Below are 72,089 nucleotides of genomic sequence, written 5' to 3'. Positions count from 1 at the left end.
AATAAAAGTAAGATACAAATCATCCACTATAAAATATGATTAAAAAACACTATAATAAATAAACAAATTAAATAAATAAACAAATTAAAGTAGATGTAATAATGTGTTTAACATAATATAATTTTTGTTCTTTAGAACAGAAACTGTTAGATAGCGAATACGTCTCACATCAGTAAGGCTGAGGGGTGTGGGGCGCTAACCTGGGCGCGTGAGCCCCTCCGCTCGCGCCCCCAGGCGCTAACCCCACACCACCGGGGCGCGAACCTGGGCGCGAACGGGGCGCGAGCGCGAGCCCCCAGGCAGGCGTGAGTGTGGTCGCTGGAGAAGAGAGAGGAAAAGCTGGTGGGCCCGCCCAAAAGAGCCGTTGAGCTCCGATTTTTTTAAAAAAAAACCTTTAAAAACTCCTATATAATACCCCAAAATCAACCCATTTCAACCATATCAAAACACAACTTCAATCTCCAAACTCATATATAATACCCCAAACTCCTATATAATACCCAAAAATGTCTGGAAATTGGTACCCAAACCTAGATTCAGATTATATTGACGACGATTTATGGTCGTCACCAGACCAACCGATGTTTTATTCGGGGCCGCAAGAAACATCCGGCTTTCAACCATCCAACATACAACCGTCTCCTAACTTTGTTGTTCCAGAGACACAAGAATCACACGGTGATGCTACCGGAGCAAGAAGACGCGTCCACCGGAAAAAACAACCTGCAACGGACGGGCCGGGACCGGCTTCGACTCCGAGGACGAAACGGAAAACCACTCCGTGGTCATCGGATGAGAAGGAAGCCTTGTGTCGGGCTTGGATAGTCATTTCTGAGGATCGGCGTTGCGGTAATTGTTTTAACGTTTTTAAAAATGATTTTTAATAAAAAAGTTAAATAAAAAAGTTAACTGGAAATCTAATTTAATTACTCATTTTGCAGCCGACTACCAAAAAAGCAAGGTTTTTTGGACAAAGGTTAGGGAGACGTTCTATACGCTCGTTGGGAGTACAGAACGAAACGCCGATATGATTTCGGGTCGGTGGTCCGAAATCAGAAAATTTGTCGGCTTGTTTACTAATCTTTTCAACAGGAACGCCGGTCGTATGAGACCAAGTGGCAATGATGATTTGGCGGTTTACAATTTCACTGTCGAAGAGTGGAAGCAGGAGTGTTTGCGGAGGTATGGGACGATTTAAAGTTGTGGGAGAGGTTGAAAAGGTGTTCCAAGTGGGTTGAGCTTGTGGCGCCGGACCATGATGCGGAAGTAGGGCCGAAACGGACTAAAACTAGTTCGTCTGGAGCGTATAGCACTTCCGCCGGGTCGGATTGCCGCGTTGGATTCGACCTAAACATTGCGGGGGAGGAAACGTCTTCACCGCCGAGGAGGCGGCCATTGGGACGGGATGCCAAGGGGAAAAAACCGGCTGAGGGGGGAGCCGTAAACATCGTCGATCTTGTTGAATCCCTCAATAAATTCAACAAAACCATGGAGGTGGTCTCTAATGACAAAAAGGAAAAAAGTCGAATGAGAGATTTGGACTTCCTTACAAGAGACTTCAGTAACCTAAATCCGGTCGATCAAATGCTGATGGAAAAGCAAAAGGAACGTATCCGAAAGAAGTTGATCGAAGAAGACCAAGCCGAAGAATAAGAATAATGTTTTTTTAGTACTTTAATTTTTATTTTATTTTTAGATATTAATGTGTTTTTTTTAATGTGTGTTTTTTTTAATAATTTATGAGTTTTTTTAATAATACGTTTTTTGAATATATTTATAAAAAAACAAAAAAAAAATCCGCTGGAGCCCCTGCTGGAGCCCCTCCACACCAGGGCCAGGGGCTCCAGCGGGGGCTCCAACACCCACCTTATCCAGTTTCTCTCTCTGTCACACATCACAATATTATTGGCTGGAGCCCCCACTCACGCCCCCGTTAGAGCCCCCCACACCCCTCAGCCTAATGAAGTCTCCAACTAACCCTGTCCATTATGTATTATGAACCAAACCCATCTGGCATCAGAGCTAGCATGTGTTCATTGGGAAAACCCCATAGAGACATATTTCTATGCCGAATAGGGATCAAACACCATCCGTGGGTAACACCAAGGTGTCTCAAACCAGCTAGGCTGACCTTCATTTACACATAATATAATTTTATGCAACTCAACAACAAAATATAATTTATTTATATAGAAGATAAATAAACCTTGGTCATGGATCAATGCAAAAATAATAGTTATAACTAAAGTTGTAGTAATTGTTAGTCGTTAACCGGCCGGTGAGGTGTGAACTAGCGATTAATCGACGTCTAGTCGAGATTTTTACAACAACCATGGTAATAATTTACGAGTTATAACGGATATTATACATATTGTACTGACTTTTGAACTTCCAACCAACAATTCATCGGTCTAACCAAACAAATCAAATCGTTTTCAAAATATGAACATATTTCACCATCAGATTAGATTAGGATATAAGATAACTAAACATAATTTGTCATCAAGTAACTAGAACTAACTATTTTGCACAAAATAGACAAAATTTTCTTAAAAGACACAACCTGAGATGATGCTTCACCTAAAGTTTGTTCTAATTCATTGAACAAAAACACAACGCTTTTCATAAATTTGTCAAACAGTAATTATTATAAATATACACATAACTATCTATACAACGATTATAAATTATAGTCAAAGATTAAAAATGTATTAAAGTTGCAATACAATTTATTTTGAATAAAATCACAAATTTTATGTTTATAGCTACACGCATTTAAATAAAATGAATGCAACTATTTCCATTCACTTGGGGAACTTATCTTGTGTCACTTGTTGATCATCAACACAATTCACATAAGTTGTTTTTTTAAACGACTAACTCACGTCCTCACTGGTATACTTTTAAATCTATGATATTGTCCACTATAGAAGTTAAATCGCTACATAAAACTTTGATATCACCGGCTAAAAAGTCCTTTGGTGCTCACATAAATATGAACTAGAAAGGCTACATTTTTCTCTTATCCGATGACGTATTACTTTATACAATTTTTTAAAAACTTTTATTTTGTTTATAGATTCATTAGTAGATAAAAGAAACTTACACTACATATAAAAAATTTCGGCCGAAAACAGGTAAATTTACACTACTGCGCAAAAAAACAGGGAGGCCGGGGCCACCCGGGCCTCAATAAAGCTTCGTCCTTGAATGTATTCGCTGTTTGAAGAAACACTAAGTGACCCCGGCAGATTAAGGATAATATTAGGGTTAAGTAGATGTTTCCCACGAGGGTTAGGTCCGGCAAAAATGGTTATTCTTCTGATTACCTGCAAAACAAACACCGTGAGCTCGTCACTGAGAAGGGGGGGGGGTACCTCCTTGTGACCACCCTCCGGCGTGAGAATTAGACTAGATTGCTCTGAATATAAGTGTATATTAAGAGAAATAGCTAGATCAGATATCAGATAATATCAGATGATATATGAAGATATAAGATGATGATACCGTTCCAAGGTGTTGGAGTATTTATAGCCAAAGGTAGGTTTCCAAGCAGGTACAGCCAGCTGTATAGTATTCCTTTTCTACCAACTGTGGGCTACGTACGTGCCATGCTGGTGGTTGGTGGGTAGGCAGCGGCTGATAGTGACATGGCCGGCTGTGTACTATTCCTTTCCCACCAACTGCCGGCTATGTACATGCCACGATGAGGGTTGGTGAGTAGGCAGCGGCTGATAGTGACATTTTGTACTAGAGCGTGCTCCTCCTCGTACTATTGTCGGTGAGCTGTCACCCTGTGATTGGTTCATGGGCTGCTTTGGTCAGATCTTGTCTATTTTGTCCATACCTTGGCAGGTATAGTACAAAAGATCTTCCAGAAGCGTACGGACTGGCTCATTTGGGCGGGAGTATTCCCGCCTTGCTCATTCCTTCTTCAGGTGACATTACTGAATTATTGAGAGTTAGTGCCTTGTGCGTGTAGCCTTATTATTAGTGCGGGTAGCCTTCCCTCATGGCTTGTATCCGCAGCTGCGGGAACAGGCGGGGTATTTCACCACTGGGAGGCTTTTCCTGCGGGAACAACTGGCGTACTGCGCGTAAGGTCTTCATCTCTCTGAGCATGGTGGGTCCTGCGGAACCAGTTGGTCTCTGCGCAGACGTCCCTCTTCAAGGTGAGTCTTGCGGGTCCAACTGGACTCTGCTGGGATCTACCTCTTCAATGTTGTTTAGATGTATGAGACTTCATTGTATATTTTAGTGATATGAATTAGTAAATAGTAATGCATATCATGGTTGATGGAATTAAACACGGGCAGGTAATATAGGTTCAAAGCTTAATAAAGATAGTGTCGTATATTCTTATACTCGATTATTTTTATATTCAAAACTAAAACACCATGTGTAGAGGTGCACAAAAAACCCGTACCCGGAACCGGACCCGAAAAAATACCCGGAACCGGTTTTTTTATACCCGGGTATTCTATACCCGAAACCGGAACCGACCCTACCCGTAGGGTATGGATAGGGTATGCTTTTTGAGCTCAATACCAGTACCCGGAACCGTACCCGATTTATACCCGTAAATACCCGAAACCGGTCATACCCCATACCCATACCCGGTTATACCCGATACCCGATGACAGTTTTCTAATACCCAAAATAATACATGTGTTTTTATAGTATATTTTTATGTTTACTTCACAACTTTTTATTTAAGTTTTTTTAAAATGTATATCATTAAGTAAATAATTTCTACTCAAGTAGATTTATAGTTTTTGTAATATAGTTTAATTATTTTTATAAATTACGAAGCACATTTAAATTTTAAACAAACTTAAAAATGAATAAATAATTTACAAATTCAAAACCAGGTATTAATACCCGGTCGTACCCGGTTCCAATACCCAAACCCGATTATACCCTACCCGGGTACATAGGGTTGAGTTTTTCTCGTCAATACCCTACGCGAACCCTACCAGATTTCTCTCAATACCCGATCATACCCGAAACCGGTTTCATACCCGAACCCGGATATTAGAAAAACCCGATTTGTACACCTCTAACCATGTGGTAGTATATTCTTACACTAGCTTATTTTATCCAAACATAACTTACACCACATGAATAATCAAGAAAAAAGCTACATTATTCCCACTTATCCAACCATATGTTACCTATTACAATTTAAAACAAGGCTATATTAATAGATAAGATCAAATACTAAGAACATATTCTATGTTGATACGATGTACGAGACTTCATTGTCTACGTTAAATGAAACTAAGAGTCGGTAGATATATCCATAGCTTCCACCTCTTTCAATGATGCATACCGAGTCGATGGAATCAAACACAAGTAGATTCAAAGGTTTAGGAAATCTGTGATATATATTCTTATAAAATGATTGTTTTTGTATTTCACATATAGTAAGATATAATACGTGTCGCACATTCTTGTACCTGCTCACCTCATACAAAGGAAAAAGTTGCATTCCTCTTATCAAGTTGTGCGTATTTCTTATAATTAATTTTTATTTTATGAATTAGTGATTAAACAAGACCGAGTACTGAGAATGTATTCCATGTTGGCACACAAGACATCCATTTCTGTTTTAAATGACACTGGAAACCATATCCTATGCTTATTTAAAGTTCCACCTCTTTCAGTGATGAATGTCAATTCGATGAGATCAGCCACGACTTATTTCAAAGTTAAAAAAAGGTGTGATATATTACTATACCTGTTTCTTATTATTCTTCACACCGATATAGAAGTTAAAATGTCATTGTTCGTCAACTTGACGAGTCTTTACATGATTTTATTTAAAACTGTTAATTGTATAACGATTATTATTTCTGGTAATATAACATTAATAAAAGTAAGCATATTCAATATATTTCATTACATTTTTTTTTTGTAATATATTTCATTACCTTTTTTTTGTAATACATTTCATTACCTTTTTTTCTTAATATATTTCATTACCTTTTTTTTTTGTTAATATATCTCATTACCTTTTTTTTTCTTAATATATTTCATTACTTTTTTTAATATATTTGATTACCTTTTTTTTGGTAACATGTTTCATTACCTTTTTTTTTGTAATATTTGATTACCTTATAATAGTTAGTTAATTAATTAATATAATGTATTGTAATTGACTTTTTTTTAGTAATATATTTCATTACCTTTTTTTTTTTTTGGTAATATATAATTACCGTATAATAATGAGTTAATTAGTTAAATTAATATATTGTATTGTAATTGACTTTGTTTTTTAAAAAAATTTTATTCCAATGTCTTAAATAAAATCTACAACTATTTAGTTAAATGTCATATACATCTTCCACCAGACGATAGTGGTTGTTAAATGTTAATAAGTAGTATTAAATCAAAGTCAAAATATCTTCAATTAAAAAGAATTAATGATTTAATTAATGATTTTGAATTGTGTACGTGACGGTGAGATAACAAATTAAAGTTATCCTCACCCACACACACCCCAACAATAATAGCAAAACCAGCCATCAATTACTCGTCACTTGTCACGCCACGTTACTTGTACCATGTGCCCTATTACTTGTAAGTTAGCATCCCTTTTTAAACAATTATTAAATTTACCTTTTCAATATGAAGCAATGAAAAATAAAGTACACAATATACTTGTACCTAGATTTTGAATGTAATATAAACAGAAAACTTACATAACAACTATTTTAATTACACTCTATACACTAGGGACACATTCATTTAAGATAGTAAGAAACAAGAACACGTTGAGACTGGTAAACAGGGATGAAATTTTGGTTAGAGGATACCGGTATTGTACGGGCACCAAATGATTCTCATGTTATCATAGCAATGCCATTTGGTTTCGGTACTTTTGGTATTTTTTATAATATCTATACCGATCGGTATCTGTACGATAACAGTATTTTCCGAATTTTACTTTTAATACCGATACCGTTTCGGTACCGAACCGAATATATAGGTACCGGTACCTGCTTACAGTTTTGTAGTGGTGCAAACGAGCTGATCTGCTTGCGAGCTACTAAAGCTCGTATTGATAAAAGCTCGAAACAAGCCTAATGAAAGCCTCAAAGCTCGTTAGTTATCGAGCCTGAACTCGAGCCTTGGGTAAAAAGCTCGTTCCCCGTCTAGCCTTGTGTATTTTTAATGTTTTACATCTTTTGAACTTCTATATATTAATTTCATAGTACACAAGTCACAATGAAGCTCGAGTCAAGCTTTGGCTCGTTTTAATTTTTTTCTCAAAATATATAATAACTAAAAACACATATAAATTAATTAATAAATAATAAATAAGACAAACCCGAGTTTGAAAAAACAACCCATGAGCCGAACACAAACTTATGGAAAAAAACGCAAAACAAGCTCAGCTTAAACTTAATCAAAACGAGCCTAGTCAAGCTTGAGCTCGAATCCGCTCGTTTACACTTTGCAGTTTTATTCTTAAATAAATGAAAGAATCCAAAAAAAAGATAAAAAATATAATTATTTAAAAAGATACTATTAATATTATTTGTAAGTAAACATATTTTTCCATCTATAAATTCATTCATCTCTTCACCCACACTCCTCTCTTTCTCTAGTGAAACCCACCCTCTGCTTTGCTTTTTTATAAAACACGAGATATCAATTTCAAGCAACCTCTCTCTCTCTCTCTTTATCTATAAATTTAGAGGGAGAGAGATTATTACAAAGCAACAGTACTGGCCTGGTTAAAGAGAATCGTACCGAGTCAACTCAGACGACGAGGAAGAAGAAAAAAGAATCTGAATCGGAAGCCCAAACTCATGAATTGGTTGCACAAGATGGTTTTTCCAGTTAGACGCGTCGGGCTCGCATTCGCTGCTCGTGTTAAGTCCCGTAACAACGGTAATTCAACCTTCTCTTCATCCCTTTGTTTTTGTATTTACCGATCCACTCGATCTTTTTTAACGGCCAACAAATAGAGAATTGTTTAGCGGGTGATTCAAAATGACTGAAGGCCACCGCTAGATGGTCTAACATAGCCGTACGGAGCCCTTAAGCGCCCAATCGAGTCGATTTATTAATTTTTTACATCTAATATTTTTACATCAATTTTTGCTTTATTTGATTTTTAATATTTTTACGGATCGGACGAAGATTTATAAAAGACTTGGTTTTGCAATTCAAAAGGGTTGTCGTTGCACTTGTTGCGTATTGTTTCGATGTAAAATAATACACATAGAACGTTTTATACTTCATTGATCTATCGATTTTTTTTATGATTTTTGCAATTTGATTAACGGATTAATAATATTTTTAACACGTTTTTGACCTAAAATATGCAGTCGGTGATTTTAAAATTTTTTTAAATAAATAATTTTATGGTTATGGTTGAAACTAGTATTGATGGAGTATAGAGTCTCGTGATTGTGTTGAAGACATACACCTTTTGTGATACATATGCCTACTTTAATGCCATCTTTTATTTTCTTGTCATTATCATCTTCATTTTTATTTCACTTTATTTTCCTTTTTCTCTTTTCGATATTGATTTTAAAGTACTTTTATTTTCTCTCGTTTCATACGTATAATATAATTTTATATTATTATTATTATTATTATTATACAGTATAAGCTTTTACAAAACAATTGTCGTTACTTTTATTTAATAGGTTATATGTTAAATGATAAGTATTAAATATAAAATGATAACGATTAAAATGGTAAAATAATGATGATAAGTTTTAGGAAGTATCATGATGATTAAAGTTGAAAAGGTGAAAGGTGTCATCTACAACTATATAGTTGATAAGGAGTTAGTTTCCACCGAATTAAATTAGATAACTTTTTTATTTTTTGTTGTTGAAAGAAATGATTAGATATGATATTTCTTTTCTAAATAGTTATGGATTTCAACAAACGAGTTTTATCACGCATATAATATTATGACACCTTTGAAATATTTGATTTTTTTTATGCTTAAGTGATAAATCACATCACTTTTGGATCAATAAAATTTTTTCTCAATTCGTACTATTTGTTTTTATGTGTTTGGCAAAATTTCATGGTGCATATTTAGGTGAGAAAATAAATAATTGATGGTTTATTTGATTGGACAAAGGTCACCTTTTTTTCCAAAGCCAAATTATTCTAATTTACAATCAAGACAAGTAGAGAGTAGGGAGACCCATTCTTGTTTTTTAGTTGGGAGTTTTAGAATTTATTATTATGTCTAATAACGTACATAATTTGAATTTAAAGTTTTTAAACTTAAAAAACAGATTGTGACTGTCTGGTCTGGTTTTTAAAGCATTGTCTTAACATTCTTTTTATATAAAATATGCATTTTAATTTGACCTAATTTCTCTCTTAATCTTCTTTAGTAATCAAGATGTAATTATGAGTCCTATGCATATCGATATCACCGATATAACGGTTATCGGTCTCCTGGTAAGATATCAGTTAAAATATCGGGTCAGAATACCAGTACCGATAATATTCATGTCATTGACTGATATTTGACCAATATATCACCGGTATTTCCGATATTCCCGTTGTAAGGTTTAAATTATCAATTTATAATGTTCAGTGTTAGTGTTTTAAGTCTTAATTAGTTCTAACTTATACCATACTACGATTGTTAGTGATTTGCATGTTGCAAATGTTAATTTGTAAATCATAGAAGAGTAAACTGATATATATGAATGTTACATGATATTAAAATTATCGATATCCCATCGCGTTAATCGATATCTCAAATATCGATATTGGACTGATATCCGATATTTTTTCTGCAATAACTTTTTAGGTTACGACCCTATTTGCATATAAATAATTTTCATAAAAATGAGATTTTGAGAATCAAAATCTTTACATGTGGATAAAAACAAAGTGTTATCTTGATTTGCTTACTAGTGGTTCTTAATAACAATAATTAGTTGAACACTCAGTATCCTTTTAAACATTTATTTATCCATAAAAAAACATTTGCAAAGATTCCCACCATTGATATGGTGACTTGTAACTACACTCTTTAACTAACAACTATATCCAATAATCCTAGTGATCTTAACTAACAACTATATCCAATAATCCTAGTGATCTTAACTAACCTTACTTTCTTCATACTTAAAACTACCAACTTATTACCATTATCTTTTCCCCTTTTTTATAACTATTTTATAATACATCTAAATTCTCTCTTTTAACAAATCTTTACTGTTATGTTGATTTTTCAGACATACAAGTTATGTATATGTATAATTACTATTCAAAAAATCAACCTGAACAAGATCCTCATTTTTTAAATGTTTTGACAGGTGGTGGGCTTTTAAAGCTACACGACGACATCCAAACATGCGGGTACAACGATGTTCAAGTGATGTGGGAGATGCTTCATAGGACGGAATCAGAGTTAACATCAAACAAACGTCGAAAGCGTAAACCTCGGTCGTTTTGGAAGATCTTTGTTTGGCACAACAACACTTGCACATCCCCTTTCTCTGTTGACCATGCTTAACTAAGTCAAAAGTTCGGTGTCTTTTTTACTTCTATGCAACAGAATATGAAAGTATGTTGATATTATCAGTTTGATGATTTTGGCATGTTATTCGACTGGCTGTTGTGAAGCGAGTGGTAAATGAACGCCACCCGTGTCGCGATAGCAAAGTCGTTTTTGTAAATATATTATGCTTTTTTTTTTAAGATCCAAAATGAAGTCATACATGATAAAGAGGAGAACATTAGTAAGCTAAATGTTGCTTTTGCAGCTTTACTTGAATAAAGCATCTGTATGGAATCCAATGTGTGATTGTGCTAACATGTTCATGGTCGATTGGTGCACCATGAATCATCTGCTTTATCTGATAAAAAACACACAGAAGACATTAACCATATTTCACATCTTCATCTTTCTGGGCCCAAGTTTATTGAGCCAGTTTAAGCTAAAAAAATGTTTTTTTAACTTGTTAATTTGCTATGGGTCATCTGGGCAGTGGGCACTACCCGACGCGACAAACAAACAACCTAAGATGGGTCAGGGAAGCCACCACCCGATGCAACATATAAACAAGTTAAGACATGTCGGGTAACTAATCAGGTCATGCAATTTTAAGCTCTTGAAGTTCTATAAATTTAATATTTTGGATAAAGCTTAGATAATTTAGTTAATCGTTTGCTTTAGGGGCTATTTACTGTTTAGTAGTCTCTTAATAAATTTGTTAAAAGGCTACCACTAAATCGGTCAACATTAAGCGTGTTTGGTTCACTCCCGTAGTTGGTTTATGGTTGAAACTTGGCGTTGACCCAAAAGCGACCCGACCCGGAGCACTGAGCTGAAAGCGCCAAGACTCGGAGCGTCGACCTGAATGTGAACACACCTGAAATGTCGACCCGAACGCGACCATGTTAGTCGCCCAATTGAAGATTCCATCAAATTTACTTGAATTCCTTCACATGATGGAAGGATTTAGAATCTCTTTGTTTAAAGGAATTTGAAGGAATTGAATTCCAATTCCAATTCCTTGTCAACCGAACACACCAAAATGGAATTAAGATTCCAATTCCAACGAAACGAACACGCCATGTCATGGGATTTTAGTTCCAATTCCTTTGAATTCCCACGAATTCTGTGAAATGAACGCGCCCTAAGTATTGCACGTATATTATATACCAGAACAATTCTAATCATATCTTAAAACTTGATACAGAATTATGCTTCTGGGAAAAAAACTATTCTTTTGTCTAAAACCGCTAAACTGCAAAAAAGGAACCAACTGTAAAATCGTAAAAAACGGCCTGTTCGACAGTCCCAACCAAGCAATTCGACCCAAACTTTTCGTCTAAACCAGGGCCTGAACATCCATAGTAGGAGTCACACATTTCATGCCAAATTTTGTGCAAGCATTTATCCTTATAATTTTTCATTAAACATTAGTAATACCATGTGGAGTAAGTCAGAACCAAGATTTTAATGCTAGTAGCAAGCCCAACTCACATACTTAGCCCAGCTAATCTACTTGACTAGTGAGTGCCCTTAGCCCCTTACCAAACCAAAGCACTTAGGCTAGCCCAAACCTAGCTCACCTAATGGCCCAAAAAAAAACAAAAAAAGTGGGGCAGAACTAATACACACACATAGCAACACATAGAACCATATATGTAAACTTGATCCAAATTCCAAAATATAAAAGAGAGTATTTTCACTGGCTATGTAGCTACTGCTATAAGCAAGATTCGGGTCGGACCAAGTAACCCGAATACCGAGTCAGGACCAACCTAAGACCGGACTGATTAAGCATATTCGGTTCGGTTTGGTTTGGTTCGGTTCTCGGCCTTAACTTTGGGAGCGAACTTGGATTCAGTCTAGTCTAGCTAAGACTTGAAATGTGAAACCGTTTAGTCTAAAGAATTTATGCTCGGTCCTGACTCGACACCGGCCCACCCTATGTCTGTCTGGTGTTTCTAGTTCGAGTTTGCAGTTTGGCTTCTCAACCTGACACACATCCCTAAGTCGAGGTTAAATTTAGTTTCTTTAAACAATGTTTATAACAATGGTTTTGTTTTGTTTTGTTTTGTCTTTTATGAAAATTTACGAGGTCCCGGATATACCCTGTGACCCGTCCCCCCCCCCCCCCCCCAAACCCACCCCACCCCACCCCACCGAACACACACACACACACACTAAGGCGGAAGCTAAAACATACAAGTATATAACATAAAAAACCTTAAATATGCAGTTACCTGGAACTTATTGAGATTGATTCTTCTCGAGGAGTCGGGTCTGAGTTTGTCCAGCCTCATCAAGAATCTGATTAACACAAAACCCAAAAATACTCGCCGATGTAAATAGAATTTCAGAAAATAGAAGTATTTCCAATTCAAAAAAGTAGTATAAAGATAAATTTTATAAATTTCCAGAAAATATAATGGTAAAACCAAATTATATTAATACTCATTGTTTTGATTTACTTGCTAAACTCACACACTTAATAGTTCATCCAATTGAAAACTACATCTTCTTCATGAATTTAGAGATACAAGTTGTCTGCTATTAACAATAAACACAGAGCTTTCAAGTTTCAATCTCCCATGTTCTTATTTAAAACTTAAAAGGAAGCATATTTACACATTAGTGTGCATATCTCCATAAAGTCTAAAGCCTCAAATGTATCCATGTTTGACATTTACATCTGAGGAGTATCTCCCCTTATAGCACTTAAGTCACACCTTTTTTCCAACTGTAAAAAAAACAACCCATCAAGTTTCAGTATTGTTCCTTTGTTGTGATTTGTGAAAAAAATTATGAAAAAACATTTTTAGAATTAAGCGACCTAAATGGAATATTTAGTGATTGATTTTTTTTCGTTTAACTTGAAATAGAAGATAATGGTGAAAAAAAACCTTGCTAAATACTAAAAATTTTCCTAATTGTTCTATTGAAGTCAGCTTGAAAAAAATAATCACTAAATAATAACTAGGATTCATATATATTTTCTTAATAAATTTATTCTTTTTAGGTGTGGCCATGTAAAAGTAACCATACTACCATAAAATTTTAAATCTAACGCGTGTTCCTAAACATGAGTTGTGTTTATCTTAAACAGGTCAAAGAAGAAAGCTAAGCCAAATGAAAGCAACATTATAATCAACTATAAATATACATGTAAAATGAGTGTAACTAATCAAGTAATCATAATCACTTTTGTTGGAGCTATTTCAAAACTGGTAACTTGACCCCTAAATAAGCATATTTGATATAATAAGAATTACTTTCTTTATAGCCACAAACACTAAGCAACTTGAAAACGCGCTAATGCGATGGCCATTTTCAAAACAGGATGGCAAGCATCCCTTAAGATTATTATTCTACAGTATTAAAATGCATAACACTTTGGTCATTTACAATAACAGTCAGAAGACGGTCAATAAACGATTAACTTACAGTAACCATATAACCATCACATGCATGTTTTTTCCCCAGAAACCTTTAAAACATAATAACCTGGCATACTAAATGAACAATTAACCAAATCAAGTGACAATGGTTTTATGCTGAACTATATGCGCACACGATCTAGATCCATAACAATTTTACACATATAATTTTGATAATTATCTGTTTCTAAAGAAAAATCCTAACCCTAAATTCCTAACGAAAACTGTTTCATCGATACAAATCTTTTTAACCACTTTATATCAAGAAATGGAAAATCATCGATATATGATACACACAATTTTCTTTAAAATGGCTAAAATTCAATATATGTGAATTTAGAAAAGCAATTATGAAGGGTAGTGTGGTTAATAAACTACTATAACTTTTTTGCGTATAAATTATAAAATAACGTACCGGTTAACACAGCCGTTTGCAATGCATGTGCTCCATATTTGGACACAAATCATGTGCCTGCAAATATAAAAAACATCACCCGAACACATATTCACATTTTAAAAAAATTATAATAATGAATGAAGAGAAAAAATTACCTTCAACAGCATAGACAACGAATCTCATAATGTACAATTTCGAGCAATATTTCTAACACTTCGTTCAACTATAGACTTTTACTTCCAACAAAAACAATGCAAATTGTGCACGATAATTTAAAAGAACATGATGTTTGAATTTGATATTTCAATCAATGCTTACTGTTGAAAATACATACACAAGAAACCTCAAATCATGCAGTTTCAACTTTACTGAGAAATACTGAGCGGGACAAATTATTCCTGCAAAACTGTTCTAAATTACCTGACTGATTAAATTACAGTAAAACCAGAAAAAAAAAAGTAAAAACAACATTCTAATCATACAACAAAGCAACCAAATTTCGCTGCTGATAAATGCGGTGTAACGTTCCATCACGAACAATAACTTCACGCTTTAAAGATGGTGTCCCAAATTGCGCTCTTTGAACCGTTAAACACCACAAGCCCGTTTAAAATACACCAATGTTAGATCATAAATTTAGAAACTTTTATATCATTCTTCAAAAGCACATGTGCATATCTTCTCGAGAAGTACGGGCGCATCTTCTCCAAGCTTCTGAGGGTTTAACTCCATTGCAATCCTTAACTCTTGCAAAGATATTGGACGTTTCGTTTCATGACCCACTAAGGTATTATTGATTGGCCTAAACTGATCTGGGCCGGTCTTAATGGGCCGGTTAAGTTCACAACAAGACCTTATTATACCTTTCAAATAAACACCTAATCCAATATTTAGTGCATTTGCACTATCCATCGACACACCTTGTAGCCCTTGTGCTGCCACTACAGGCTCCATTCGGGCCCGCAGTGTTACTGTATCTAACAACCCATTGGTGTCTGATAAACCAACGGATTTAGCAGGTGGGACCCGGCAGGCCCCACCTGTACTCACTGGGTAACGAGGAATCCCAAGCGGAGCATGTAACCCTTGATGATGATGCACGGGTCTTCGAGTATCGGCGGAAGGCGAATTCACGTTACTAATATCTTCTGAATTAGGGCCGAGAGAACTTTTAAGGGCCCCACCTTTTCTTTCACGGGTCCCAGTTCTTGCCTTTCGTGGAGACGTTGGCAAAACATCTCCATTTGGTAAAAGAAGGTTACTTGAAGCATGGGCTGCAATCGGGCCCAACCCGTTTTGATGGTAAACATTATCTAAAGGCTTCTTGTTTGTACACGCGTTTCGTAAAATCGAACGAATCAACTGATTATGAAGCAGAATACCGTCTCTCCCAACCGTTCTCACACAAAGCTTATCAAACTCAACTTTACTTAACTTCAGATTCAAAAACTTATTCAAATAATCAAAATACTGCTTGGATCTCTCGGGCCCAAGTTTTCTAATAATCTGACTTTTCAAATCCGTAAGACTGATCCACGAATGCTGCTCCGGCGGTTTCATCTCTCAATACAAAACTTCCATAAACCACTCAAAAAGCTTATTAATTTCCCACTTTACCACATCATAAAACAAAACCCTAATTAGGTTTCTGCATAGTTACAGTTGCTAACGAACTCTCCCTCCAAAACCCATATTCAAATTCAAACTCAAAACCACTCAAACGCTAACCTCAATCACATATACATAGCACCAAATCCCCCAATTCTCAAACCCAGAATCAAATTCGTAATCTTGACACGCAATTCAAACCAAAGATAAAATTGGGGGTTTTTAAGCTGGTAATTAAGTTCAAGAACAAACAGGAATTGGAAACCCTAACCTTATTGAACTGATACCGCAATTGAGAATCTGAATAGCCAAGTGTTGGGTTTCACAATTGAGAATGTGAATTGATCGTTGGAAGTGAAATTGATTGCAATTGGATTGGTGAATTTGTTGGAATTTGGTCGGAATAAGTCCGGCGTGGGTTTGTTTCGCCGTCCGGTTTTGATTCCGGTGGATTTGAATCAGACTTTGGTTTTCCGATCGATACTCTCTCTCTCTCTCTTTGTTTGTGTCTCAATTCACAATTACTACTTTTTTGTTATTGCATATAAGGGATTTGTTTATTTAGATGTGTACATATTAAACCCTCTCACTTTTCTTATTGTATAATGTAACGTAACGTAACGTAGCGTAATAACACTGTTGGGTGAGATGTTTAAGTAGCTGGTAACTAATCGGCCCGTTTATAAACTTAGTTAGATTGCTTAGCCTGAGTTTTTATAAATTGAGTTATATATAAGGTTGTCGCTTCGTACGAGCTATAATTATATATGTTTTAATTTATATTCTATAATCGAAGTTCGATGTTCAATGCTGATCAGTATACGCTGGCCAATACCAAATATAGAGATGTTCAAATAACTCGTAGCTTTAAATTTGCTTGAAAAAATTGATCAAATCATCTAGTTTACAAACATAGTTGGCTTGCTCTGATTATTTATAAACCAAGTGGAGCTCGTTTAAGCTCATTTACACACTGGGACACCTTGATTTGGTTTATTTACTTTTCAATCTGAGTACGAGCTGAGTCTAGCTCAAATATGTTCGGCTTGTGAACGACCCTACATACAAGATCATCCATAATGTAGGCTATAAAAAACGTCCTCACATTATTTCGGCTCAGCAGGATACCTAGACTTTGTCCCTCTCAAAGATAGAAACAACATTGAAATTAATGCATCCTCTCTTTCGTCCTCTCACAATATCGGTTCTTGAACACTTAAGCAACTAGCGACCATTCTCCCTCTCTTCTACACAACTCATTCTCGCTTTTGCATGTGAGCTAAAAACTGCCTCAAAAGCGTGTGGGGATGCTTTATGGGACTAAAGAGTGCATGCATGAGTTTCAATGAAACTGTTTCAGTATTTTCCAAAGGAATTCAGGTTTATTTTAGTAGTTTCTTATGTTTGTTTTAGATGTTGTAGTAGTATCGCAAATGTTTAATGGTGAAGATGTTGGACTTAGTTGACGCATAATCAAAAGAATGAGTTCTAACAAGAGGGATCATTGTGTCATATTTTAATACTAAAGAGATTTGAGTAAAATACTGCTTTCTCGTATCTTTATCTTTTTCGACAACTCACACACTATAAATCTACTTCTAAATTACATAATATTGACAACCACAAGACTTGAACCTATTAAAAAGACAAAGTCTTATCTAACTTAATGATACCGCTAGGCCAAAGGCATATGATACTACTTTCTCATGTTATATCTTAAGTTTACTTTACTTTGGAAAAGCAAAGCCTTGTCTAACTTATTGATACAAGCCTAGGCTTTGTAGGCCTTCGGCTTTGCTTTGTTGGTGTTGGCTTTATGCGTTGGGACTTTGGTCTTCGGGCTTTAAGGTTTGGTCGGCATTAGGCTTTGTGTGCATTGGGTGTTTGGTTTTGGTCTTTGATTTGAGCTTGGGGCTTATGCATCAGGCATTTGATGCTTGAGCTTTAGGGATTAAGATTTTGTTGCAACATTATGAGTTTATACCAAAATAATTTGCCAAAATCCCAAAATGTATCTATTGAGGAAGTTTCTAAAATCAATCAACAAACACCATTCATTAATCTCTTTATTAAAATTGCATTACACTCTTTTGTTGTTGTGTACGATTACGTAAAAACAAAAGTTGCTACTAGTTATGGGTTTCAAATCCTCCATCGTCAAAGTTCTACAAGAAACAAATGGATGGTTGAAAACGAGGCGTACACCTTCAAATCAGCTTGAACCCATGCCTTAGAGCAGCTTCCCAAACCAAATCAATGTCGTCCACATTGATAGCACCAACTTCGTGGTGTTTCCATCCTTCAAGAAGATGAACGATGCCACCAGCATGACAAGCGTGGACCGCACCTCTTTCCAAGGTGTACTATTCGAATATACGTGTGAAACAAATATAAAAGTCAGTCTTTATATAAAATCATAAGTTAAAAAATGGACTGTAATAATAAACGTAACTATATATATTTTTTAAACTTTCTTGCAGGCACGAATAGTAGCCTTGTCATGTTACATTAACTCATATGAATCTACCCTTTTTAAAATAAGAAAAGAAAGAATAAGATTTTACATTTAATCTACGCATAACAATTTTCTTTAACTTGCACTATATAAAGGCCCTCTAAAAATATAATAGTGATAGTAATATTTCGTAAAGTAAGCATAATAATAATAGTACTTATAATAGTAACAACAAAATTAACTACAACAAGAAGAGAATTATTTTCTTTTTACATTACCTCACACACACCTAGTCCTTGGACATCATCAGGAAGCCTCATTGCTGCAAGCTTACCGTAAGTACAATCTTTTCTGATCTCAAATACGGGCGGGACAACAAACTGATGGAAATGAGTTCCGGGTGGTGCCCATCTTTGCTCTCTTGGCATCGCCCATTTTCCCAAAATCCACGTCTAGTTAGATTTTCAAAAGTAATTTAAATCAATGCAATGCTAATATTATTATCTTTTTGCTCGTTACTTCACTATCAACAAAGATTATTAGACATCAAACATGTACTATCTAACCTTGCAGTGTTCAGCTGATTGAAACTCTGTTACTTGACACAAAAAGTTTTGATTCTCTAGAGAAGCTTCTTGTTGAATGCTCTTAAATCTTTCCGTGGATTGCGTAAGCATCTGCATGGAAATTTAATAACCCGATATCAAAATCCTAGCTGTATTAAAAATGAAATACACATTTAGCTTTAACTTATTTCACTAAGCATTACCAAAATCAACTCGTTTATAATTAGCTGGAGAAATGTCACCTCTTCGTAGAATTAAAATTCGTGTTTTTCAACAAAATTCTAATTAATGGAACAAAACGAGTTCACATCAGGCAATCTAACATCGGTTGAACTGAACACTCGTTTTAAATTTTGTTAGTAAATAATCTTACATAAAATTATCTATATATGAGGCTATATGCAATAAAATTAAATATAACGTTTGAGTGATTTTCAAGATGTTGAGCCATTTCTTTTTTTAACTGCTGTTTTGTTTGACTCGTAATCACAAGTAAATGAGTTGAAATTGACACGCAAAAGTAACTTAACAATAAAACAATAAGCAATATTTTTTCTAGCTTAAACATACCAAGACTCTAACTTTACGACGAGCTAAATAAAGGGCAATAGCTCTTCCAAGTTTAGAGGTAGCTCCTGTTAAGAACACCTCTTTAATATCATTAGGAATCTCATTAAGAATAACTGCTGCAGTTAGTGTGTTTCCATGGACGACACGAACTCTAAGATCGGGATGTTTCATCACAAAAAGTTTCCCACCACCGTTCAAACCTTCATTCTGTAAAACCAAAACAGTTTTTACCAACACGGTTTATATTTATATAATGCTGCTTCTTGTTTCAAACTTCAATTTGTGTGAAATCATGAGCAAAAGTAGAATAGTTTTGATGCTTACTACGAATAAATATTTAGGGGTGAAAACGAGTAAATAAAGCTTCGCCTCTGAGTGGGTCCAAATTTCATTATAGGATCAAAATCCGATGTTCCCTTCGTGTAAGTGTAAATCATGTGAAATCTAAGATTTTTTTGGCAATTACTAGCTAACGTAGATATGTTTTATAGTACTTTTAACATAATTTTGAATTTTATGGCAAAACTTGCAAAAATACAATAGTGTCCATATAAATAACTACGTCGTTCTGCTGCCTAGGGGTATTGATTATTCGAATCAGATTTAAATTACCGGAAACTGAACCGCATTCAAGTTTCACGTTATCAGAATCTATCCTTTATTGGAGCTTAATTTCTAATTCGAATTCGATTCAATAACCACCCCTAGTTCTTCCATCTTCCAAAATACATACCTTGTTCAAGGCGGCGAGACTAAGAACCTTGACCCCAATCCTATCAGCCATACATATAGCTTCTTCTATTTGATAATTTATATCGTCTTTCGCGAATGGTAAAAAATACTGCAATGTAATAAACCCGTTAGTACGTAGTAAAATGCAATATTAGTTGTTATGGATCATCATTAAAAATCAACACTACCATGAAACCATATCTTGGCACAACCCAACTTTGAAGCAAATTTCCTCTAAGATGGCAGAAAGAGTACAAGAAAGTCTTGGATGTAACCCACATGAATAACATTCCCAAGAAAGCAAAAGGCCAAAGTGGTAACAAGACAAGTTTTGTAGTAAATGGCCATGAGCTTAGAGATCTAAATAGAAACGGGACATGCATTGATGACATGATATCAAGAACATGTATAAGAAACACAAATTCTGGTGCTTTAGCTTTCTTGCCTACAAAAACAAAATAACTTGTATTAGCCTTTAGACATTATAGGCTTACCCAAACACACACACGCACATGCATGTATGTATTACTAGACAAGTGCCCACGCGATGCAGCGGGTGTTTGAACTTGTTAATCATGTAACAAATATAAGTGTTTATGGTTCGGTTAAAACCTTGAAATAATCGTTTAAACCGGTCATTGTTTTGACTTCTTTTTTCTTTTTCTTTTTTTACTTTTGGTTTGTTGGTCGTTTTCAAAACGTAATGAACGGTTGGTTCGCGGTTTATACTGGCAACCAGCCATATGAAACCAGACCAGACTGTAAATGTTGAATGCATTTTAATGTTTTTTATTATTAATTATTATATATATTTTGTAATATAGGGTGAGGTTAAAATAAGAAGTGAGTTATTTGCAAGAAGTGTGAGAAGTAATATCGGGCGTTGGATGTGATCATCTGATGGTGGATATTGTTAGTGTGTTTTTTGTTCGGTGTGTTTTATTTTTTAAGGGTAAAAAACACTTCTTAGGATAGTTTTACTTCTTATTTTAACCTTGCTCTTGTAATATATATTAGATATAGTTAAAATTTAATTGAACATAATCTTTTTATTACAAATAACTTGGCTATACAACTTCAAATTAATCTAATTGCAATATGATTCATTTTGTGATCTTTGTTGTTGTTATTTCACATCCTAGATCTTCCATTAATATTTACCATTTATGTGGCTAAAATTATCATTTTTTATTTATAATCCTCTCAAGTATCATATTATGTTGGTGTTTAGTTATAATTGATGGTACATTTAAATTAATAATTATTTTAAACTAAATTTATTATTAAAGTTTAAACTGTGAAACCAAACTGAAACCAGGTCGTTAGTAACGATTCGGTTTCAACTTTCAATGGTTGAGTTTGGTTTTGGACGACAAAAAAATCAGTATTAACGGTTGAACTCATAAGTTTAACTTAAAAATCATCAAAACCGACACTGAACACCCCTACGTAACATATTAATTTATTTAAATTGAAAAAAATTATAACAATATCATATCCAAATTAAAGATAATAAAATGCTCGTTTTTATGGTATAATTTTTTTAATAAAAATATTAACGTTGAAAATGCTATAGTCGTTTAAAAATCATGGGTGAGAAGTTAGTTTACAAGTTAAATTAAAAACATAATATGGTTAAAGATGAGGGACCAAACTTGTAAGTTGAATGGATTGTGTTTAAAAGACAAGTTTACCCTTACTAACACATAACACATGTACATCATGTTTTAAGTGTTGTAAATTACTTAAAAACGAGTGTCTTAATTTGTCCTTGTTTGATGTATTATATATAATATAGATTTATTTATATGAATGCATGATAGACCTCTACATTAACTGAAATAGAAATGGATAAATATACCTTCATTTGAACTTATTTCTCTTTGAAGGTCCCAAGAATTCTCATTCATGGTCTTCCCCAAAACATCAAAAAGAGGCATAAAGAGGCAAAAATTGGTCTTCATATCTTTATGATGTATAAAATGGTACCTAAAGAGTGAAACATACAAAGTAATAAACCATTAGATCTTTTTTTCCCCTTTTGTAACTAAACAGCTTAACTACATACAAAACTATAAGGAAAGTTGGATCTTAGTAATTCATACTCTATCTTTTGACTAATAATAATAACGATATATATGTGTTTACAATTCGACCAATAAAAAATCTTAACTTTTACTTTCTTTTCAATAACAATCAACATAGCATATTTGTCATAGATTTATACTTGATTTTCACATGATTTCTTTCTAATAATGATTATGAGCGAAATGGAGAACCTTACTAGAAAAATCGAGTATATATCAAACGTAAAATGAGTGTAAATCTATGATAATTATTGTACAGGAATTGTTAGTGACAACGAAAATGAAACTTGGGAGTGACACTGAGTTAAACTATAAGTATTTTTATTATTGCCAAATGGTTTAAAGTTTGGATTATTAGAATCCATTTTGCCAAAACTATAATGAACTTTTCTTTGAATTCTACTTTAGGTCATAAATATACATCAAGCCTTGATCAAGGTTCTAGAAAGCTTGATTTTCACTAGATTTCTCTCACAATAAGAATTACGAATGTAGTGGAAAAACGTACTAACAAAATTAAGTATAAATTAAATGTAAACTGAGTGTAGTATCTATGATGATTATGTACCGAGATTGCTCTGGCAACAAAAGTTAAAGTTAGAATTATTAATTATATTATTAGTATAAATTATTATCGGCCGATAGATGATAGTTTGAATTATTAAAATCCAACTTTCCTTTAAATTATGATATGGAATTTGGTGAAAATGATTTGCTATGAACAAGAACAAGTACACGAGTATATCATATAAAAATATCAATTAAAATATAAAAAAGAAAAAACTAGATTTAAATAATCTTAATTATGAACTATTAGCAAATACAGTTCCAACTAACAAGATGGTTGCTGATGGTCCCACTTTTAAGATATCTGTTCCCAACGAGTCACGACAAGCGAAAACTAAACTACTTTAGTCTCCGTTCGTCGGAAAAACGTTTTTGACTTGAAAACTCCTTTTTGGCTGATAAATTCAACGTTTCGTACCGACTCTTTTTGTAACCTTATATTGGAGATTTATGAATCTTTTCTAGTAAAAACCAATTAATGAGTTTGCCGGAACCTTAGAACCACCATTGGAGTCAGCAGCGGTAGAAGAAGAGGGTCGCACCAGCACCCAACCACTAAGACGACGAACTAAGGCTCTGACAACGGAACGAACGACTGTTCTTTGGTTTGATCGGTCGATAATCAGGGGACCTAACACGTAGCTCTACGACGATGGTGGTGGATATGATGTTAGTAGTGGTGGTTCGATCTATTGATATATGAATTGAATAGTGATTCTATATATAGTTATATACTATATGAACTCCATTTATTTATTTATTTTGTGAGTAGAAGAAGTAGAAAATATAATAAAAAAATAAATAACTATAATTTAATTCAATATAGATAGATACGAGGAATCAAATGTAAATGTTTTTTAAAAAGGAAAACTGAATTTAAATAATCTCAACTATGGACTATTAGTAAATAAGAGTCATAACTAATGAGTTGATTGCTAATGGTCCCATCTTTTAGAATATTTGTTCCCAACGAGCCATGACTAACGGAAGCGTAACTCCGTTGAGCCGCTAGAAAAACATTTTGGCAGGAAAACTCCATTTTCCCTAGAAAAGTCCACCTGAACACCACTAATTACTTGAACACTACTGCTGACGCCCACCATCCAACACCAGCACCACCACCGTTGACCACCATTATCTGAACACCACCACCGGTGTAGTTATAGGGTTCCGACGACTTTAATTGTTGGGGCATTTACTAAAAAAAGATTCCTAATGGTCCGTTCTATGGTTACAAAGAATTTGGGATGAAAATGTTAAGTTTAATAGACGAAAAGGAGTTTCTAACCGAAAACGTTTGTCGGGTGACCACTTAGGCTTCCGATGACCTCAATAATCTAAGGTTAAAAAAGGTTTGGGACAAATATGTTGAATATTACGACGAAAATGAACTTTTCCTGCCGAAAACGTTATCTCGGCGACCAACGACAAACGGATTTACGCTTCCGTTAGCTACGGCACGTTGAGAACAAATATGTTAAAAGATGGGACCGTTAGCAGCCAACTCGTTAGTTAGGACTATTATTAACCAATAGTCCATAGTTTAGATTATTTTAATACAATTTTTCTTTAAAATTGAACAACTTTTATGTATAAATGTGTTTTTAGTTAAATTATAAGGATAAAAATAAGAATTTTAATATGAATGCTGTTAAATAATAAAAGAGAAACAAGTCTGTTGTTAACGTTGCTTATAGTATTTACATATGCATGTGACACTTTAAAACTAGTATATTTTTAGGTAATTACCTCAAGTCTAATTTATTTTTTCCTCTTTTATTTCTTTGACAATTTGATTGTTAATTATGAGGGCTAAAATAATTCTCAAAATTGTAATTAAGCCAAATATGTTTTACCTCTACATGCAGTTATGCACCAAGCCCTACTTAAAATTATGAATGCAAAACTTGCGTTAGTGTAGAAAGAATATATATACCAAACTTACGTTGGTGTATAAATAGTATATCTAAGCATCGGTGCGGCATCAAAAATATGATGAGGAACAACTTCGACATTACTGTGCCCCATACATCTGAGGAAATCGAAGACCAAAACATAACCGTAGAACATGATGACCGAACTATGTCCAATTAAAGTAGTGCCGGTTATTGGGACTCCTATGATCAGACACATAAATAATTGCTCCAAATATGTTGCATGCCCAGCTGCGCCAAATTAAAAATAATGATACAATGGTTCAATAAATGGTTGGTTAACAATTATACTAGATTTTTTTAACGGCCATTTGGATCATTGACGAGTCACTTAACCACCCGATTATCTCCATTTTACCCTCAGGAGGAAACCCACTATATGTGAGAAAAACTCCTGGAACCCCCTAATTTTTGTCACCGATGAGACTTGAAACCTTTTTGAAGTGAGGTATATATGTGTTTTACCTCAACTATTTGAGCTGAGGATCATTGGTAACTATTTTAATGATGTATCATAATTAAGTTTTATGGGTCAATGTAATGGATTTTGTTATTGTATAAACTATAAACTATTGTGATTGGATGTTGGTTTATTATAGTAATTGTACTTAATGTATTACATGAGTGCAAAATTATTGAGATGTTTTTTTTTACCTGTAAATGGATGGTTGACTTGAGAACTATGATGTAGCCAATGGTATTGTTGGAAGAAATATGATGAATGCGATAATCTATGAAGCCAATAATATAGAGGTTCCGAAAGCCCAATATGGAATATAATACAATATATGATCCCACTTGTTTTCCAAACAGGAAGATTGGTCATTGAAGGATTGATCAATAAGATTATTGAAGCTACAAGTGCCTGAAGTATGATGAAATTGTCCCTGTGATCGATGAGAAAAAAAGTCATCATATTTAAAACTCATGTTCAAGTGCCTAAAACACATCAAACGAGAAGAGTAAAGAGAACTTACCAGTGCCATTCGTCGTCGATTTGGTTGAAATCAATGCCCTTTTGAGATAATCGACGATTTCGATTAATAAAAAACAAACCTTGAAATGAACTCCATAGATTGTGCACAAGCCCTCTTAGTGAAGACAATATCAGAATATGCATACACCAACCATACTCACTTTGCCTCTTTTCATAGATTCTTGAATAAATGAAAACAAGAAGAAGTGGCCCAAACAAGATGTACTAATTCAAGCAACAATTCAAAAGCCATTAGAAAGCCAAGATAAAATACAATTAAATAGGTTTAATATCATTAGAAAGCAGCGTATATATATTAGAGAATATTATAGAATATATTAGTAGAGTTTTAGTATTATAATGTTAGTATAATTAGGAGATTGTATTGGATTATGTTTTCTTGTATATATTTCTTGTAACCCTATATATAGTTGATCAATAATATATTACATCGGACGTGGTTTTCATTATTCTACAATATACTCTCTTTTCTTTTGAATGTTAAAAAAAGTTTTGCGATATCAAAGTTCCTAAAATTGTCTAAAATACGCATGGTTGCAAAAACATTTAAGAACATAAATTAGTAACACAAACATTACCTACATTAATTGCGCAATGTAGACTCTTTTAATTACTGATTACATGCACCACTTCATCAAATTAACCACTTTAAACAAAAGTGCATATCATTTATATATATGTTTAAAGAATATTATGTGTGACAACATTTTTTAACCGTGTAATAACGTCACTTTACCAAATCTTAACCCATCTAAGGTGAAAGAAAGGTTAATTCTCAAAGCATTATATAAGTATGTGGTATTATAAATAAGTTTAAGGAGTTTATTTATATCAAAATTTGTTTTGGTGACCTCTTCACATAAAAAAAAAAAAAAAAAAAAAGAAAAGAAATCAGAAATCAAAGAAATTAACATATACCTTGTAACTGCCCAAATTCTGCCACGGCCAACTAAATAATGGGCCTTTTATACTCCCTGAAGAACGAACCCTTTTATTTACAAGGGTATCCATTCTCTTCAAAACCTCCTTGTTGTTTCCGAACACAAATGAGTACCATATATATACACATAACGAGCTCTGATTTGCATAGCCATGCATTGTAGGTGTGGGGTCACCGCCATACTAACTCTCGAAGAATGAGTATACTATATTAATAGCAAGAGCTTATAAATGAGTTGTGTCAGTGTATTGAATAATCTATACTTACACGTTGACCAATAATAATCATAACTTTTATTTTTGTTGCAAAGAGTAACCCCGTAACATAATCATCAATGATTTTACACTCAGTTTACATTTGATTAATACTCGATTTCGCAAGTACGTTTCTCCATTTCGTTCATAACTATTATTGTGAGAGAAATCGAGTGAAAATCAAGTATAAATCAATGATGATTATGCTATTGGGATTTCTTACGACAACAAAAATAAAAGTTAGAATTATCACTGGTCAAAGTGTAAGTATATATTATTATCGGCCAACAGGTAATAATTATGATTATTAAAATTCAATTTTTCGAAAAAGAAAATTAAAATAGACGATTTAGTTGAAAAAAAGGGTCAATTTAATAATACTCAATATGGAGCAAACAAATGTGGAAAGTGAACAAACAAATATAGACAATGAACTAAATGATGAACAAACAAATGTGAAAAATGAACAAAAGGGTTACATTTGGAAAGGGCCTAGGTTTCTAGTTCAACTTATGCTACTAAAATGATTGAGCAGTCATGGAAATTTGACGAGAATGGAAGTTTTACTTTATTTTAGATTTTTTTGGTTTTTTGTTTTAATAAATTTATAGCAAAAATACAAATTTACGTAAAGTATTTACGTTTAAACTACATTCACTTTTGTCTTTTAAATTGTTCATAAAACACCTATTCAATTTAAACTGTGACATAAATAAATTTTGAAAAAGAACAGGTATAAAATTAAAAGGCTTGACCAGAACAAAACATATAAATATTTTACATTTGAAATCTTCACATGTGGCCTAGTGATCGGAAGACTTGGGTTTTCCAATAGATCTTCTAAGTTCGATCATTACTTGTGTCTATTTTGATGGATTATGGCAAAAAATAATTTGAGTTATGCATTGTGAGGTTGTCAGTTTGAATTCAGAGCCCACCCCGGGATTTCGTCCCACCATGTGTTATGTCATATAGTTCTGCTTTTGTAGTGGCACAACGGCTGTCAAGTGGTAGCCGACGGTATTAGTTTCACGGGAGAACGTTCAAACCAAACTCTAAAGTCAGTGTGAGACTGGTTCAACATAGTCTGGACAGAATGGGCAACATGCTCTCCATATTTGAGGAGTGCGGTGCCATAACTGACAACACACAAGAAAGTCACCGTTTCTAAAAAAAAAGAAAAGAACACAACGTTTGAGCTAAACGTAGTCACGGTGCCACAGTTCCACTTCATACTAACACAAAATCATTTTTGTGTGTAGCGTTGGCACGCATGTGTACTTACACCATAAAACAAATCTGATTTTGATAACTTGCGCACAAAGTAAAAGTGTAGCATCTGAAAGTAGGTCCATGTATGATGCGCACTTGTGCATGCCACTTTTGAAAATATATGAATGGAATTAAGTGTTGGCCTGGACCATAACCATTAATCGCTATTAACTACACATATGCATGCCACTTTTGAAAATATATGAATGGAATTAAGTGTTGGCCTGGACCATAACCATTAATCGCCTTATCTTAACATCAATCCACTTTGGCTATTGAATAGCTTGACCAAAGGTCCATATTAACTACATACACTCCGCTCATTGTTTTTGATTTTGTATTTTATACGACATTTCGTGTACACAGTACATACAAAGATGCCTACATACGTGTTGCGCGATTGCATACGTACTTACATAAAACATGCATATTTTTTTTATCATCTCTAGCCTTGTGAACGTTAAACATTCAACAAACCATTCAGTTAAAAGTTTGTTTATGTTTGATATTTATTAATGAACGAAATGAACATGTTTTTATGTTTGTTTAGTAAAATACATGAACACATTGGCTTACCATTCGCTCATTTAAAAAATGAACGTGATTGTATGTTCCTTTGCGTGTTCTCAACTGCCCATTTGCTTGTTCAGGCTAACTTAAATAAACAAACACAAACAAGCCCTCCTCCATCTTGAGTTGGTTCATTTACAACTTTATCTTTAGGTAAAATAAAAAACTAAATAAACTAAAAACAAAATGGGTCAAACATGTTGAAAGTTGTGTGTCAAGAACGAATAGATATAACTCACCAAAACGAAAATACACATGAAACGAGTATTGAATAACTCAGAATATTTTATAGAGGAAATATATATAACTCAAAACCTCTATTACACATAACACGTGTCTCTCTTGATAAACCATAATTCGGTTACTTCTCACGTGTTCTATAATATCTAACCTAACTTAGTTTATATAGACTAACCATAACTTGCTAGCCAATACATTACAAATCATATTTTTTTACAAGATTACAATTTATTTATTAGAATGTCTTCTACATGTATTTAAAAGCAAAAAAATCAAAAAAGTTTATGTTAAAACTAATTTTTTACATGTTAAATCGAGTTTTACATGTAAAATGAAAAATTTTCAGTTCCTTATTTTTTGAGTTCCCTCTTGAATCTCTCTCTCTCTCTCTCTCTATATATATATATGTGTGTGTGTGTGTGTGTGTGTTTCATTTAACAACTTAAAAAAAGTTAACAACTTTTAATAACTCTTAAAAACCAAATATTTTTTTTATATAATAACATTATTTAAGAGTATTTTTATCATATTTGACCTATAAAACTTTGATTTATATATATAAATCACAAGTTTACATATGAGTAAAATTTATGTAATAAAAAAACTTACATATTTGTAAAAGAAAATTAGACATGTGTAAAAACTAATATGTATAATTGTTATCATATATAAAAATATAAAAAATGATAAAACTACACTAAAAACATATTAACATGCAAAAAGTTTTATAAAAAATGTTGGTTACTAAGAGTCCATTAGAATTCTTAAATAATTTAAGAGTTTTGTAATGATACCCATCACACACACACACACATATATAGGGAATAGTTAAGGTGGAAAATCATTTTAGTGCGAGAAATCAATATGAACAGCTGGTTTAATTTTAAATCATAAATATTTAAAAATAAATGAAAATGGTTTAATTGCAACCATAATTATCTTATCTCTTTAACTAATACAACTATTAAAACTATTAATTTCTGTAACCAATTAAAATAATTAATCAAACTAAAATAATTAAAAAATATATAAAGAATTCATTTATTTTTGTAACTTGTTTTTCTTACATCTTATTTTTTATCCTACACAATTTCTACACCACAATTTCTCTCTCCAAAACAATTTATTTAAGCTCAATGCATCGATCTCCATCAATGTGTAATTTTCTTCGAAGTCTTCCGCTAAGTATTTTTCCCCAATTAACATACCTACATAAATTAATACATAGTTACATTATAATAAAATATACAAAAAAATAATAAAAAAAAATTCTACACAAGTTTGTATTATAATATAAAAAATATATACAACCTATAGTCTTACACAAAAGCATAAAACATACACAACAACATACAACCTACAAATGTAATTCGGTATCAACTATCAACAAATATATATAAGCTACATGGAAAATACATATATCATACATATGTGTAGATTAAATATCAATAACAATATACACCATACAAAAAAACATAAACCTATACTTGTATTTAAACATCCACAATTATATATAACATATACGAACATGAACACAACCTACACATGTGTTTTTAATATTAATATAAACATTTGAATAATCCGAATAATTTATTTTTTTTCGAATAAAAGCTGAATTATTCGATTCAAATTCGTATTCATATTACATGCCATATCCGAAATTCGATTTGATTCGTATTTAAAACTTGAATTTGAATCGAATACGCCGAATTCGAATAAATTTGACTAATTCAAGTTCGCCTATGTTAAAATTTTCAAAAACCGAAATCATAATTATAAAACACACAAACGTTAGTTTAAAGTAGATACAATACCATGTGATAATAAACTCAAAATTAAAATATAAATAGTATGGGATAAAAAGTAGTAATATGTGCTATCGGGTTTTAAATTTTGTGTAATGGACATTAAACACACGCGCGCGCGCGCACACACACATATATATATATTAATTTGAATTCGAATTTCGAATCGAATAATAAATCATAATTTCGTATTTGAACTTTATTCGACAACTAACATGAATCGAATTCAAATTTTTTAAAAACCAATTCGAATCTTAATAATCGAATTCGAATCAAATTTTGAACACCCCAAATTTTAGAGATCATAACGAATTTAAAATATATTGAGTATAAATATAATATCATAATATACCCCTTGGTGAATATGTCAACAATTTGATATTAGGATGGTCCATGAAGAACACTTGTTTGGCCGTGTTTGACCTTATATCAGATAAAGTGGTTATCTATTCCAATGTGCTTAATAAGTTGGTGTTGAACAAATTACCGGTTGGTCCAGTTAATGACCTTGTTTCAGTGGGACTAGTGCAGTGCTGCTTGAGATGGAGGATGATGCAGTCCAAATAAAACTTCCGGGGCCAACAAATTTCTATGCAAGGTGTTATTTGTGATATAGTTTCAATTTCTAAGCAATGCGTTATTCGGGATATAGTTTCACCTGTCACTGTTTAACAAAAAAGGTAATTTGTAAAGAAAATTAAAAAAAAAGGTTTTAAGTCTCCATGCTAAAACCCACCCTTTTAGACTTGCCTAAAATAGAATTATAGAAGTGCCTAAAGTTAGTTTCTCATATTTGTCAACAAAGGGAAGTCAGTCATCTATTTATTATGAGAAAATAGGTGTTCTTGACTCACGGTTGGAGCATAAAAATTAGCATAGATGATTGATATCTCATCTCAGGAAAACTTAACCGGATATTAGACCATGTATAGTGGGACGTTTTCCCACCCAGAACCGTGGGGAAGGAAAGGAGGAAGATGATTGGCTGCTTTACTTTCTTTTTAATATAAAAAAGAATAATAATATATTAATGATAAAATGATTTGAATGAGCCTCATCTACTACACCTCTTTTAGCCAAAAAGCCCCTACGATGACTTGACGACACATGGCGCAAAACGCCCCCCATAAGGACTCCATCCGTTACACACAGACTTGGAGGTGGCTCGAAACAATCAAACACTGTTAAAAAACATAACTATGAGAAAATAGGAAATGCTACTTAATTCCAAAAACGTAACGATGATGCGTTCCATACCTATTAACTCCATAAGTCTATAACCTAGGGCCAAATACTATCGAACTCAAATAAGGTGGGTTGTGTTTGGATCTGGCACACCGCACACACATAAACATAAACAATATTGCAAGAGAAAAATAAACGAATATGAACATACGAGGTTTACGTGGTTTGGTTGGCTGACCTACATTCATGGGTAGCAAGCACGACAATTTCTTATTGCTAATGGCCTCACTTGTGAGGATTTACAAGTATATATAAGAATTATAATGTATAGGCTATATTAGGATTTCTAGCTTACAACATATGAAAATATAAACAATCTTTAAGATATAGGGCCCCCACCCCCCAACCCAAATGTCTTTTATCTTAATAAAACTCAATTACTCAGTCTTCAATTAAACTCACCCTTGTCGTGGCACGCACATAGCCTGCAGTTGGTGGAAAGGGAACAGTACACAGCCGGCGGAAAAGGAATAGTACATAGCCGGCGGAAAGGGAACAGTACACAGCCGGCCTTGTCACTTTCAGCCGCTGCCTACCCACCAACCAGCATGGCACGTGCGTAGCCCATAGTTGGTAGAACAGGAATATTATACAGCTGGCTGTACCTGCTTGGAAACCTACCTTCGGCTATAAATACTCCAACACCTTGGAACGGTATCATTATCTTGTATCTTATCTTCACTAGCTATTTCTCTCAATATACACTTATATTCAGAGCAATCTAGTCTGATTCTCACGCCGGAGGGTGGTCACAAGGAGGAACCCCCCATTCTCAGTGACGAGCTCACGGTGCCTGTTTTGCAGGTCATCCGAAGAACAATCATCTTTGCCGGACCTAATCCTCGTGGGAAACATTACTTAACCCCCAGATTATCCGTAATCCGCCCGGGGTCACTTAGTGTTTCTTCATTGGCGTCATCCGTGCATAAAAGCTAGAACTAATTCTCAGTTTTTTCAAAACTTCTGAAAAAATGGTTAACGTTACTCCGGTCCCAAGGCCAGTAAGTGACCAAGAAACCCCGGTAACCACAACCCCAGCTACTGGGGGGAACACCGGCGGTTACACAAATTTTACGAACACTACCCCGGTTACCCAAGCCGGGCAAGTGCAGTAAACAATATTTCACTGGGGTTCACTGATGCCCAGTTGGAGAAACAGACGAGGCTCCCTCGCCAAACACTCGATCAAGTTAAGGCGTGGGCCGAAGCACGTCAGAAGGAATTCCAAGCTGAGTTGGATGAACGCTTGCGTTCACTCCAACAGGCTGAAGAATTCGGAAGCACTCGACAACAGCTCAACATGAACAGTGAGTGCGAGTACTCGGACGATGATCGGGAGGAATCCGACACCGACGCAAACCCTCGCCACAGGGCGAAAGGGAAGCGTAAGGAAACGGACTTCCAACCAAGAAGGAATTTTGGAGAAACCTTCAAACCAAGGAACGCGGGGGGAAACCCACGTGACTTCTCCAAAACCTTTAGACCAACTGCTGCAAATGCGGGAACGTCCAAGTTTGCAAGGGACATTGCGGAAGCAATCGCCCCGAGAAGTGCCAAACAGATGTCCAACATCGGCACTTATGATGGTATATCCTACCCAGACGATCACTTGAACAGATTCATAGCGGGGGCAACCGTCAGCAACTGGACGGAACCCACGTGGTGTTATATGTTCCAGATGACGCTGGTTGGAGCGGCCAGGGCGTGGTTCGATCGTTTACCGGTCCACCACATCTATGATTGGGCGGACTTTCAGCACAAGTTCAGCCAACACTTCAGTCAACAGAGGAAATATACTGAAGAACAGTGGACGATCCTCAACTGCGTTAGAGAGGAGGATGAATCTTTACTAGACTTCATCACTCGCTTCAACTCCAAAAAGCTGAGTCTGGGCAACATAAGTGAAGATCTTGTTCGCGCCGCTTTCATCCAGGGCGCCGAATACCCAGAGCTTATCCGCACGTTGACGGGTAAGGACGGCATGCCATCCACATGGGATGTCATCATGACGGCGGCCAAGCGCTTTGCCGAGACGGAGAAGCAACTAGGTAGGGATCTTCCCCAGAGTACACACCTCTACACGCAGAGGACCAGAGAAAACAACGTTCGGACCGCCCGGCAGAACAAAAAGAGGAAGCTAGGTATTTGGCAGTCAAGGGTAAACTTTGACACCACATCCAGCTCTCGCCCTCTCGTAGGTGGAAGGGATAACACGCACCCTTCAAACCGAAAACACCGGTGGACGCCACTCACCAAAAGCGTCACGGAGATATTTGCCACTGAAAAACTCCCATGGCCGAAAGCTCCAGTGATTCGGCAGCGACCTAATGCGGATAAGAGCAAGTCCTGTGACTTCCACGGGACAAAGGGTCACAACATTGAGGAGTGTACATCCTTGAGGGATATTGTTGAAACATTCGTCAAGGATGGAAGACTTACACACCTTGTGGCATCAATCAAGAATAGAGGAAGGAATGATAACCGGTACAAAGGCAACGGACGAAAGCCCGTTGACATCAGCATCCACATTTTTCAGAGTAACATCAGAGGAAGAAAAAGACGAACGACAGAACCATGCGCGTGGAAGGAAGCTGAGGTGCGCTTCCCGCGAGTGCCAGGAGGACCCAGCAAAGAAGGCCCTATCGTCATCAGAAGCCAGCTGGGGCACTACATCACTTCCCGCACTCTTGCTGACAACGGCGCCTCGTCAACGGTTATGTACAGGCAGTTCTTCGACAAGCTAGACGACGAAGACAAGGAACGCCTGGAAACGGTCTACGCCTCAATGGAAGGGTTCGATGGCAGCACAAACACCCCCATGGGTATCCTATCTTTCCCCGTCATTCTCACGGACGGGAAACACTCCCGCACAGAAGACGTGGACTTCGTCGTAATGAGGAAGCCACACCACACATACGACATCCTCTTCGGGAGAGACGGGATGGCGAGATTCAACACTGTGGTATCTTCAGTCCACGGCATGATGGGATGGCCAACTGCTGAGGGTGTAGCGATGATCACCGGTATCCCCCAGGTATGCATCGCATCTGTCTCATCTAAACCCAAACCAAAGATGGCTAAACCAACCATCACCGAACCAGAAAAATGGGCCATCAATGGCAAATACCCTGACCAGGCTGTTACCATTGGCCCAAAAATCACTGATCCTACGCGCACCTTACTCAAACGCTTACTACAGAAAAAAGCTGACATCTTCGCGTGGACACCAGCTAACATGACTGGTGTACCTCGAAGTAAAGCAGAGCATAAGCTCAAGTGTGACACGGCTTTTGCGCCAGTCATACAAAAGCGCAGAGTAATGGGGGCGGAACAAGCTAACGCGTGTAGAACCCAAGTCAAGGAACTCCTTGACGCGGGCATTGTACGCGTTAGTAGATATCAAACATGGGTTGCAAATCCCATTATGGTACCGAAGGCTAACAAACAATGGCGCATGTGCATAGATTTCAAAGATTTAAACAAAGCATGCCCCAAAGATTGTTACCCGTTACCCGAAATTGACCTCAAAGTGGATTCATTAGCACCGTTTCGCCTTAAATGCTTCCTTGACGCATATAAGGGGTACCATCAAATCCACATGGCTGTAGATGATCAGGACAAAACCGCATTTCGGACGCCCGATGGCACATTTTGTTATCAAATGATGCCATTCGAACTTAATAATGCAGGGTCCACATATCAACGCCTGATGGACAAAGAGTTTCATGCCCAAATTGGGAGAAGCTTGGAAGTCTACATGGATGATTTGGTCATCAAAAGCCCTGAGCCAGAAGCGATGTTGAAAGACATCGAAGAAACTTTCAACACGCTCAGAAAGATAAACATGAAGCTCAACCCGAGCAAGTGTTCCTTTGGGATGGAAGAAGGGAAGTTCTTAGGAGTCATTGTTACTAAAGATGGCTTCAGAGCGAACCCTGAAAAGGTCGAAGCCATTATCAAAATGGAATCACCTACTACCATCAAGCAAGCTGAGACACTGAATGGACGCCTAGTCGCACTTAACCGCTTTTTGTCGAACCATGCGGATAGGTCCTTCCCATTCGTGTCAACATTGAGAAACTGTTTAAAGAAAACGCACTTCCGCTGGACACCAGAAGCGGAAGCAGCTTTTCAAGAAATTCGGTCACGCTTGATCGAACTCCCAACGCTCACAGCACCAGAAGCGGGGGAGGAATTAATCATATACCTTTCCGCCACAGATAGAGCAACCGGGGCAGTCCTGCTGGTAGAGCGAAAAGGTATCCAGATGCCTATTTACTATGTTAGCCGTGTCCTAACAGACGTAGAAACCCGGTACTCTACCCTGGAAAAATTAGTCTTAGCACTTGTACAGGCTTCACGCAGACTAAGACGATATTTCCAGGGTCACCCAATCACCATTCTCACCAACTTCAAACTCGCAAACGTTCTAGGCAAACCCGAGTTATATGGACGTCTAGCCAAATGGGCAATTGAGTTGGGGGAATATGCGATAAAGTACAAGCCAAGACCAGCCATAAAAGGCCAGGTCTTGGCAGACTTTATTGCAGAAGTCCCCGCTTCGCGGGAGAAAGAGTGCCAGGATGAGGCTCAACCCTCCCCAGCACATGACATCAATGATGTCTGGCGACTCTACACTGATGGAGCAGCCAGCAACGAGGGTTCAGGCGCAGGGTTGAAACTAACCAACCCAGCAGGCCAAGAATACACTTACGCTATTCGACTGGATTTTCCAAGTACGAATAAGGAAGCCGAGTATGAAGCATTCTTGGCCGGGCTGAGAATTGAACGTAAGATGGGAGTGAAAAACTTGGAAGCCGACGTGGATTCCATGTTAGTAGCCAACCAAATAAACGGGACGTACACGGCCGTAAACGACGCAATGGCCCTGTACCTCGCACAAGCAAAAACCCTTATGCGCGATTTTAATGATTGTAAAGTCATACACGTCAAGAGTAGCGAAAACAAATCTGCGGATGCGTTAAGCAAGCTTGCATCATTAGTCTTCACCCATTTGGGAAAGGACATCCGCATTGAACTCCTTGAAGCACCATCAGTCCCGCACAAGGAAATTTGTGTCATCCAAACCGGCACAGAAACGTGGATGACACCGATAATAAATTACCTTGCAGCGGGTATACTACCAGAGTCAAAAACACAGGCAAGAAAAATACGTTGTAAAGCATTAAACTATCAACTCATCGATGACATCCTTTACAGACGTAACTTTCTTGGCCCACTCTTAAGATGCGTGGACAACCAAGATGCTGACTACCTCCTAAGGGAAGTACACGAAGGCATCTGTGGAGTACACGCAGGTCCACGTGCTGTTGTAGCTAAGTTAAACAACGCGGGATACTTTTGTCCGGGGATGCATACGGATGCGCTGGCATACATCAGAAAGTGTAGGTCTTGCCAGCTCTACGCACCCAACACGCATCGCCCGAATAATGAACTTGTTCCAGTCACCTCTTCATGGCCATTTCAGAAGTGGGCCATTGATGTGACAGGCCCATTTCCTACAGCAGCAGGAAACGTTCAGTTCCTAGTGGTAGCCATCGACTACTTCACCAAGTGGATAGAAGCAAAACCCTTAGCCCAAACAACCGCAAAACATATTAAAAAATTTATTTGAGAATTTATTATTTGTCGTTTTGGACTTCCACAGACTTTGGTGAGTGATAACGGCACCAACTTTGCTGACAAGAAGCTACAAAAGTGGCTGGAAGAACTTCAAATCACCCACACTTTTACCTCAGTGGCACACCCGCAAGGTAACGGTGTGGTGGAAAGAGAAAATAAAAGCATCGTCGAAGGCATAAAGAAAAGACTCCTGGAACACAGATCCGGCTGGGTGGACGAAGTTCCACACGTCCTTTGGGCAAACAGAACGCTGAAAAAGGCCAGTACGGGAGAAACCCCGTTCAGCCTCACTTATGGCACTGAAGCCATGGTCCCAGTCGAAATTGGTTTACCCTCACCAAGGGTCTTGATTCAGCTAGAAGACAATGATGCGGAAAGACGGTTAGATCTTATGCTAACCGAGGAACGCAGAGACTTAGCCGCAGCGCGTGAAGAAAACTACAAGCGACAAATGCAAAAGTACTACAACACGCGGGTAAAACTCTGCAACTTCAATGTAGGAGATTACATATTGCGTAACAACGAGGCTTCAAACCAAGAGCGCCCAGGAAAACTGGCACCGGTCTGGGAAGGACCGTACATTATCAAAGAAGTTTTGGGAAAAGGCGCATACCGGCTCGAAAGGCTCGATGGCACTCCTATCCCAAGAACATGGAACGGAGCTCAATTACGCAAATGTTACATGTAGATCAATTCCAAACTTGTAAAGAAAAGGCCTAGAGCCACTTCTAATGGAAATGATTCTCCTTTATCACATTGTGTTGATAGCCTTACCTTTATACTAATGAACTTCCCACACTAATATGCCGGTATTCACCGCATAAATATGGGAAGAAGTAAGTCGTTGCGTGTGGAAGGCGGCAAAACCCGCATAAACACATAAAACGGTAAAAATTTCTAAGGAAAAGATAAGGAAAACCTTCACGCAGGTCAGCTATAGGTGAAGTTTGGTCATACCATTAAATGAAAGTGACGGTCCTACCCGCACAATCATGATAAGAGGAAACTGAACATTAACCTATTGGCAACCGCGCGTCGAAAGGTTAACTTATTCAAAACACTTAGAAAATTTCAAAGGAAAAGATGAGGAAAACTTCCACGCAGGTCAGATATAGGTAAAGTTTAGCCATCCTACTAAGTGAAAGTGACGGTCTTATCCGCACAATCACGAAAGAGGAAGCAAAACTTTAACTTATTATCTGCCACGTTGAAAAGTTAACTTATCTAAGTACTCAAGAAATTACTAAGTTAAAACAAAATATGAGCGAAATAAACAAGGCAAGGCATTAACAAATAATCTTTATTCCATCAACATTCAAACATTACATGAATTGCTGGGTACATACCCGCATACAAGATTAGAAGTCTATACAAACATAAAAATCTACTCTAATGGTGGAAAGGGATCTAAAGTATCAAGCTTCATGACCACTCCCACTTGGACCCGCACCATCAGTAGAGTGTGGCGGTTCAAGGAAAGCTTTGAGGATAGCTAGCCCATCATCAGCAGCAGCAATCTCGTTTACCTTCTCCACCACCGGATGCGGGAAGACGGCATACTGATTCACTGCTTGGTCATACGCAGCTTCAGTATCCACATTGTAAAGAGGGAAGTTGGAAGGCGGAATGCCTTGTTCAACAAACCCTAGACCAAGCAGGAAGCCAGCCTTTCCCCATCCTCATGAGAAGCGTTGAGGGCTGCGCTCATTGCATCGTCATATGATGTGTTCGTAAACACCCGATGCACAACCTAAAAAACATAAGTATATCAAAAACTCTTCTAAGGAAAAGCGTAAAGAAATTGTGAAACTGCGCATACCTGAGACAACGCTTCTCGGAGAAGCCATTCCTTGGTAACCAGAGCCTCCTGGAGGGCAGCTTGAGCTTCATTACGGGCGCGTTCGGCTTCGTTCTTTGTAAGGTTGGCAAGCAACACATCTTTGGCTGCAGCCTCTTCGACGCCCTTTAGCTTACGCTCAGTGTGGTCAAGCACCCCCCTCTGGTCCAAGATCTCTTGGAGCTTCTTGGCATCTTCCATGGCCAAGGCATCATGAGCCTGCTGGAGCCTCTCTAATTTGGCTTTAAGTTCCTCATTCTCGATGCGTAGAGGCTCAGCAGCAGCTTCAGCCTTGGTGGCCCTCTCGGTTGCATTCCGTGCAGTTTCCTTAGCCAACCGAAGCTGTTCATTAACAGCTTGGGCGGCCTTGGAACGGGCCTCGAGACGAGCCTGAACTTCAACCTCAAGGGCCTTGAAGGCCTTCTTCTTCTCCGCAGCAACGGCGGAGAGCCTCCTGTTCTCCTCCCGGACAGCCCGCGCCTGAGCTACTTCTTGGATACGAGCTGCCTTTAACTTGTCGTTTTCACGACAAAGCAGCTCGACGCGCGGCTGCATCCGGGCTACGAGAATGCGGAGCTCATTTGTCAACCTACCCTCCTGGTAGCTTGACATTGCTTCCCCCAGCGCCCCACTTGGGGCGGCATGGCGCGCCCACTCGACGCATTCCACAGGCGTCCGAAGGGTTGTTCCTCGGCGGATGTTCCATCGTGGAACATACACTTCATTGGAATCCGACACTGCAAAAGCAAAAAGCAGTTAGGAAAAGATGACAAAAAAAAATATATAAAATAAAATAAAATAATAAAAGGCCAAAATAACCCTACGCACCTGTAGGGTCGACGACAGGCCTGTAGCCGCCAAACCCATCACCCGAACCTAACGGATATCCATCCAAGAGGTCAGGCAGATGGGAAGGAGACAGAGATTGGCTTGACGCCCCAACCCCGGACATACCTGAAGGACCGGCCGTAGTCGCCGGCGCCGGAGGAGGCATAGCGGAGGCCGCCGTGGTAGAAACCAACGGAGGTGAACTCACCGGAGGTGAACTCACAACCGCGGCCGCGGCTGTGGAAGAATCCACAGAAACACTCACCGCCGGCTCAGTGAAGGAATCAGTGAATATGACACTGACAGCCGGTGGAGACGTCGTCACTGTTGGAACAGTTGGCTCAACCGGATGAGCAACTGAACCAACAACTGAAGCAGGAGCAGTCGCCTGGGTCATCGCCTCAGGTAGGTTGACCAAACCTACCGTCATGGGTCCGGAGGTGCTCCTCCCCGCTCCACCCTGGAATGCGGTAGCATCCACGCCTGCACAAAGAAGATATATAAGTATAATGGCGGAAAGTTATGCAGTTATAATAAAAAAAGTATACTTACGGGTCCTTTTGAGCTTGAAGGTGCGAACGGGCGGGGACGAACCCGATGGAGCCGGCCTCTTCGTACCGGTCACCGTCGTTGTCCTGGGCTGCTCGGAGGTGACAGCCATTTCAAACTCCGGAGCAGTGGTCTCAACACCACCCGGGTTCCCCGCCGCCTCTTCACTCTCGGTCTCCGACTCAGACCGGTTCACATGGTCGGTAGTGGAGACTACCTTCGCCTTGCCCTTCCCGCCAGCAGCCTTCTTCTTCCGCGCAAGAAAAGGACCATCTGCGGATTCCTCATCAGAAGACAAGATTAGAGGAATTCCAGCAGAGGTTTCAGCATTCAGAGGGCGAGGGTTAAATAGTCTTTTACCTGGCCGCGTGGCGCTCAGTATTTCGTGGCCTGGCGGGTAGGCCTCCACAAACCGATCCGCAGTCTGCGCAAGGATGGGCAACTCGTTCTCGTTAAGAGCACAAGTACCCAACCGAGCGGGACCGTCAGCTTCCCGCGGATGCAGGAGGGACTGCAAGTCATTTCCCTATGAAATAAAAAGAAAAACAGCTAGAAAAAAACCTTAAATCAACAAAGAAGACGGAGCATACCGTAAGGGATAAAGTTCAAACCGTATTCAAGTACGATGGGAATCTGTGGCGCATCCGCCCCAGCATCCTTCCACACCCTGCTCATACCGAGCATCACCATCCCGGACTCCAGAAAGCGGTAAACCGGAGTCTGGATCCGGGAAATCTTGGAGAACCATTCCGCCTCCTGGTAGTTGGAGGCGTGAAGGCTGGGGAGAGCTCTCCCGTTCTTAAATGTCATCGCTATAGGGACGACACGGGCAGAGTGTAAAATAACTCCCGCTTCCAAGACCGAAGACTGCGCTCGGTAGCGCAGATCTTCAAACCCTTGATCCGGGTGACCAGGGTGTACCAGCCTTGGATGCACCTCCAGGAGTAGAAGGTCATCAGGCGGTCGACGTAGGGATCCACGCCAAGAATGAGGCACACCCACTCAAAATGGCGGATCTTGGCGATCGCCATTGGGTGTACCTCCGTCAGGTGCACACCGTGTCTATCCAGAACACGGTATACAAACTTCGTCAATGGGAACGTAAGATTCCCATAGACGAAGAAGGCGACATATACCCCTATTTTGCCCTTTGGGGCATCGTACACCGTCTGGTGTGGCTCCGGAAACTCAGGCTCTAACGGCTCGAGCATGAACTTCCGGACGATGTACCGGTAAAGCTCGATGGGAAGAGCACACTGGCATTCGCCAGCAGTGCTCTTATCGTCCTTATCGGACGTAGACGTCGGGTTCTCGACATACAAGTCAGACTCCTCGAAGGTAGCTTCTGGATCATGAGTAGACGACATGTTTTGGAGGTAAAGAAGAACGATTTCAGGAGAATGCTCGACAGAAAGTTAGAGTATTCGCCGGAAATCGCTTAGAAGAAGAAGAAAGAAGTGAAAGTGTGAATTACCATGAACCCTCTCCCCCTTTATATACTCATCGCAATGAATGCGATGAATTTAATGCGGAGGAGAGAGAAAAGAGCTGGTGCAATGAAACTATGACACGTGGAAAAAGCAAGCTGGCAACAGCTGTTGACGGGACGCGCGCTGTAAAATCCGCACCCACGCGCCCGAAAAATTGCGCCCACGCGCCTGAAAAAGCGTCTGGAATGACCATATACTGTCACGTCGTCATAACTTCCTGCACGTCCTGAAACTGTCAGAAGAAACAGTCGGACACTAACGTCCCTTCAACAGTCTGGACTGTTCTTATCCTTTCACCAACTCTTCGAATTTCAAGGAAATTCAAAAAGATTCAAAGATTCAAAAATAAGAGGGAATATACCCCCTTACCTTGGTATCAAAGAAACCATAAGACAGGTGCGGGTACAGTGTCAAGGCAAAACCCTTCACATACTTGGCACCTGCAGAGAATTGAAACCAAGAACACCTGGGCAACCAAGTAACTATAAGACAGGTGCGGGTACAGTGTCAAGGCAAAACCCTTCACATACTTAGCACCCGCACGGAATGGACGCCAAGAATACCTTGGAAGTAAGATAACTATAAGACGAGTGCGGGTACAGTGTCAAGGCGAAACCCTTCACATACTTAGCACTCGCAGGGAATTGAAACCAAGAAGGATCTTCTGGGCCATGCTTGCGGAAAGGGAAATAACATCCCCGCATAGCGGGAACGTTGAGAACTAGATTGTTTGAAGCTCCAGGATGGAATTGGTTCTTTAACATAATTGATCACTATGTTTAAAACTACCAAAACCTCGTGGAGAATCTACACAAGTGAAACTCAACGCTTCTGACTTGCGAGGAGGTTACACACCTACCCGCATCATACCCAAAGATCAAGCAGAAAAAGTCAGGAATTTCTGCACGTGACATTAGGGAAACCGCGGGAAGAATCCCCACGGACAACCTTAAAACTAAATCATTTTCAAAACCCCTTGCTTAAGTCCAAAGTTCACCTCACTTATTAACAATTCATGAGAAGAACATTGGACTGGGGGGACTTGAAGAGGTAGGTCCCAGCAGAGCCCAGTTGGACCCGCAAGACTCACCTTGAAGAGGGACGTCTGCGCAAGGACCAACTGGTTCCGCAGGACCCACCATGCTCAGAGAAGACCGTACGCGCAGTACGCCAGCTGTTCCCGCAGGGAAAGCCTCCCAATGGTGAAGTACCCCGCCTGTTCCCGCAGCTGCGGATACAAGCCATCAGGGAAGGCTACCCGCACTAATAGCAAGGCTACACGCACAAGACACTAAATAATTCAGTGTCACCTGAAGGAATGAGCAAGGCGGGAATACTCCCGCCCAAATGAGCCAGTCCGTATGCTTCTGGAAGATCTTTTGTACTATACCTGCCAAGGTATGGACAAAATAGACAAGATCTGACCAAAGCAGCCCATGAACCAATCACAGGGTGACAGCTCACCGAAAACAGTACGAGGAGGAGCACGCTCTAGTACTGTTTGTCACTATTAGCCGCTGCCTACTCACCGACCCTTGTCGTGGCATGCACATAGCCTGCAGTTGGTGGAAAGGGAACAGTACACAGCCGGCGGAAAAGGAATAGTACATAGCCGGCGGAAAGGGAACAGTACACAGCCGGCCTTGTCACTATCAGCCGCTGCCTACCCACCAACCAGCATGACACGTGCGTAGCCCATAGTTGGTAGAACAGGAATATTATACAGCTGGCTGTACCTGCTTGGAAACCTACCTTCGGCTATAAATACTCCAACACCTTGGAACGGTATCATTATCTTGTATCTTATCTTCACTAGCTATTTCTCTCAATATACACTTATATTCAGAGCAATCTAGTCTGATTCTCACGCCGGAGGGTGGTCACAAGGAGGAACCCCCCATTCTCAGTGACGAGCTCACGGTGTCTGTTTTGCAGGTCATCCGAAGAACAATCATCTTTGCCGGACCTAATCCTCGTGGGAAACATTACTTAACCCCCAGATTATCCGTAATCCGCCCGGGGTCACTTAGTGTTTCTTCAGCGTATACCTTGTAACTATCCAAATTATGCCATGGCCAACCAAATAATGGAGCTCCATATTCCCTGAAGAACAAACCATTCTATTTTCTTTTTGGGTATCCATTCAAAGATATAAACTTAAGAAATTATTTGAAACAACTTTTCTTTCTTTGCTATATTCTTTTAAGGCTTCAAAAGTTTCTTTTGGTGTTCTTGGAGCACAAATGAGGCCATATATATACACATAATACACTAGCACCTGCTTAGCATACTGTGTAGTAGGGGGGCCACCGCCTCTACGTATCTATATCTCGAGGAATAAACATATCTAAGTATAGTAGCTAGGGTGTTATGCGAGTTGTGTAGTGGGTTGAACCCAATACGAAAGGGAAATTTGATACAAACCCGAGATGGTGTCAAACATATGAACCCAAACATGACACGTATTATATAATTAGCTTTTTATAAGTACTCTAAAGTTAGAAATTTATAACCAAAAGTACAAATTTATATGAAATAATTATGCTTGAACTACATTCTATTTTATCTTTTAGTGTACGTCATTAAACATTAAACACCTTATTAATTTAAGTCGTGACATAATTAAATCTAGAAAAATGAAGTATAAAACTTAGAAGGCCAACCCGAATATAACCCAACTTGTTTAGCTGAACGTGTTCATATGTTCAATCTCAATATAACCTAAACTAGTTTAGAATAAATCACATATATCCCAAACAGTAGCTTCCCCACATTGTGAAAGGAGAAACTACTTTTAAAACGTTAGGCCGCATCAGCCTGTGCAACCAGTTTGCAACACCATATAATAACAAAATTCAAATAACATTTTTGAACCTTTTTTATTTCACAAATGATTTAATTCACACCTGCAAAATGCCGCTACTAGAAAAAGAGATGTTTTTTTACAACTGAATTCTTAGGAAATTTTTTGGAAAATCCAGTTTCTTACAGTTTTTCAACAAAAAGTTACGTTAAAATAATACATGCTTGAAAATCGTTTTCAATAGTTTTCCAACAGCTTTTCTTACAAAATTGCTACAAAAATATGTGGTTGTAAGCTTCCTAAAACTTTCCTACAAAAACTATTTTGACTTAACATAATTTTTACTAGATAATATTGTAGCAAAGTTGGAGCTTATTTTTTTGTTGGAAATCTGTTGGAACTACTTGTCGTAAGAATTTGTAGGAAATTTTTGTGAGAAAATGATTTGTTTTCTGGTAGTGTGTAAAAAAAAAAGTTCCAATAAATTGGACCATGATTGGTCAGGTGGCGTTACCCATGTTTCTGTATTATATAGTTTTTTAAAGGAAAAAATAGGCAAGGGATCCTCCCACACCACCCTGGATTTTCATACACCATTTTTTGTCCTATACGGCTCGTATAGGGCTATACGGTCATATAGGACCTGATTGTGTCAGAGGTTGTCTGCCATCGTTTATTGTGCTTCGTATAGGCCTATACGACCTTTTTGTCCTATACGGCTCGTATAGGGCTATACGATCATATAGGACCTGATTGTGTCAGAGGTTGTCTGCCATCGTTTATTGTGCTTCGTATAGGCCTATACGGGTCGTATAGGCCTATACGGCCGTATAGACACTTTTTTAAAAAAAATGATGACCATATATACAATACATGTGATTTATACGGGTCGTATTTGGCTCATTTATAGACACTTTTTTTTTAAAATAAAAATGATGACCATATATACAATATATGTGATTTATGCGGGTCGTATTTGGTTCATTTATCTTAACGGGTTTAAATGTTGAGCTCAAGCTTAGCTCCTCAAAAGCTCAAGACTGTCTAGGCATATTTGTTGCTTACATATGATAAAAATTTGAGGTTTTTTAACATCTAGTCAACATACATTAAAATAAAAATGCACCTCAAAATTTGAGGGTTTTTTTAAATCGTTTTCCGGCAGCGATTAAGGTAGTCTGAATGTTTCTGCAAATGTTTTCTATACGGTCGTATAGCCATATACGACCATATAGCTTTTATTTTCTATACGGTCGCGCTATACGACCGTATAGCTTTTATGGTTTTATCTGAATGCAATACGAGACATTTAATGCCTATACGGTCGTATAGGCCTATACGGTCGTATAGACTGCAAAAAGCTGTTTTTTTGTCCCCTTGTCAGGCATGTGTACCCTATACGGCCGTATAGGCCTATACGAGCCGTATAGGCATGTGGAGGTGGTGTGGGAGGATCACATCCCAAAAAATAATATCAAAATAGTGACCACGATTGTTAACAAAACAGACTTAACTCTTTAAAGTTACTAATTAACCAAGGTGTGGCATGTGTTATTTGAAACAATAGATTCAACATGACACTATAAATCCTTGCATGAAGTCGCAAATTCAATCCATTGATTGGAAAATAATCTTTTATTGAAATGTTATTTGTAATATATAAATGTTATTGGTAATATAAAAGCAATTAATATATATATATATAGGATGAGTATCATTACAGAACTGTAAAATTATTTAAGAACTTAAAGTAACCCTTGAAAACTAAAGTTTTTTATGTATGTTAATGTTCTTTGTGATTAGTTTTATCATTTATTATATCTATATCTAAAATTTAAAATTTTAAAAATTAGTTTTTATGCATATCTATGTTTTGTTTGACACCTATGTAAATTTGTTAGTACATAAAATTTACATATATGTAAACTTGTGATTAATATATGTAATAAAAAAAATTATATATAATATGATAAAACTACTCTTAAATAATGTTAATATATAAAAAAAATTAAAAAATTGTTTGGTTGTTAAGGGTTCCTAAGAGTTCTTAACTTTTTAGAGTTCTTAAATGATACCAACCCATGTGCATCAAATTTGGAATTAAAATTTTCTCATTTGGAATTAAAATGTGTATTTTCTTAATTTTCTCCAAAAATTTTGTATATATATTGTAAACATGAAGAATACTTATTATATATATATATATATAGGTTTAGTATTATTACAAAACTCTTAAATTTTATAAGAACTGAAGGAACCATTGAAATATATATATATATACACACACGAATATTATTCATTAAATAAAAATAACTAATAATGAAACGTTATTTGTAAATTAAAAAAAATTGAATAATTAGTGTCTTAATATAAAAATATTATTTGAAAACAAATAAAAAATAAAAAAAACATTTATGTAAAATTAAAACAATTACTATTAAGTGTGTATTTTAAATTGGTTTGCCATATAATTAAAGATAATAACATCAAAAAAACATATTAAGAAATAAAAATTAAAAATTTATTTTTTAATATAAAAATAATTGATACAGTTATAAATATAAACAAAATTATGGAGCATCAAATTTCCACCCGGAGCCATCTTTTTAATTAGAAAAGGTCAAATCATATTCAAGTAAATAAAAAAGTATGGGCCATTCTGTCCAGTTAAAAGGTCAAAAATGCCATTTTGGCAATTTTATCCTTTTTGACCCTTTGAATTAAGGTTGGGAATTTATGACACAATACGTCCTAACATATAGTTAGCGGGTTTGAGTTTGAAACACATAGAATCAAATCAAGAACAAGTCAGGTGGGCAATAAGTGTGTAAACAGATTGAACCTGTATAACTCAAGTATGACAAAGATAACTCATTTCTTTAAGGAAATATATGTAAATGTCTCTTAAAGAAAAATATTAATTAATCGGTTCAACATGTAGACAACCGGTTTTGATAAGCGCTTATCAAACCTAAATGAACCTTTTTACGGATTTTACCACTTGTAATTGTGATAACTTCTATTTTATCGTACAAAATGTGGTGTGCCATCATTCACTAACCAAGTTATATACGTAGCGTGCCGTGCCGTGCCATTAATCATGTGATTGAACTATTTGATTTTGAGGCCATGTCGTGTAACTTATTAAACATGTATATTATGATTTAGCAAGTGACACGACCTGCTTAACGTGACACAACGTGTTGCGAGCCCTAACCGGAACCTTAACCCGAACTGCACCAAATTTGAGGAATAGAAACAAATTAAATGATACATAATAAACAATTTGACCTAGGCATTTCCTGCCTTATATCTCTGGAGCTCTTCCTGTGCACATAAGAGCCTACACACAGAAGAAACCATTTAATAAAATCCATGCTAACTAAAAGTTCAAAAGGTGTTTATGAACTGGTGTCTAGTACCTTCTATGTATATCAGTTATCACAACAAGTAGTTCTTTTTCTTTATCATCAGTTGCCTCTAGCTGCAAATAAAGAATAATATATTAACAAAAACTGTATTCAAGTTTTATCTCTATGGTTCGACCATTTTATGTATCTTTAGCAAATATGATTCATTTTTATTAAGGCGATTTTTTCATGTGTTTATTTGCAAAACCTCTTAAAAATTATCTAAAAATGAGTTTTTACATGTAAACCCGATTTTTTTTACATGTATAACACATGGTTTCCCGGTTCACAACTTTTTTGTGGTTTATGATTTTTTTACATGTAAAACACATGGTATCCCGATTCACAACTTTTTTATGGTTCTTAAACAAACCCGCCCCATATATTTATATATTGCGAGAACAAAAATAACAAACCTAAGTCACTTAGTTTTTTCTATCAGTGGTTTATATTTATATAATCTTTACTTATTACATAGTTTTAGTTTTTTTCTATCAGTGGTTTATATTTATATAATCTTTACTTATTACGTACAAACGTTTGTTATGTAGATAAAAAAACCATAAAATTATTTCTTTATATGTTTTTTTTAATTTTACCCGCACATATGTAGGTTGTGTGTCTACACATGTGTAGGATCTATAAATAAACAAATTTTGTTTATATACTTTTTAGAATGTTATAAAAGATGAATAACTTGCATTTCAACCATTTTGTTACATTTATTATTTTTTTAAAATTGAAAATAAACGATGATTTTTTTTTTGTTCTCGCAAAAATATATCTTTCACATAGAACCCTCCCCTTTGTGTGTACATAGTGGAGGACTCCCAGGAAAACCACTTTTAACGTGAAAACTTGTGAAGACCACTTTTAAACAGTATTTTTTCAGTCGTTTCATATATTATTAGTCTTTGTCAAAACCAACACTTTTAAACAGTAATTTTTTCAATAGTTTGATAGGCTGTTTAATTTTAAAAATAATGTATATATATTTTCATGTGCTTTAATCAGTTTAATAAACAAAGGCAAACAAGCATATTTTTTAACGAACCAACGCCTAAGTGTTTGTGTTCATTCCTTTGTTCCTTCTGGTTAACTTAAGCGAACAAAAACAAACAAGCCATTATCCGTGTACGTTTGGTTCATTTACAACCGTATACGTCTTTAGATAAAATATAATTAATAAGAAAAGAAAACAAAAAGGAGTCAAAACATGTTGAAAGTTGCAGGCAGCTTGTTTTTACAATATACAACCCCCTAAGTAGTCTGCTGTTTGCTCTAGTTTCTGTACTCATGTTTAACAAAATAGTTATTTATATTAAAAAAAATTAAAGTAAGTTTTCAGTTCATCCTACTAAAACCCGCCCGTTTTGACACACCATGTACTTTCGGATTAATGGCCGTAAAGTAATGCATAAAGTTTCTCATATTTGTCAACAAAGACAGTCATCTATTAACTATATGAGAAAAAAAGGAAATGCTACTTACTCCCAAAAACATGTTTTGTATTATTACATCATACCTATGATGCAATGCCAAGAATTATTATGCTACAAGAAGTGGTATTAAGTTGACTAATGATTTATTGCTTCACCTAGGGCCAAAAAATGAAGTGTAGGCGATAGAAAAACAAGCTCAACATAAACTAAAAGATTTTACTTATTTATTTATTTATTATAATTTTTTGTGATCTACTAATCTAGCTATAAACTTGGAAAAGTTGATTGACCAGGACAGATTCATACCGTAAATTTTTCTAGTTTAGCGATGTTGGCTGTTGTGCATTCCACGTCTATGCTGCTATCGGCTGAAGACAAAAATATATATGAGTAGCAATCGTTGCAATGTTGATCAATTTACTTATGAATGGGTTGATTAGGTTATGTTTATCTCTAACCGGTCGATCCAAAAACAAAAAAGTGTCAAACAGGAAAGCCTCCCAACGGGTAATTTTAATATATAAACTTATAAATTATTATAGACAAATAAATTGTTTATACAAAGTTTTCCAAATTTGGACGATAAGTGTTTCAGAGCAACCTAACCCGACCTTTTTCATCCGTGCAACAAAAAAAAAATCTCCTGTTCACCCGTATATGTTTGGCCTGTTACCCAACCCACCCATTAGTGGAACGAAGCGTAATTATAAAGATAGTTATACCCCGATCTGTAGCCTCACCCGTAGAGAGTTGCATTGCAGAACTTGAAATGTCATTCTGTAAGTGGCAATATGTAAACTATTATTATTATTATTATTATTATTACTACTACTATTTTTTTTAAAAAAGTAAAAAAAAAAACAATAAAACTTATTTAACCGCAGATACGCTTCGGAGATGGGTGGTTTGATTTTGTGTTACAGAAGTAGCATCCACTTGAGACAATTGAGGTCCGGGTACATGTTCAATTATTACCTGCACGCAGTATAGAAGAAATAAAAGAAAAATGAAACTATAATAAAAGCAAGACGAAGATAAATGCATCATTTCAACTTCTTTCTAATAAGCTTAGCAATGCTAAGAGCATTCCCGTCAACTTCTCTATCTTTATCTCTATTATTACATTACAAAAATTCTATTTAATCTCACATATATAATTAAATAATATTATTTTTACATCTTTATCATTATCTTCTCTTTTCTTCACTCGCAGTCACAACCACTTTCATATATATTAAAAAATAAAACGAACAGTGTTCCTCTAAATTAACTCAAAATTTACCATTTCTTTAAACTTTTCTCTCTCCTCATTTACAACCACTTACAATCCTTTATAAATTTTTAGAAATTTTTCACACAAAAATTTTAAAAGAGCTCCTGAGAATGCTCTAACCCAAAGTTAATAAATATGGGCTAAACCACGCGTCAAATGGGCCTATTCGAAAATAAGAAAAGTGGGCATTATATGATCCATCTGATTGTTTGCATGTCTTATTCAAACATGATATAATTGCACATTTTGGTAAACAGAATTGAACCTTTTTTGGTTGACCGGTTCTGAAACTATTTTGGTGACAACACATTTTGACCCAAACCAAATTTGAACCCTTTTTTTCTAATCATCCCGTTCCAACCCGAACCTAGTACTAAGGGTAGGTAGTTACAACTATTGTGTTACAAGGAGATGGCAATTTGGCACATCTAAATATAAATGGGTCGATTCAATTAACAAAATGTAGTTGCATATATGTGATGTGTCAAAGGGTCAAACGGGCAGAAAGTCTCAAATTTTATTTTTAACACTTTTCAAATTGTACTTTTTAATGCATAAAATCTCGTAAATTGTTGTACTGAAGAAAATATTATTGAAAAGTATAACTTTTGCCATCGTATTTGACATGCTAAATATTTTTGGAGATACAAAAATTTGAACCAAGTGTTTGGATCAACGCATCCTGATCCGGCCCGTTTTGACCCGTGCCACAAATTACCCTTTTGACTTTTTACCCAACATGTCTGTACATATTGACACCTCTAGTTCCACCAGAAGTGTCTAGGTATAAAATCTCCTAAACCATTGTGCAAAAAACAACTTTTATTGAAGCAAATAAACTTTTGTAATCATACATGACATACTAATCATTCACAAGATGAACTTAAAATGTTGGAAAACAAGTGTTTTGGATCAACCCAACTCCCTCACCACATTTCAACCCGTTCCACAAATTACCCATTTTGACCCCCCCCCCCCCCCCAACACAAGTCCATTATGCCATGGGTCTATGCTCAATACACTTTACCAAAATAAATAAAAGCGTAAATTAAAGTTTTCGTCCTTTATGTATGAGCTAGCTTGCAAATCATGTGCTTTAACTTCAGTTAAGACATAATACGTCTACGAAGTTCATACGTTGTCACACTTTTTGTCATTTCCGCTAAATAGTTTTAACTAACTTTTTATGTTAGTTTTAATATTGACCAGTTTACCTTTGTTTTAAAAGAAACAAACACAAAAAGGTTAGCTCATTAGTTAAAGAACGAAAAATGTAGCTTATAAACTTTAACGCCTTGTTCTTGAGTTTTTTAACCAAGGAAAGAAAAGGAAATGAGAGGGAAGGATAAGAAAGGGAAGGGAAGGGAAGGAATTTTTTTTTAATTAGCGCCTTGTTTTTGAGTTGGAAGGAAATTAGAGGAAAGGAAAGGATAACTATGTTAAAAAATAGTTATCCTTAGTAATCATCCCATTTTTGGGAGGATAACTTATTAGGAAAATACATTAATTTAATCCATCCTAACTCCTCCTACTCCTTTCCTTTCCATCCTAAAAAAAACTCAAAAACACCCATTTTTTAACTATCCTTAGTTAAGCCACTTTTGTACTTTTTGAAGTTAACGACACGAGCTGCAAGTACATAAAGGATGAAAATTCTAATTTCATTTACGCTTTTAGACGAATAAGCAAGCAGGGTATACTAGTACCTGCATGTTCGGGTTCTTTGGCGGTGGAGTGGATGAAGCTGCCTACAAAAAAAAGTAATATTCGGTAATTACAAACTAAATGTACATGGCGATTTTGAAAAAACTTACCTTGTCTGTTTCAGGATCCTCAGAAGTAACTTTAAAACGCCCTTTCTGTTGAATAACTTGGCACTTTGATTTCTCATCTTGCTCATCACTACTTACTGTTGCACCAATATTGCAATTTTCATTATGGGAAGAACAGTTGTGCAAACTCGGCTCTCCATTGGTAGAACTCTCAAATTTGCCTCTGAAAATTTAAGGTCTAATTGAAGAAGATAATATAATATAAATATATAATAGATATAAAAGTTTCAAGATATGCAAATATGTATAATAGAACTTCATATATACAAAACATATATAGCATGGTATTATGGTAAAGCATAAAATGGTGTATTAAACTGAAGTTAACATACACAGAGGATGTTGCAGTAGAGTTGACAACTGGAGCAGATCCTGCCTGCAATAAGTTCAAAATTAGTTATTGTATTATTATTATTATTATTATTATTATTATCATTATTATTATTATTAAAACAAATATATATAATATATATATATATGTATATGAAAGCTATTAGCATACCAAATCTGTAGCATTGAAGGAAGCCGAGTTCCCAAACTGATCTTTGTCAGCTATACATTCTTCATCCGGAATCTTGTTACACAAACGAAATTGCATTATTGACAAACTCAAATTAATTAGAATGGTTATTTCAGTTTTTTTTTTTAAGTTAAACAACAGATAGTGAATAGTTTCATTGATATATAAGAACATAACTTTTAGGAAATTAGTATAAAGCACAATACCAAGGAAGCCTGAGCTTTCAAATCATCAATGTCAAAGTCCCAACTGCTAATCCCTCGTTTGTATTCGTTCTAGAAACAAGTTAATTTACAAAACATCATTAGGGGAGTAGAAACTAATAATCACAAAACCACATCAAACAGCCCTTAAAAAACTAGACGCGTAATATGTTTATCGCAAAAAGTATCCGTCTGTATTCATTTGTGTTTGTTTGTATTCGTTTGTGTCCATTTGTGTATGTTCAAAAAGTTAATGAACGCACACGAACAACTTCATTTCCTTAAAGAACGAACAGAAACATGAAATTTTAATCGGTTATGTGTTCGTGAACCGTTTGTTTACAGCCCTAACCATACCTGTGACATTTCTTCCTTCTGTCCATCGGGTATTTTCTTTTGCACAAGCATATATTCTTCCTTTTTCTATCATACCAATGGGATCAATTATAGTGAAGATAAAAATAACATATATAGATTACATAAACTCATAATGATCCCAATCATCAATTCTCAACTTTAGTGAGGTTCAATGATGATAATAACAACAATAATAATGACAGTTAGAATTAAGGAACCTTCAATGCCTCAAGGCGATCACCAAGTGATGGCATGCCTTCCAAAAGCTTACGCGCAATAAACTCATTGGATCTAGCTTGTTTGAAAAAAGAATGCTTAAGTAGCTTCTTTGAAGTAGGACGTTTCGAAGGATCTTTAACCAAACAACTTGCAATCATCTGCTTAAAAGACTTTGAACATATAGCAAACAACACAGATATCAGGCAATATGATCGATCATTAAGTGGTAAATTAATAAATTACAATTAGCCTATTAGATTACCTTAGAAAACTTCTTGTCCCTCTCATAGTCAAGACCAGGAGGTGCGTTTTGCAACGTCATTAACAAAACCTACCATTTCAAAAGTCATTGAAGGTTTCGAAAATTTGACAAACTTACCAAATTTAAAATTCATAAAATAGGCTAATAGCTCAGTCAGAAATTAATCAACTTTCTCTAAAAAATTATCTCTGTTTCAAATATAACTGAAAGATGGATATGCACCTTCATTGGAGGATATTTAGAGAAAGGAGCATGACCATGAGCAAGCTCCAGAGCTGTTATGCCAAAAGACCAAATATCAGCCCTGCAAAAGTTGTTAACGGATATATATTAAAGTTTGCACTATTTTGGCCTTGTTAAATTGATGAAATATAAAGAAAATAACTAACTTGAAATCATATCCATGCAGTTGTTCCATAACCTCAGGCGCCATCCTATAAAAATGTAAGACCGGGATAAGTATAAATCCAGATGAAGGCATATACACGGTCGCCCATTATTAATTAAAATCTGTTTGTATATAGTATTTATGCAAGTATAAAAGAAATTATATACCAGCACGGTGTTCCAACAAATGTATTCCTCGTGCGCCGTCTATCACCAGAATTAAACAGGCAAGCAGAAACACCAAGATCTCCCAGCTTGATTGAACCTCGCTCACAGATGAGAATATTTCCAGCCTATTAAACCGGCAAAAAAAGCACATGAAAACTCGGGTTAATTAAACCTCAACACAAAGCTGTAGAAGTAGTTTCAAATCAATAAATTAAATAGCATTGCGATGCACATGAGAAAACAAATAGGCTTGCAACCTTTAACCGATCGTCTTTGACAAATAATGGATGAAAGGTTGATCCAAGAATTTATGGACTCTTAAGACACTTGGATTTAAATAGAAAAAAGAAACTCACTTTTACATCTCGATGAATGATACCATGGTCATGAAGATACACGAGTGCCTTTAATACCTCGCGTAGTATAGTTGCAATAACAAGTTCCTCAAAACCCTCAGGATGTGCAGACTTCAAAATATGGAGGCAAGAACCACCAGGCATATAAGGCATGACAAACCATACATCATGGTCATTTACAAACGAACAATGTGATTTGAGAACATTTGAATGATCAACCAGGAACATTGTTTGAGCTTCGCGTGATATATTGTTCTGATAACATATATAGTAATAAATGAGCAATGATATATAATGTTTATCAATCAAGCATACTACAAAGTCATAAGCCAATCTAGCTAATATAACTCATGGAATACTTTAATCTGAAAGTGAATAGATACTTAATTCAGAAAGCTATCCAAGTTTGATTGAAAATGAAACCTATAGCAACGAATTATGGCGTTTCATGACTCATTTACCAGAGTTTTTTTCTTAATCTTTAATCATTGATCATAAAATAAGGACATATATAACTTCATTGAGCAGATATTAATTTGATTGTCAACATGAAAATCATTCTACAAAGATCAAAGTATTCTCTCATTTTACAAATTTTATGTCAGTATAGTCAAAAGGCCAAATGTATAACTTCTTTCAGCTTACCTCAACCAGATGAAAGAAAACTAAGTAGCAACTACCAAATGAATCAAGTAAAACTTACAATCTATAGTTCTATCAAATAAGGGTGATGCTAAAGAGACGCCACCCTCAAATATGTACACTAGTGTGACTATTACATCACATGAGCTGTATTATGTCAAATCAAGTCTACACCAGGGCCATGTCACATCATACAAGTCGTATGATTGACCGAAAATGGTCATACATGTTGTACACGTGTCAATAGGAGTTAATTTGGTTTGAAATGATTGGCTGTGCGAAATGCTCCACATCATACAAGCCGTATGATTTGACAAACACCACCCAATAATGGAGACTACTATATGCACACCATGGGGCTTAGTCGTATTCTGTCAACGGTTTGCATCGTCACATCAATCATTTTTGTGTCAATCTACATAATACTACACTTATATGATCCTACTCATATACTCTATCCTGTATGACCATTTTTCCCATGTCATACAACCACACGGCCGTATGAATCATTTAGTGGTGTGTGGATAGTGTGTCCGGGCTTAGCATCAATAAGAAACCAACTGAATTTACCAAATCGATGCTGCCACGTTCAAAATCAAGAACTTTAATAGCAACAATGTCATTGTTCTGGATGCACTTTGCTCGAAAAACCGAGGCGCTGACACCTTGTCCTACCTCCTCATACAGCTCATAATACTGTGCTCCCACTGGATACTTCTTCTTCTCCATTTGCTCCAATCTCAAATCAAATAACAAATTTATAAACAAACTCTATTGAACATCAAACACCACGCAGATCCGGCCCTCAGGACAACGTCGAATCCAAATCCTACGATAATTTTTCTTCATAAACACAAAACACCGATTAGGTTTAATTATCATGAAACTAAGAGATCATATTTTACGTAGCTTAAAGGAAAGACTCACAGGAATTGATTTTCTGTTCATGATTGTGAGTTGATAACGGCAAAATCAATCAAACGATCGTGTTTTGTAACGGCAAATGATGATGATGATGATGTTGACGGTAATGGATGAACGGAGGAGAGATTGAGAGAGAGAGAAACGAATGCATGATGATGTCCCGCCACATGTTATATGATAAGACAAGAGGTAGGGTGTAACCCATGGGCTCGAGCTCGGTTGATTTTGACTTACGAGAGCTTGAGTTTGTCTTGTTTCGATTTTTTTTTTCAAATTTTCAACTTGGTTTGTTAATATTTATTAATTAATTAATATACGTTTTTGTTTTTAGTTGTGTTTTGAGGAAATTTAAAAACGATCTTAGGCTAGTCTTGGGTCGAGCTCTTGTGCGATGATTTAAATGAGCCAAAGTTTGTCTCAAGCCTGGATTTGCAATGTGAAATTAAACTATAGAAGTGAAAAGAGTTGAAACTTAAAAATCCATAAGATTTGTTAAGGTTCAACGAGTCTAAAGTTTGTTGTACAAGACTCGAGCTCGGGTTCAATAACCAAATGAGCTTTATTGAAGATCTCGATCTTTTTTATTTATTTGATCTCAAGTAGCTCGTGAGTGGATCGGCTCGTTGTACCCCTAAGAAAAAAAATACTTAATTCATATAGTATTTTGTAATTTTTATGAATCTTTTTTTTTTCTTTATATTTTGGTTTTATTCTATTTTTCAAGGAACTTGTTTGCTTTCTTTTTAGTTTATATATATATATATAGGGTTGGTATCATTTAAGAACTCTAAAAAAGTTAAGAAATATTATGAACTCTAAACAATCAAACATTTTTTTAATTTTTTTATATACTAACATTATTTAAGAGTAGTTTTATCATATTTTATATAAAAAATTTTGATTACATATATAAATCACAAGTTTACATATGTGTAAAATTTATTTATTAACAAATTTACATAGGTGTAAAATAAAACATAGATATGTATAAAAACTAATTTTCAAAACTGTAATTATAAATATAGATATACAAAATGATGAAACTACACTCAAATAACATTAACATACAAAAATTTTTATAAAAAACACTAGTTTTCAATGGTTCATTCAAGTTCTTAAATAATTTAAGGGTTCTGTAATGATACTCATCCTATATATATATATATATATATATATAACTAATTTTAGGCTTGCATTGATATGTTTGAAACCGAATAATGAAAATCTCCTATATATGTTTTTTGTACACTTGTAATATTTTGATATTTGATTACAAGATTTGTAATTTCAATATGTTTTAAATGTACCTGTGTATTATTTAGTTGTCGTCCATTTATTCAGAATATATATATACAGTCTCTCAATGTAAATGTATGATATTTATAAGTTTTTATTTTGTTTTTTTGTCATTCATGTCATATAGTTGTTGTTTTTAAATAAGATGCAGATGTATTAAGCTAAAAGTGTATGATGCTTTTTTTTAAAAAAAATTGTTTGCTATTTCTTAATAAAATTAAAAGAAGGCAAGGATAGAATAGATTGCAAAGAAAAAAATTGTCACCATAAACATATACATGCATGCATACAAAATTTAAACCATTATTTGATATTCATTTTATTAATGTGCTTGAATTGATAGGTTTGATTCGGATAAGGAGCACCTCGTGTGTTTTTGTACACTTTAATATTTTGTAATCTTAATAACATATAGTTTAAATGTAATTGTGTACGTATTAATTAGTTGTTGTACGTACATATGTATTAAAAACATTAATTTTCTAAACAATAAATAAATTTGTTTACAGGTGGTGGAGCAGTTGGAAATGAGGCAATTGATCTTGGAGGATTAAAGGTTCATGAAGCTTTGTACTTCAAGAATATATGGGAAACACACAGTGGTGGTCCAAAGGGTCTTGGTGCTACATTTTATGAACCAACTTCCATCCCAACCAGCTTCAGTTTGATCGGTCACTATTGCAAACCCAACTCTATGCCCATGGTTTCAGCGGTTCCAGTAGCCAAAGACACCACAGGTGACCCATCACATGGTGCACTAAAGAGTCCCATTGACTATACTCTTTTTGGGACTAGTAAGGGTTACCTTTGGCTCCCAATCGCACCCTACGGTTATAAAGCCATTGGTCACATTGTCATGACTTCCCTTGAAAAGCCCTCACTCGACAAGGTTAGGTGTGTTAGATCCGACTTCACGGAGTTAACCATGGTGGACAAATGGATATGGGGGCATAATTAGATGGGGATGAGTTCTAGTATGGTTAATTTTCAAACTACAAACCCGAAAACTAGAGGTCGAAGCGTCCCAACAGGTATGTTTTTGGCACGAAATAGCTGGAGTACACACGAGTTACCGTGTTTAAAGATGGTCAAGAATGATGTTTATTATGCTATATATGCCTAATCCCTCACAAATCAGAACAGTGATCAATGCTTATGCTCCATGGGTTTATTTCCATCCTGATGAGGAGTACTTTCCATCTTCGGTTTCGTGGTTCTTTGAAAGCGGGGCTGAGCTACACCGACATGGTCAACCTCCACGTGCTGTGATCAACAATGGCGATAACCTTCCGTATCGATGGTACAGCGGATGATGCATGTCTAGACATACCATCTGGTCAACCTTCCTATGAAAGGGTACGAAAGGGGTGTCTTCGTCGGGTGCTGTTGCTTACATACATGTGAAACCCGCACAAGGGGGTACATTTACCGATCTTGCCATATGGTTGTATTACCCTACTCCATCTTCTCGTATCCATTATATGGTTTTAAAGCATTTTAGATTTGAAAAGTCGAGTTCGTCGGTTTTAACGAAACAACACTTTTAAAATTGTAAACGGGCCCTTTTCTAAATCCGCTTACCCTTAAACATTTTGTAACTTATTTATAGCCATTTTAACTCAAAAGTTTTTGTTCTAAATGTATATTCTTGAATTTTCAGGGTTTAAGAATTAATCGGTTTTTCTTTTGTTCCAAAAATGCCCTTAGCCACATTTAATGATTCAAGTCCGGTTTTTAACCACAAAACAGTTTTGGATATGTTGTAATACTTATTAATGACTTACAAAAAGTTTCATATTGGTATGAGGGTGCTCGGACCCCAAACAAGGGCCTCGGTTCTGTTTCATTTCCAACATAGTTGTTCTAACATTTCATAGCCCGGTTTCGGCCCGTTTGGTAAGTAATTATATCCATCAAAACACATCATGATATTATTATATATTATATATTATATACTATAGATAATTATTGAGATGTCGGTGCCACGATACCCTTTTAGTACCATTTGTATGACCTTTTATACAATTAATTTCTATGTATAAACAAATTCATGGTTTGTTTGGAAGGCTGAGACTGTATTGCTAACTCTTTGAAAGGCTTTGTGCGTGAGTTCTAGTCCCCTTGCCATTAGTGTTTTTTTTTTCCCTTTTTTCTTGCCATTAGTGTTTTTTTTTCCTTTTTTCTTTTATGAGCTATTTCTAAGTGTTGTTTAATTGTTATCGTAAGATAGTCCACCGGGCTGGGCCAATTATATTAACGATTATTTTTTCCTTAATCGAGTCCCTTGGCTACAAGTTCTTTTAGTCGTTCTCGTATGTATATTTTTATTATCTATTTAGGTTTAGTTCCATACTTGTAATGAACCTAACTAATACTTCGTGTTAACTCGCCGACACAACGTCCGTGTATTAAATATGACAACTTGACTAAATTAGTTTTTGAGTTTAGTTTCAGTACTGTAACAAACGTAGCCAATACCGCTCGAATTCGCATCAACTCAGCGCTGCAATGTCCATCTTTTACCGACCGAATATGGTCGTTTTAAATATGTTTTTTTATCATAGGCTATATGAGTTTCAATACGGGTGTCTATTAATATTTAGGGTTGTAGGGTTTAATGCATAAATCCGTCAGAAGCATGTGCATCAATTGTTTACAATTTTTGTTGTTTTCTTTTGTTTTAATTCCGGCACCGTAATCGAAACCGATTGAAGTCGAGTAATACGCCGCCGCAACGCCCAAATTTACCGACGAATAAACGTTTTTTTTTCCGTGACGTTTTTTTGTATTATAAGTTATATGAGTTTTTCTTTTGTTTTAATCCAGTACTATAATGAATGTAATCAAAACCGACCCGACTCCCCGCTGCAACACCTATATTTTATTGACCGAATGCATCATCGCATCGCGACGGGTGCATAATTATTTAAAACTAATATTGAGTTTGGGTAATTTACAGACAAAAAATGAAAAAAATCCTCATGGTTTCTTTTGCTGACCTTGATAACCTACAGACGTAATTACTAAAATTAAATTTAATTCAATATTAAATAATTATATTATTAACTAATATTTCAAAACACACAAGTCTCTTACTTCTTGGTCTTCATAAAACTCATTTTCTTTTCCTTTCAACCGGTGTGATCTCCTACGAATACAAATTAAATATTAAATAATTATATTAAATAATAATATGATTTAATAATAATACTACTACTTATTATTATTATTAATTGTTTTATAACAAGCCTACTAACAAGAAGATGAGAAGATAATTAGGGAGAGAATAAGTTTATATTATTAATTGGTGTGTCATATAATGAAATACCAATAAGTATTTATATGGGAAGGAAAAATTAAGGAACAAGCCAATCTATATTTAGTAGATGATAATCAAATAATAAAGACAATAATATCTATATTCATAATATTATTATTCACCTACTCGTTCTTATTCATGCAAAACTTAATTTTGTGTTTGCCTGTTAACTCTGTGTGATCACAAGGTTTGATGGGTTTACCGATACAAATCATCGTTAGATTAAATTCTGATTTTTTTTTTTTTTTTTTTTGTAAAAAGAACCAATTTTATCTTTCTCTTCAATAAGTCCGTGAAGGGTTGCTTTTTCCTGTGTAAGCATGTTATACAGTTCAACCTCAGTGACGTCATCAACTTCATCGTTTGCAAGAACATTTCCCATCTGTGTTCTTTCATACGACGTCATCCAATTCTTGAACTTACACCCGTTCTTGGCTCTTCTACTACACGAATCTGGTGAAGTGTCCGCCCAATAACCTTTATCGATTCATTACACTGATTAATTCTGACCCTCAACCGCTGTAGCGAGATCAACATTAATTCCTGTTCCATTATCTCCTGTAAACTATGTGAGATAAAATTCATATAGTACTTTGTAATTTTTATGCATCTTTTTTTTTAATTCTTTTTTATGTTATATGATAAAACTAATTTTAGAGCTTGTGTAACACACGAAATTATCTAATAAATTCCAAATAAAATAATACATAATGTATATGAAAAAATGTATTACATCTATGCGTGTATCAATACTATGTGTACATAAATATACTTTGTTTAAATCTCAAAATGATTTTTTTAAATGAACTTAATAAAAAAGTAATAATGCACATGCAAAAACATACATGAGAACGTTTCATCTATTAGAAAATTCATTATCAATATCATATATGTATAATTGAAAGAATTTTGATTATGAACCAATTTCAAAGAATATTTCTCAGACAATAATAGTTTTGGAGAAAAAACTATTATATGTGTGAACCCTCGGGTGGGCAAAAGTGAAATTGCACTAATTTTGACGTTATTTTACTAATCTCGTGAAAATAACGTTAAAAGTGACGGACGGTTAATCAGGCATCATGTAGTGGCGTTGATAGCTGAAAGATAAGGGTACATGCACCGATCAGCTGGTGTCCCGATGATTGAGTGCTATGTGCCTTATGTCCAAGGCTTGATGCAAAACTACTATCGAGCCGGGGGTCTCACCGGAAGCAGCCTCTCTATCCCTATGGGGTAGAGGTAAGGCTGCCTACATCTTACCCTCCTCAGACCCTACCATAGCTTTGCTATTGGTGGGATATACTGAGTACGATGATGATGATGATGATGAATAATAGTTTTGGAGAAATTTCATTATCAGTATCATCTATTAGATTTTTCTTTTGCTTAAAAAAATGCCCTTAGACACATTTACGCTCTGTTCCCGAGTTTCATTTAAGAAGAGAAAAGAAAGGAAATGGAATTTGGAGATAAAAGAAACGAAACGAAAGGAAAATGGGTGATTCTATTTGGTGTTCCAGAGTTTATGAAAATGAAATGAAAGGAAATAAAATTTAACATTTTACATGTTCCCGAGTCAGGAGGAAAAGAAAAGAAAGTTATGATTTTACTAATATACCCTTGTTAGAAATAAAATAAAATTCACATGTGATAACATTCCAAAAGCATTTCACGGATATATAAAGCAATCCTTATCAAGATTTTTAACATTATAATATCAACCGACACCGTATCATTTTCAATAATAACATAACTGGCTAAGAAAGTCAACCAATTTCACTTGTAACAAAATTGGAGTAAGAAAGTCAACTTAAATACCATTTTATGCATTCCAACTGGTTGTATTTGAGAGTGTTAACAACTAAACTCTCCTTATCTTTTTATTATTCTACTCGCTCTTGTTTTACTCAAGCTCGATATGAAGAGAGTCTTCGATTCTAACTTATATCTTAAATTCTTTTTTTTAATTCAATTATTGTTTATACGTTCCAACAAAAGTCATTCCATCCGTAACAATTAACAATTTTACTGATGGATATAATCATAGATGGTGCAGAATTAGTAGCAAAATTGTATATGCTGATTAAAGAATTACAGTATATGGGCAAACATGTACAATTGTTTGAATATGAGTTACCTATGATTGTCTTCTCCTAAGCAGAATTGCAGAAACCAGAAGAATGATGAAATCAAGTTGGGAGAGATGATGAAGGTAGTTGCTGAAGACATGGCGGGTAGTGGGAGATATTCCCGCCATGATGTTGACAAGGGCAAACATGGAATTGAATTTTTAACGTGATTTTATGTCTTTATTTCTCTTCAAATCACTCCAAATTGGGAAGAAACATATAAAGACTAAAAACCCATGTGTTTCTCTTCTCCTCTCTTCCTTTCTTTCCTAAAAATAATCTCTGGAACACCAATTTTTTTCTTTTCACTCCAAATCATCTCTCTTCTCTCCTAAACTACAACTCTGGAAGACAGTGTTAATGATTCAAATCCGGGTTTTCACACAAAAAAAAAAAAGTTTTGGACAAGTTGTAATACTTATGACTTACTAAAAGTTTTATATTGGTATGAGGGTGCTCAGAACCCAAACATGGGTCTTGATTCAGTGAGGCCCGTGTTTGTTTTGCTCTTAGCCTTCCTCATCAGGCTAATTATTAATTACTGCTATTCTTTGCACACGTTTGATTCCTGCTTTTCTTTTCACACGTTTGACTTCCTACGAAAATAACCCAACGACATCATTAAATTAAATTATATATTAAGTAACTATATTATTAAATAATAATAATAATAATAGTAAAATATTGATGATTTAATAATTAATTTAACTGATTATTAATGTTAATAATATTATTATTTTTAATAATTTTAAATATATATTCATTTACATGCACTAATAATAATAGTAAAATATTGATGATTTAATAATTAATCAAGTTTGAACCAAAATATATACCCATCATAAGATTTTTCTTTACAACATTGACACATTTACTCAATTCACACATATACATACATTTAAAACATATATTCATTTTGACGTAATCATGTCTTAAATTTTTTCAGTTCAGTCATGAGACACTCTTAACCATAACCATAACTAATTAATCAAATAACTAAAACTGCTCGGTCTAATAGTTCTTCAGTTATCAGTTAATTTAAGTTGACGAGTAGATGGACTAACCCGAAAAACAAAAGGTGCGGGTCGTTCCTCTTTACATAATAATAATAATAATAATAATAATAATGGTAGAGCACTCACTTTACAAGTGAGAGGTAGGGGGATCAAACCTCTCTACGACCAACTTATATGGGAGATATTAGGGATGACCCTGGCTTGCCAGGGTTCGAGTCATGATCTCACCCGGTTTTACTGGCTCCTCGCGTCGTGCTGTTTGGCGGGCGTGGGGGTCGGGTTTTATCCGGTAAATCCCTCAATAGGTGGACCGCTAGGGGCTCCGTCCGTCCGGAGTAGTGGCCGGCTCGGGCTATCTTTAGCCAATGGGGGCCGCGTACGAGGTACCCGGCGTTACTTAGTTGGCGTTCAAAAATAATAATAATAATAATAATAATATCCATGTATAAAATAATAATCTCCCACTCATTCATTGACGCGCACACAGAGAAAGAAAGAGATATCTTGATCCGTTGTCTTCGGCGCCATTTTCTTCTCCATTCCGGTACGGTCCTTCCTTCACATATTCTTCTTCTTATCTTCTACATTACTCTACTTGTGTTGTGTAGATCTGTGTTCTCTCTCGTTGATTTCATCTGATATTTTTAACCAATCAGATCTCAAATACCTCATTCAGACTCATCTCATTTTGCGATTCCATGAATGATTAGTTGATGATTGTTTAGATTTATGTGTTTATATTTGATTGATTGATTGATCTATAGACGTTGATTTTTAACCTAATTAGATCTATAGGCATTACGATACCAATTGGTGAACTTTGATTCACTTTACCAGTATTTAGGATTAGGAGTTGGATTATTTTTATGCTTACATATTCCATTACTAAATGAACTTGTGGCTCACGGTTTAGAGAATGATTTTCCGCGATATAGCCTTCACAATTAGGTTTTAATCACTTAAAGTTAAGAGGATTAAGTGTGATTTTGTGGTAAGTTTTTTAGGTATTTGATGAGAAGGAATGGAATTGAGAAAGGAGTGTGATTATTATTATTATTATTATTATTATTATTATTATTATGAAGGGAGACTTAAGAACAAGAAAGTGTATGGATTGATGTAACTTGTAAGTAAGCTTTGTTATTTGTTGATCTTTGCTTCATTAATATGTTTGCATATATAAGTATATGATGGTACACAAACATGTTCCTTTACAATGATGTTTAAGTGTAACGTCTTTACCTTGTTAAAAGTTATCATATTATTGTTAACTATCCACATCGAGCTAGTCGAGATCAATGTACTTTCTAGCTATAAATCCCATCTACTTTCACTTGTTTCAGAGTAGGCATGTGTTTTTAGGTTCAATATTGTTTCTTGTCTAGTTGCATTCTTGTTACCCTTACTTAATTACAACTTATTAATTGCTTTATATTTTATCATTATGTTAAAATTCAAAAATGACCTTAATCGGAGGCTTTGTGTTAAAGCGTAAACCTTCATTTATACAAACTTCTTTCAGTCTCCATTTATCTTATTGGGCTGGTAGATTGGACGGGTTGAGTAACAGGCCAAAATGGTTTTCGATTGAAACAAGTAAATTTTAATTTTTTAAGTACTTGTAATATGCACAATGTTCTTAATTTTGTATAAATAATGTTTATTTTGATTACGGAAACACATTGCTTTATTAAATATTAAATCTTTATATAAAAACAATTTAGGAGGTTGCATCATCGTGTGCACTTATAATAGACTTCGGGTGACTTTCAACTCATTCGACCCATTCGCTTTTAGCTAGGTTTAACCCGTTGTCACTTTGACCCGTTTGAGAATCTTGATAATACATAGTGGTGTAAACGAGCTGAACTCGAACTCAACTAGGCTCGAACTTGAGCTTGTTTTAACTTATGAGCCCCTCAAGCTCGATAAGTGAAGCTCAGGCCCGGGCTTTTTTATTAAATAAGCTTATTTTTAGGCTCGTGCTCACTTAAGCTTGGCTCGAGTCAAGCTTTTAGCGAGCTGATTTCCATTTGCTCACAACCGGTTTGGCTCGTTTACACCCTTAATACACAACCCAAACCAACCCATTCATAAGTAAATGGGCCAAAATCACATATATTTTTTTTCTAATGTATTTGTTCATTTTCATAATGGTATTTCCCTTACATATTTTATTATTATTATTATTATTAGCTTTTATATTGCGGTTAAACTGCGACCTTATTATTAATATTATTATAATTAGTAGTAGTTTTTTTTTATATAACTGTTAAACTTTTTTTTTTTTTTTTTTTTTTTTTTTTTTCATACACATGTTCTTAGAGCCGAGGGTCTCTCTGGAAGCCACCTCTTTATTCCTTTGGATAGAGGTACGGTGTGCCTACATCCCACCCTCCCCAGACCCTACCTATAGCTCTGCTGTCGGTGGGATTTTACTGGGTATGATTGATTGATTGATTGATTTGTTCATTTTCCATTTCAGAATTGACAAAGAAGAGCCTGTTTTTTTACAAAGTAGGGCCCGTTTTCTAGCAGTATGGTTCTTGACGGTGTAATAACTTCACCTCACAGGAGGACACAAACCGTGTTTTCTTCATCTTCAGTTAAGAAGCAGCACACGAAAACCGAGGAATTGGGTAACTTTTCAACAGTTGTTAGGCGACACCGCTTTTTGTTAACCGCACTTGCACTACTTGCTTTCTTGTGCACCATTTATCTCTACTTTGCTGTAACCCTTGGGGAAGATGGCTCTTGTTTTGATTTGACCGGGAGTCAAAAGGCTTTATGTCATGCGCAACATGTAAAACAATCAGTTTCCCATGGAAAAATGAAAATTCTTTAGGGGTTGTGATATTTATCTAGGGTTCTTTCTAGGGCTCGATTTAAAAACGAAGGAAATTCTGTATCCTATATTGTGGTGGTTGTAAAATTAGTCTGGCATTGTATTATTTTTACATGTTTTTAATGGTTGTATGAAGATTGTGATAATATTGGGAGTGCAGTTTTGGTGTACTTGTAGTGATTGATTATTGAATTGATTGAATGATGGTTTAGTGTTGTAAGTTATATTCACAGTCATAATGTACACGGCCTTCTTTAGGTATTGAAGAAACACTAAGTGACCCCGACAGATTAAGGATAATCTTAGGGTTAAGTAGATGTTTCCCACGAGGGTTAGGTCCGGCAAAGATGGTTATTCTTTTCAACCTGCAAAACAGACACCGTAAGCTCGTCACTGAGAAGGGGGGGTTCCTCCTTGTGACCACCATCCGGCGTGAGAATCAGACTAGGTTGCTCTGAATATAAGTGTATATAGAGAGAAATAGCTAGAGAGAAGATAATCCTACCGTTCCAGGGTGTTGGAGTATTTATAGCCGAAGGTAGGTTTCCAAGCTGGTACGGCCAGCTGTATATAATATTCCTTTTCCACCAACTATGGGCTACGTTCGTGCCATGATGGGAGTTGGTGGGTAGGCAGCGGCTGATAGTGACATTTTGTACTGGAGCGTGCTCCTCCTCGTACTATTGTCAGTGAGCTGTCACCCTGTGATTGGTTCATGGGTTGCTTTTGTCAGATCTTGTCTATTTATCCATACCTTGGTAGGTATAGTACAAAAGATCTTCTAGAAGCGTACGGACTGACTCTTTTGGGCGGGAATATTCCCGCCCTGCTCATTCCTTCTTCAGGTGACATTACTGAAGTATAAGAGTTAGTGCCTTATACGTGTAGCCTTACTGTTAGTGCGGGTAGCCTTCCTTCTTGGCTTGTACCCACAGCTGCGGGGACAGGCAGTGTACTGTACCAAGGGAGGCTTTCCTACGGGGACAGCTGGCTTACTGCGTGTAAGGTCTTCATCTCTCTGAGCATGGTGGATCCTGCGGATCCAGTTGGTCTTTGCGTAGACGTACCTCTTCAAGGTGAGTCTTGTGGGTCCAACTGGGCTTTGCGGGAACCTACCTCTTCAAGTCCTCCCAGTCCATTGTTCTTCTCATGAATTGTTAATAAGTGAGGGGAACTTTTGGACTTTAAGCAAGGGGCTTTAAAAAGGGGTTTTCGTTTTTTAAGGTTCTCCGTGGGGATTCTTCCCGCAGTTTTCCTAATGTCACTTGCAGAAAATTCCCGACTTTTCTGCCTGATCTTTGGGTATGATGCGGGTAGGTGTGTAACCTCTTCGCAAGTCGGGAGCGTTGAGTTTCACTTGTGTAGATTCTCCACGAGGTTTTGGTAGTTTTAGACATAGTGATCAGTTATGTTAAACAACCAATTCCACCTTAAAGCTTCAAACAATCTAGTTCTCAACGCTCCCGCCATGCGGGGGTGTTATTTCTCTTTCCGCAAGCATGGCCCATAAGATCGATCTTCTTGGCTTCAATTCCCTGCAAGTGCTAAGTATGTGAAGGGTTTCGCCTTGACACTGTACCCGCACTTGTCTTATGGTTTCTTGCTTTCCAAGGTAAGGGGGTATATTCCCTCTTATTTTTGAATCTTTTTGAAATTCGGAGGGTTGGTGAAAGGATAAGGACAGTCCAAACGGTTGAAAGGACGTTGGCGTCTTCTGACGGTTTCAGGATGTGCAGGAAGTTGTGACAGCATGTGGTCAATCTGAATGCTTTTTCAGGCGCGTGGGCGCGAGTTTCATGGCACGCGCCATTCTGACATCTGTTGCCAGCTTGCTTTATCCACACGTGTCGCCATGTCATTGCTCCTACGCTTTCTCTCATTCGCATTAAATTCATCGCATTCATTGCGATGAGTATATAAGGTGGAGAGGGTGTATTTCGTCCATTATCTTCACTTCACTCTTCTTTTTCTTTTAAGCGATTTCCGGCGAATTCTCATCTTTTCCGGCGAGCATTCTCCTGAAACCGCTTTCTTTCATCCTTAACATTAAAAAATGTCTTCTTCTTCTCCTCATGACCCAGAGGTTAACGTCGAAGAGTCCGACGTTTTCCCCGAGAACCCGACGTCAACGTCCGATAAGGACGATAAGAGTACTGCTGGCGAGTGTCAGTGTACTCTTTCTCTCGATGTATACAATTACATCGTCAAGAAATTCATGCTGGAGCCCTATGAGCCAGAGTTGCCGGAGACCAACCAGACGGTATACGACGCCCCTAAGGGCAAAATAGGGGTTTACACTTCGTTCTTCATATATGGGAATCTAAGATTCCCATTAACGAAGTTCGTATACTGTGTTTTGGAGAAACACGGTGTTCATTTGACAGAGGTGCACCCAATGGCAATTGCTAAAGTTCGCCATTTAGAATGGGTGTGCCGTATTTTGGATATCGAGCCTCGAGTCGACCGCCTGATGACCTTCTATACTTGGAGGTGCATCCAGGGTTGGTATACCCTTGTCACTCGGATCAAGGGTTTGAAGATCTGTACTACTGAGCGTAGTCTTCGTTCTTGGAAGCGTGAATTTTTCTATATTTCCGCTCGTGTCGTTCCCATTGCAATGACGTTCAAGAATGGGAGGGCACTTCCTAATCTTCCGGCTTCCAATTACCAGGAGACGGAGTGGTTCACCAAGATTTCCCAGATTCAGACTCCTGTTTATCGCTTCTCGGAATCTGGGATGGTCATGCTTGGGATGAGTCGCGTGTGGAAGGACGCCGGGTCTGGGACACCGCAAATACCCATCGTTCTTGAATACGGTTTGAACTATATTCCTTATGGTACGCCCCGTCTTTTGTGTTGGTTTAGGGTTTTCCTTCTACCATTATCACTTTTATTTCAGAAGGGAACGACTTACAGTCGCTTTTGCACCCGCGGGAGACTGGTGGTCCAACGTGGTTGGGTACTCGTGATCTTGATGAGAACGAGTTGCCCGTTTTGGAGAAAACTGCGGATAGGTTCGTAGAGGTCTACCCGCCAGGCCATGAGATTTTAAGCGCCACTCGGCCAGGTAATGAGTTCTTTAATCCTCGTCCTCTTCATGCTCACACTTCTGCTGGGATTCTTCTGATCTTGTCATCTTCTGATGAGGGATCCGCAGATGGGCCTTTTGTTGTAAGGAAAAAGAAGGCGGCTAGCGTGAAGGGCAAAACGAAGGTTGCTACCTTCGTTGACTTGGGGGATCAGTCTGATTCCGAGACTGAGAGTGAGGAGGCGGCGAGGAACCTTGGTGGTGGTGACGAGACCATTGTCTCAGAGGTTGAGACAACGACTGTCACTTCCGAGCCGCTAAGCATTGCGAAGGTAACTGGCGTGAAGAGGCCATTTTCATCGGGTCCATCTCCGCCTAACAGGACTTTCAAGATCAAGAAAACCAGTAAGTGTACTTTTTGTGTACCTTTTCCGCATCTCCTTCCGCCTTCGTTTTTGATATCTTAAGGTTTTTCTTTATGCAGAAGTAGACTTATCTGTTTTTGAGGAGAGTGGTGCGGGAGGAGTTGGTTCAGGACCCACGACGATAGGTTTGGTTAACCTATCCGAGGCGATGACCCGGGCGGCTGCGTCTGTTTCTGGTACTGGTTCAGTTGCTTTTACTGTTGAAGCAACTGTTCCGGTTATGACGTCGTCTGTCATGGCTGCTGTGCCGACGATGGCGTCCACTTTCGTTGCTGCGTTGAGCAGTTCAACTTCTTCGCCAGCCGTCAGTGCCATATTTACCACGTCATTCACCGGACCGGCGGTGACTTTTTCCATGAGCTCATCTGCGATGAGCTCATCTGCAGCGACTGCAACGGTTATGAGTTCATCTCCAATGGTCTCTACCTCCGTGACTTCTACAGTGTCACATTCGGCGTCAACGACTACTTCGTCCTTGGCCAGTTCTTCAGGTATGTTTAGAGTTGGGACCTCTAGACTTACCTCTGTTGATGAGGCGGTCCGATCTTTGCCTCCTTCCCATCTCCTTGACCTCTTGGATGGATATCCTTTAGGTTCGGGTGATGGGTTTAGCGGCTATCGGCCTGTTATCGACCTTACAGGTGCGTGGGGTTACTTTGGCCTGTTATCCATCCTTAGTCATTTTTTCTTGACTGTTTTTTGTTGTTGCAGTTTC

The 72,089-nt window shown here is 36.5% G+C and overlaps 4 protein-coding genes and 1 long non-coding RNA gene across 5 annotated transcripts; 1 reads left to right on the top strand and 4 right to left on the bottom strand.

The window, feature by feature from the left end:
* Positions 1-14,977: 14,977 nt before the first annotated feature.
* LOC143582148 (uncharacterized) lies at positions 14,978-15,886 on the bottom strand. Its single transcript, XM_077064781.1, has one exon. It carries the CDS (start codon positions 15,884-15,886, stop codon positions 14,978-14,980), a length of 909 nt encoding a protein of 302 aa, XP_076920896.1.
* A 2,106-nt stretch (positions 15,887-17,992) lies between these two features.
* Positions 17,993-26,907, bottom strand: LOC143583504 (very-long-chain aldehyde decarbonylase CER3-like). Its single transcript, XM_077065794.1, has 11 exons — positions 26,761-26,907; positions 25,823-26,046; positions 25,500-25,732; positions 24,857-25,076; positions 22,119-22,246; positions 20,446-20,702; positions 20,259-20,366; positions 19,526-19,732; positions 18,956-19,066; positions 18,668-18,841; positions 17,993-18,297 (listed from the first exon to the last, which is right to left on the bottom strand). Exons 1-11 carry the CDS (start codon positions 26,851-26,853, stop codon positions 18,142-18,144), a joined length of 1,911 nt encoding a protein of 636 aa, XP_076921909.1. The 5' UTR covers positions 26,854-26,907; the 3' UTR covers positions 17,993-18,141.
* A 21,650-nt stretch (positions 26,908-48,557) lies between these two features.
* Positions 48,558-50,945, bottom strand: LOC143581312 (uncharacterized). Its single transcript, XR_013143803.1, has 4 exons — positions 50,893-50,945; positions 50,477-50,538; positions 48,741-48,802; positions 48,558-48,661 (listed from the first exon to the last, which is right to left on the bottom strand). It is a non-coding gene; the product is annotated as an uncharacterized LOC143581312 (long non-coding RNA).
* A 2,109-nt stretch (positions 50,946-53,054) lies between these two features.
* LOC143581301 (uncharacterized) lies at positions 53,055-54,969 on the bottom strand. Its single transcript, XM_077064128.1, has 8 exons — positions 54,837-54,969; positions 54,574-54,744; positions 54,356-54,421; positions 54,002-54,070; positions 53,778-53,849; positions 53,608-53,651; positions 53,258-53,438; positions 53,055-53,191 (listed from the first exon to the last, which is right to left on the bottom strand). The coding sequence occupies exons 1-8, from the start codon at positions 54,894-54,896 to the stop codon at positions 53,117-53,119; spliced, it is 738 nt and encodes a 245-aa protein (XP_076920243.1). The 5' UTR covers positions 54,897-54,969; the 3' UTR covers positions 53,055-53,116.
* Positions 54,970-67,590: 12,621 nt separating this feature from the next.
* LOC143581290 (uncharacterized) lies at positions 67,591-68,145 on the top strand. The gene has a single exon (XM_077064121.1). It carries the CDS (start codon positions 67,616-67,618, stop codon positions 67,919-67,921), a length of 306 nt encoding a protein of 101 aa, XP_076920236.1. The 5' UTR covers positions 67,591-67,615; the 3' UTR covers positions 67,922-68,145.
* Positions 68,146-72,089: the final 3,944 nt, after the last annotated feature.

The sequence above is a fragment of the Bidens hawaiensis genome, unplaced genomic scaffold, assembly GCF_021521415.1.
Source record: "Bidens hawaiensis isolate Kalapana, Puna unplaced genomic scaffold, B.hawaiensis_p1.1 tig00001511_1, whole genome shotgun sequence".
In the NCBI taxonomy this organism is placed as follows: Eukaryota; Viridiplantae; Streptophyta; class Magnoliopsida; order Asterales; family Asteraceae; genus Bidens; species Bidens hawaiensis.
Note: the sequence above shows the minus strand (reverse complement) of the source record. Positions and strands in the feature narration are given on the sequence as shown.

Excerpts from the sequence above, each read along its gene's own strand:
- LOC143582148 (XM_077064781.1), bottom strand. The coding sequence starts at position 15,886 with ATGAAACCGCCGGAGCAGCATTCGTGGATCAGTCTTACGGATTTGAAA.
- LOC143583504 (XM_077065794.1), bottom strand. The coding sequence starts at position 26,853 with ATGGATACCCTTGTAAATAAAAGGGTTCGTTCTTCAGGGAGTATAAAA. Across the intron at positions 26,047-26,760 it reads AGAATTTGGGCAGTTACAAG|TACATCTTGTTTGGGCCACT; the intron begins GTATATGTTAAT and ends TGCTTGAATTAG. Across the intron at positions 20,367-20,445 it reads TGCCAAGATATGGTTTCATG|TATTTTTTACCATTCGCGAA; the intron begins GTAGTGTTGATT and ends ATTACATTGCAG.
- LOC143581301 (XM_077064128.1), bottom strand. The coding sequence starts at position 54,896 with ATGACGTTGCAAAACGCACCTCCTGGTCTTGACTATGAGAGGGACAAG. Across the intron at positions 54,071-54,355 it reads AGAAGGAAGAAATGTCACAG|AACGAATACAAACGAGGGAT; the intron begins GTATGGTTAGGG and ends ACTTGTTTCTAG. Across the intron at positions 53,652-53,777 it reads CCTTCAATGCTACAGATTTG|GCAGGATCTGCTCCAGTTGT; the intron begins GTATGCTAATAG and ends AACTTATTGCAG.
- LOC143581290 (XM_077064121.1), top strand. The coding sequence starts at position 67,616 with ATGGTTCTTGACGGTGTAATAACTTCACCTCACAGGAGGACACAAACC.